Genomic DNA, 67,639 nt, shown 5'->3' on the forward strand with positions numbered 1-67,639 from the left:
TTTTATTTTAATATATAAACTTTCTAAAAATAAGTAAAAAATTATTTTATTTGACATAACGTATTAGATATAATATAAATATATGATTTTCACTCGAGTTTTAAAGTCATTTTTCGATAATTATAATCCGAAAAAACCAACTCAAACTGACCCTATTATTTTTGGGTTAATTTGGCTTGGTTTTAACTTTCAATCGAGTTGATTTAGGTTTTATAACTACAAATTAATTATAGCGATTCGAGTCGTTAACACATTAAAAAACCGACTAACCCAATCCGATTACAGCCCTTACTAGGAACTTCGTTTATTCATCTATGATCATACGTAGTAACTTCGTTTAATTTCTCCAATCCCCCTACTCACTCACCCCCCAAAAAAAAATTAAAAGTTTAAAAAACATAGTTGGACGATCAGGACATATAAGACCCCATATATATTCAGTAATTTGTCTGATTTGGATGAGAGAATTTGCTAGGAAAGTTCGTCACTGAGGAAATTGCTCAACAGAGTTTTGAACGAAATATACACAGCAAATATCTCGCTTTATATATACAACTCTCTCAAAGTCGGAGTTCATCAATCATTGGTGTGACTCACATATATAATATAAACTACTAAAAGAAAAAGAATCAACTCAGTAATCAATAATCAGTTGGTTATTAGAGAGTGATGATGATGAGCAACTTGACGGAGATAGAAGAAGCAAGCAACTGCGAGGCATTGCCATTACTCTCGTTGAACCACGTTTCGTTGCTTTGCAGATCGGTTTGGGATTCGGTTCGATTTTATGAAGACATTCTAGGGTTTGTTCTCGTCAAGCGTCCTTCTTCTTTCAAATTCAATGGAGCTTGGTATGTTTGTTAACATATATATATATATGTGCCATATATTATGTAAAAAAAATTTAAAAAATGAATAATTAATTAATAAAATTATTTTTATAATAATAGGTTGTACAACTACGGAATTGGAATACACTTGATTGAAAACCCGGCTCTCGTGGATGAATACGACGTCAATATGATAATGGAACCTCGACAGATCAACACGAAGGACAACCACATTTCTTTCCAAGTAAGTAAATAGTTAATTACTAATGAAGTTTGATGTTCTAGCCTCAAAAGTATAATTAGCAAATTAATAAACATACCTCTGAGAGAGAATAACAAAATACACACACATGACATATCCATCCTTAAATATTAAATTCTGATTTAGTAAATAAATTCACGAGACAAATAGTTTAATTTAAATATGCATCCATAAAAAAAAAAAATGGTCATAATGTTATAATAAGGGTCTTTTTAAGTTCTCCAATGATCCTTTTATTATAACTATTTACTTGATAAAATTTCATGATCATCTCTGATATATATTTTTTAAAGGATTTTTTTTTTAAATTTTTTTTATCATATATACCTATTGTTTTTAGAATGAATTTAAAAGTTTACATTTTTGTTGCCAAAATAGAATTATATTGTCATTATCATAAAAGAAAAAATAGAAGTTTTAATTATTTTTTCCGTGAATAATAAAACGGAAAATTTTAATGACATGCTACTTATTCTCGTGTTGGATGACTAAAATGTGGGTGTTCTCTATAAAATCCCTTCATAAAATTATTTATTAATTAACATATCAATCGTATATTCCTTGTTTCTTATGCACTATCGCATTTATACATTATGTTCGATCTTGGATCACAGTCATCACTGTGTTGTGTCAATTTTTATTTCTATGTTTTTCATTTATATGGTCCTTATATTTAATTCAAAAGTATTGCTTACTAATAAGTTGTAAAAAGTCTATTTTTTAAACTTTTTTAAATATAAGCTATTTTGAATAAATAAATAATTAAAAATACTATTCTTTACTAAAATAGTATTATTCATTCCCATAATAAATTATTTTAATTATAAGCATATAATACAACTTAAATTTTAATTACAAAATATATGAATAAGGGTGGAGAAAGTAATAATTATAAATTTCAAAACTGGTATTGTACTTATATACTATTATTGAAATGTTAACCAACGTCATCAAATTGGCTAATTTTCACTTTTATAGTATCCTTGCCACTTAATCAAATTGGTCAATTTATAATTATGAATCAAACGTTAATTAAAATGCAAGCGACAATTCTGTCGAACTAATTAATAATTAGTTGTTTTTATCTCTAACCAATATTCTTCACAAAAAAAAAAAAAAAAAAGTGCACAGACGTGGGGGTAGTGAAGCGGAGGCTAGAAGAGATGGGAATGAGATACGCGACGGCGGTGGTGGAAGAAGAGGGTTGCTTGAAGGTTGAGCAAGTGTTCTTCCACGACCCCGACGGCTATATGGTCGAGCTCTGCAACTGCGAAAACATCCCTATCGTCCCTCTCTCCTCCATTAATAATTGTGCCTTCAAACCCAAGGCAACTAATTATAATAATCACCATATCGCCTTCACCACCAACAACGCGCCTCTGTACTCGTGCGGTTTCATGGAGAATGTCATGATGGAGAGCTTGAGCATGGACATGTTGAACTTCTCATTCTGAGAGACTACTGAAGCAATAGTACGTACAAGACTACGTACCTACGTTATGTGTGTGTGTGTGTGATATCGATCAATTATCATTTTTTATACGTACCTTTAAAAGGAAGCAGAAAAAAAAAGGGTGAGAACATGCAGAATTAATAAAAGGCATTTCTTTTTATTTATTTATTTTGTGGTTCCATGTAATAATGGATGGTAAAATCTATGTATATGGTTTTCATATTAAAAATACATGTTTGATATACCATTTTGAGTTTTACATATAATTAGCTGGGTTTGGTTGAGATTAAAAAATTCTGTTTTTGTTTTTAGAAAAAACTAAACTGCTTATCCGGTGCTTGACAAAACTGTTTTTACAAAAAACTTCAAAAGCGATTTTAGATTTTGTACACGAGATGGAAAAGCTATGATTACTAGCTTTTGGATAAAAGTGTTTTTAAATTTTCTATACAAATTACTATAATATCCTCGTACAAAGTGTTTCTAAGTCATCTGTAATTTACCCAGTATGATATTCTAAATTCTATCTCCTCTCGTAAATTGTGAGGATTTTTGTACCATAATACATAATTTGTTTCTCTGCCCCATCTTTTTTTTTTTTTTATCTAAGAGTGAAACTTGTTCAAAAATTATTTGTGCATTTTATTGGAATATCATTGGTCGTTGGAGTCCAATAGTAGTTTGTCTCGTTACGTTATCTTTTATTCTCTTTGATTTTTTTAAGAAAAAAATATTATTCATATATATGCATATAAATAAGCATATTAATAATTATTATTTAATTTTAAAGAACATATCTATTTTAGTCTTTTTACTATAATATATTTATTTTACCAAACGCTAAATCAGCTTTTGTTACCAGCAACAACTGTTCTATAAACAGTTTACCAAACACCTGTCAGTTTAAAAAAAAAACAGTTTTTTTCAAAAGAAGAATTTAAAAGCATTTTTTTAAAACAAAGCTATGCCAAACGGGGTCATTATATATATTTTTTTATTTTTTTTTATTTTTATTTTTATTTTTTATAAACGTGGACGGCACCACGAGAATTTTATTGATAAGCCCTCACTTGTGGCGGATGAAAACCGTGGTTACAATATAAGAATTTTAACCGTGGTTACAATATAAGAATTCAAAAATACTGAAAAGGGATAAATAAGAAGGCAAAAGGCATAGATTACACAATTTTTTTATGATATCTATATCCCGTGCAATCTTTTACAATTAAAGAACGAATATGAACGGGTAAACTATCAAAATCAAAAATTGTAAAACAAGGTAGAGAAAAACCAGACTTGCTAAGAGAGTCAGCCACCATGTTCTCCTCCCGATACACATGGCTAATATCAATGTTCATTATAGCCCCCCTAATCATGTTCCAACGACACTCGATGTACCAAGGCGTTTTAGTTTTCCCAACCAGAGAATCAACAAGGATTTTTGAATCACTCTCAATGCTAGTGATATCTGGCCAAAGATCCGAGAGATTAAGAATGCTAGTAACGAGACTTTCTGTCTCCGCGGCCAGGCTATTTATTACCTTGGCAGGACCTGCAAATCCACAAATAAATTTACCTCTTGTGTCTCGGATGACTCCTCCAACAGCCCCGCATCCATTACGAAAAGCACCATCAATGTTCAGTTTAAGGCCCTCCTTTGGTGGCTTCCAGCAAAGCCATGCATCGCTACGGATTTTCTTATCAGTTCCCTTCGGATTAGCCAGAAGTAGAAGAGAAATATATTGCTCAACGCTGCGCTGGGTTTTGTCCCTACTCATGACTCCATCGTCAAAGTGGCTAAGGCATCGTGCCTTCCAAATTTCCCATAACGTCATGCTCCCTGAATTTTGCTTTTAACCCAACGGGGTCATTATATATGTATGCATAATTTTGCCGTAGTTTTCGTTTGCATGAATATGAGTACTATATATAGTTGACATGACATCATATATAATAGATACAAACAAATTTTAAACATAAATTAGACAGCATATTTTATTATAAAATAAAATTATTTACATACCTCATCATGAGGGTATTTGGCTCTAATTTGAAATCAAGGCATTATAGCCGAGTAGCCCAAATAAAACTATCTAATTTATATTTAATCAACGTCTGTAAATGTTTGGACACGTTATATAATGTTGAAACTGTTTGCCTAATTTACCCCTAAACTAAAACACTTAAAAGACTTTATCAAAATCAGAAATAATATTATATACAAAGCAATTATTGACGCGCCTGGTTCCGATATTCAAATCAAAACTTCCCCATACACTCGCGACCTTAAGTTTTAAAAATAAAAAAATTCCAAAAATTTCCTCCAACGCTTTTCTCTGTAAACAAAAATCCTAGAAACTCTATTCAAAAAATCGAAGGAAGAAAAAGATGAAGTTCGAAAGAAGAAGACGAAGAATTCCAAATATTTTCAGTTATTTCCAAATATTTTTAGTTATTTTAAAATATTTTTTTAGCATCGCAAACACGATAATCACACCAAAATAAGTTTTCAGAGATCCAAAATAATTTATCAAAAGTGATTTCTAAAAGAAATAAATCATCACTCTCAAACAATAATCTTGACCAGATTCAAACCACTTAAAATATTTTATAAACATCTAAATTATATTCATAAAAAAATTAAAAATATCTCAAAATATATATTTTTTAAATTCAAAATGTAGAACGACTTCATTTCATATAAAAAAAATATATCTCTGAATAAATATTTAAATTATCTCTTAACACTAAATTAATTTGTACGCAAATTCCTCCAAACAAATCAAAACAATCAAAAGAAAAAATTATTTATAGAAACTAAATTATAATCTAAACTTATCCCCATATACAATGCGCTATACCCACATATATATCATATATAATCAACTCAAAAATTCCATTTAATTGAAGAAACAAAATTGACTGACTCGAGAGATAGGATAACCATGTAATATGCGCACCACTAACCAAGCATTCTAAAAAATTACAAAGCCAACTAAAAAATTACAAAGATGTATGGAGGGGTAAAGAAGGAACAAAAGTATTTTAACCCCACAAATACACAATTAGAAGGAAAAAAAAATTAAGGAAAAATTTAGACTCATGGACAAAATATAGGCAAAATTCACAATTATATAATTATTTAAAAAAATGAGGTAGATTTGAAATTTTATAAAAACAAATGAGATAGATAAGAAATTTATAAAATAAATAAGGTAGTTATAGAATCTATATTTTAATTAATGGCATTTAAAAGTTACCATATTAAAATAAGGTATTTAAGGAATTTACTCAAAAGTTGGGAAGGTCAATGTGGGTCCGCCCCTAAAATGTAAGTCTCCAGCGAACTAGAACCACATCCATAATCTACCAAGGCAACAAAGAAATCAACGAATTTTTTTAAGGCAAGTTTTGGTGTGTCAAATGAGAGGATAAGAGACCCGCCTTTAAGATACTAAGCAAGACTGGTTACAAATGTTCTTGCAACATTTATTAGTCACGAAGGCGCTCCTTAATGCTTGAAGGTTACACATCGTACAAAGTGTTCAACATCAATGCAACAATTTTGCACCATTAATTCTGGACTTGTCCAAATGTTCAAAAAATTATCTAAATATTTATATGAAAAAATGAAATTATAAAAATTAAAGGAGACACCCACCCACCAGCCCAGCCTAGCTCAGTCCGAACAATCGGTTTAACGATGTGTACGATAGATATAAGCTTGTGTATATCTTAACTCGTTTACAAAATTGGGTCACCATGAGGACCCAATCCATTAGTTAGAGAAAGTCTATATATGTACTACAAAATCAACATAACATTGTGGAAATTTTGCAAATTTGTTCCTGTCACCATTTTCATAATATTTTAGGCACATTTTGAACATTAATTTCCCATTTCATCTAGCTTTGATCTTGACAAATAAATATCCGATCTTATACTTCTCGAACGAGAAATAAAAATCTGTTCTAAAATTTCATATTTGAAAAGTCGACGTCATTCCAATATTTTATAAATCAGCTACTTAATTAGATAAGAAGTCTTCTATATTATCAATATTTCCTGCAAGTTGACGTATAGAAGAACCTTATGTTGCTATCTCCATCCTTACACCAAAGCTCTCAATATATCGTTAAGGTTCGCCACGAGTTGGCTTAGATAAAATATTCAGTATTAGTAACAGATTCATTAAATAAACAAAAAATTAAAAAAATAGCCAACTTAAACGTTTGATATTGCTAAATAACCAATATTAAGTAAATAGCCATAAATGATGACGTGACTTAATATGGAAGTGGCTATTTACTTAATATTTACATTTGTAAATATATAAAATTGACTATTTACCTAATATTTACCAAACCTTGGCTATTTAGCAATTCTCAACGTTTAAATTGGTTATTTTGCTAAATTACCCTTGAATAAAATAAAATAAGTTTTTAAAAGATGAAAATTATGCATATAACTCAATTAATTTTCCACGCTAAAATTCTAGCTGGACTATCTACAAATCAAAGAAATAGCTCAAAATAAAATAAGACTCATGCGACATATTATAGAAACGTATGCATTAATTGAACTATTTTTATTTTTAAATAATTAAATTATAATTTTAATTAAAAGTAGTTATTTAGCAAACTATCATTAATAATTAAACTTATTTACCAAATATCACTTCTCCTTTTACGGGTAGGACGTGAGATCGAATTCCACGAGCAATATTGTTCATATTTATTTAATTTTTTGGTGTGTTTGTGTGATAGCATGAAAGATTATTATATTTGTCCAAACTTTCATATTTGTATATATTTGTTCTTGTATCATTAGCTAATAATGTTCCCTCTAAAAAAAAAAGTTTTTACAATTTTTTTAATAATTTATATTGTCGTACGGAAGTAGAAACCCGCGAAATTAATGGTGAAAGGTGGGGGGATAACGTTGTCCCGTCATAGATTGTAATCTTGCCGAACCAATTAGGTATATATCTTTATCGTGTTCACTCAATGTGGTCAAAATCAAAATACATGCTCAGATTCCTTGTGCACTCAAACATCAAACCGGGAAAAAATAAATGTACAACTATCATTATATATTAACAGCGCAACAAAGAGGGACCAACCCCTTGGATACAAAATTACAAATACAAAGGACTTAAATGTCATTTCGGATGTTGCAGCAAGTCTTCCAAATTTATGAAAATCACATGCGTCGATGGGAAATGGCCCATAAAAATAGTAAAAAGTAGAAAATTATTTTTTCAGATAAAATGCTATTTTCACTAAAACATCGATATGCAATAAAAAATTGCATGGAAAAAATGTTGCATAATATGAAAATTTTGATTGAGAGTGATGATCAATACGAAAAAATCATGTGGAAAATGTTCTTAAGAGTGTCCGTTCTTCTTCTTACATTACTTTTTTTTTAAAATGATCGAGTTCCTTGTTCGTAGGTTGATAACACAAAATTTTAAATATTTTTTAGTATTAATAATTGAACAATTTTTCATAGTCGAGTTTTTTTTTATGCCTTCGGATTATTCCTGAGTTTTTTTTTCCCTGTGAAAGTCTAGATCTATTTGAAGTAGTTAACCTGTTAAGTGTTGTTAAGAGGTGTAATAACAACTGCAAAGACAACAAGCAACAAATAGCAAGTAAACAAATAAAAGTAAAAGACACCAAAAATGGTAACCCAGTTCGGCTTCAACTGCCTACTCAGGGGATATGAATCCCAGTGAAAATAGTAACTTCACTAGTCAATAGTATGAGTACAGTAACGGAATACACATGGAGTATAAACTTCCAGTATTCCTAACTCCAAACTATTCTAGATAGTCACTAATCTAGGCTCCCCTCACTTTTCACCCTAACACTCTCTCAGTGTATCAATGTATATGAACCAACAGCAACCACTGTAAAAAGCTAGATTTGTTGTCATCGGAAAGACACAAACACTAGATAACAAAGACACACTTTTTTCTTCAAAAAGATTTTGGCAACACAAGTGTGTAACCCTAACCAAGGGTGAGACATTCTCTTAAAAGAGACAAACAAAAGGAATGTCATCTGATTCGAAACAGAGACAGATGACGCACATCCACCGTGGCCAGTTAAAAAGCTGTCAGCGAAAGCACGTCGTATCCTGACATAGAGAAATAAATGATGTCATGTGTGATGCGATGAACAACATGAGAGACAAGAGGATTGCTTGAATCAAAACGTCAAATTCCATGTAACAACATTTTGTAAGGAGGAAAATAAAGCATATGAGTGGCTAAAAGTGGATCAATTATGTGATACACAGTTTAGTTTAGTAATAATTATACACAACTTCAAAGTGAATGTCATTTCAATCATAACAGACATCAACTACCCTTGAAAAAAGTGGGTAAATTATTTAAACCAAAAAGATCAAAGGGTATATAGTCTATAAAACCTCATTTTCTGCTAAAAAAATTTTGAAAAAAATATACAGGGCAATTGAAACAATCCCAAAATACAGTGTGTGAGAGTGGGACCCAATCAGATATGTAAGTAATGGGCGAGAATTGCTTGGAGGCCTTGTCGAATGCCAACCCCACAAACTGCTTTTCAAGTTTGTGGCTACAAACAAACAACAAGCTTAAAAAAAAAAAAAAAAAAAACCCTCTTTACCATTTTGGTTGACAATAAAGCAAAAGAATCCATTTTCCTCTCTTTGTTTTTGTATCATTTCTTGTCTGTTGTAGAAGAGTATACGATAAATAAATTATAAAAAATGAAATATTAAAATTTATAAGACAACAAAAATTGACTTCTCGAATCTCCCGTTAAAGGTCCTACTCCAAGACTCCAACCCAATTCCAAGCCTTCATCGTCCTTTCATCTCTCTCTCCCTCTCTTGTTTTTCTCTAGTTTCTTTCTTAAACCCGTATTCCCAACAATTACTTTTATAATATACGATTGAATCGCTACTAGGCTTAGGACAACAGACTCGGCTCTTATTGGATACTTTTATTCAGTGAAGAAACAAGGAGTGAGCTAAGCTATCCAGTTGGTTTGCATTAAGATGCGGTTGATGATATCGTTAGAGGGTTAGGTGTAGATAGAGAGAGATCATGAGAAGATTTGAAGGAGATTTATCATCATCATTATTATTACTGTTATTATTATTGAGTTATGCGAACACTGTGCGACGCTTGTGAAAGCGCAGCTGCTATTCTCTTTTGCGCTGCCGACGAAGCTGCTCTCTGCCGTGCCTGTGATGAAAAGGTAATCTCTGTAAAATATAAATAATATTCGAAATAAACTTTTTTTAAATATGCCCATTTGGTGTTTTGATGACCAAGATCCTAAAGGCCCAATCTTTTTCTAATATGACTTTAATGAGTGTTTGTAATGTGTCGATGACATGGAGATAAAAATAAGATTGTTCAATCAAGCAAAATGGAGGTTTATGAAAGTCGTAGATATGAGAATAAATTTCTGGACTTCAATAAAGATTTAGTCTTTATGGTGTTTTGTGCTGTCTATGTTTTTTCTCTACTCCAAGTATTTTACCTAGAAAACAGGCTCATCTTGAGTGATTTTCTTCTTGTTCAATTTCGTCCCAGTGACTAGACTGAATGTTGAATTAGTATGATTTGGATACTCAGATGTCAATGGCGAGTCTCAAATTTGTATGATTTATAACTTGGTGTTAGAACTCTACTGAAAATGATATGACAGGTCCACATGTGCAACAAACTCGCTAGCCGTCACGTTAGAGTTGGGCTCGCAGATCCCAGCGATGTCCAAAAGTGCGACATTTGTGAAAACGCCCCTGGTACGTCTTGCAATTCGGCGTTTAGTAGATCTATTTTCCGTTCGAAAGAATTTGACTTTTATTCCCTGCGATGTTAAAAAAAATGCGTGTAGCTTTCTTTTACTGCGAGATCGATGGGAGCTCGCTTTGTTTGCAATGCGATATGATTGTTCACGTCGGCGGTAAAAGAACGCATGGAAGATATCTCCTCTTGAGACAAAGAGTCGAGGTTCATTCCTTGTCCCTGAACTCTTTTTTGTGATTTTTGTCTCAAGTATCGTGGAGTGTCATCTGAGAACCAGTTGAAAAAAGAAAAATTCCGCGGACTTAGCCGCTTGATACTTTAGATTTGCAATCTAGCCAACGTTTTAGATATGTTAAAAATCTATCCACATTTGATGTATCACATCGTTGATGTATCAGATAAAACCCTCGAAAGATCGGTTTTACTTTGCGTAGTTGGAAATTGGAATGAATGTCGAATGTGTTATGGTTGTGTGCACATAGTTTCCGGGGGACAAAACGAGCAACGTCGACGAGGCTAACATAGAGCAAGCTGAAGCGAGAAGAGGGCAAAGTCAAGCCCCTCCGAAAATGATGGCATCGTCTTCGGCAGAGGAGAGCGATCGGAATCAGAGGGCTTCGCCGATTCGTCTATCGGAGCCCAACAACGCCGAAGGCCATCATCCAAAACGCGACAACAACTTGATCGACTTGAACATCAAGCCCCACAAGCAGCATGAACAATCTTCGAATAATCAGGTAGCTAGTTTCGACTTGCTTTCTCGTTGATATTATCATTGGATTGCCTAACATTTGGTCTTTTATGGGCACAGCTTTTTTTTCCCTTTCTTTTGAGCATGCTTATCATAGATGTCTAATTCGCAGCGGAAATCGTGGTTTTGCAGGATCAATGAGATGTTTTACATTGACTTGACTTTGACTTGAAGCAGCCATTTTCAAGGGGTTAAAAAATATATTGACCGAGTTATGTTACATAACTTATGTATATGTCAGTAAGAAAACTAGAACTTGGCTTTCAGATGCTAGTTTTAATGGACAAATCATGGTCATTCGAGATTTTTGGAGAGATCATTTTTCCATTGTCGTAGATGTTACTTTTCAGCTGAAGTACTAGACAGTAGCTGGCGGAAAATTAGCATCCATTTAACTTTTGGATAGAGCTTCGATATAAATGCGCTTCAACAACAAATGGCAAAAATCATTGCAAAGCCTCGTATCGTTATTTACATTTTTTTTTAATTCCCATTAGTTTTCAAAATGTGTCTTCCTGTATCTACTTTAGGGATCTAGTTATTTGACGAACTTACATCTCTCGGTTTGGCTTCTATTAAAACAAACAGCTGCATTTAGCTCGGAATTTCAATCAACTACAACTACCCCTTATCTTTCTATAATTCTATATGGATGAATGACGGGATGGATAAAGCTCGCTCGTTTATTACGTCTCAATTTCTAGTCTAACTTTATCATTCACTAGTTACGTAGCTAATCTAACTAAAAATAACACACAACCCAAAACCCATAGATTTTCACTATTTAACCCAACCATGAAGCACAATTTACAATCCCCTATAACATCCATTAATTTCTCTCTAGTCTTTAAGAACCTAATTATTTGACGAACTTACCCCTCTCGGTTTGGGTTTTTATTAAAAACAAACAACTGCATTTAGCCCATAGATTTTCACTATCTAATCCAATCATGAAGCACCATTTCTAATCTAAGGAATAACCAGCCAAAATCAACTCACTAACTACATCGCACCCCTTTGACTATTTAGCTACTCATGATTATGAACAAACAAAGAAAAATAGAAATTGGTAAAAGAAACAAAATAAGAAACAAATGAGACATTGAATGCTAACTCAACAACCAACAATAAATTGCATTAACTTCGAGTAAAACTTCAATATTCAACTCAACAAACTAATAACTTCAAAAGCTAACAATATTCAATGCTCATAGCAAACATAAACTAAACATAGTTCAAAACAACAATAAACTGATGTAAATGAGTTCAACAAAGCAGGAATAAAATAAAGAGAAAGGAAAAGAATAAATTATAGGAGAGTGTGTCACTTCACTCTTTTTTCTTTACAAAGTTTAGAACCTCAAAAGGCTTCTCCCAAAATCTAGGTTTATCAAAATCTCTCTCTAGAAAATCAAGTATCTTTCATATGGTGACCTAGCCAAGAGTATATGACCATCCAAAGTGTGCTTTCGGAGCATTTTGAGCTCTTGGATAGGATCTAATGGTCAAGATTAACTCAAAAGGCGAGGATGGAAATAGCTGAAAAATACCGTGGCGCGCCGCGCCACTTGAATAGTGCGCCATGCCATGTTTGAACTTGCAAAGGGCGGTGCGTCTTGGATGGCGCATTGGACGTCAAACTTCCTGCTTGGAGTTTGCATCTTAGGCGCGGCGCGCATTGTGATAGGCGCGACACACCAACTCCGAAATTCACTTCTCAACTTTTTGTGAAGTCCAAAACACCTCCGTTTAGCTCCCAAATGCCTCATTTTCTTTAAAAACTATCTAAAAGCTCTCTTTAACTCATAAACGTAAAAGTTCACTAAAACTACACAAAATAACATCAAAAACACTAAGAACAAACTAGATTCTTATCTAAAAGGCAGAGATAAGTGTGAATGAATCTCGCTTATCATCGTTTGGTCAGGAACGACAAATACTTGACCAATGAGCTCTGGTTAGACTCTCGATCACTTCTCTCCTTATGTACCAAACCATAATCTCCCAATTTCTCTATCTCCCTCTCTCTCTCATATTTTACTGGCCTAATGTTGAGGGCTATTGAATTGCAGGACCATCGTCAATTTTCCCAGAGATATTATGAATACCTAGACAATTTTCGTATCCTAGATGGTCCGATTTTCCTCTGGATATGCGGCAAAGGTCTGTGCAATGGCATCGCTAATGATTATCTTAGTGTAAGCCTTATTTCCTGTTAATCCTAACGTTGTGTATGTGTGTGAAAAAGGAAATATCAGGCAAGTGAATTTGGAGTTGAACTATTTTATATATTAACGTTTTATTCTATTTAAGGAAATATAAATTTTTCTCAGTTATGGTAACTGACATTTTAGAGTTAGTGGTTATATTCATAGAGTATGTACTACAGTTTGTAGCTGAAAATGGGTACTTTGATACAAGTTTTATCGAAGAAGTTCGGGACGGCTATAGTAGCTCTTGAGCATCGATACTATGGAAAAAGCTCTCCTTTCAAATCTTTGATCACTCGGAATTTGCGGTGGATAAATTTGTAGCTGAAGTTTTATCGTACGACTGTTGACTTTTTTGCTCATCAAACCGTCACGACTTTATCAAGAAATTTAATTTAAATTTATGATTAGTGGACTTCAAATTCTTGTCTATTATATATGAACTAAATATTGCATAGAGTAAAATGTAATATATATGTATGTGTTAATTAAATAGAAAATGGAAAGAAAAAATTGAAATTCGACTAAATGGATTCAAACAAATTAGATTAATTATACCGAATAGATCAAGGTCGAATACAAAGAGAATGTATAACAATTTCCTAGTTCATAAAGAGAATTTTAGATGACATTTTTGTTATTACATCTAGATATTTATACTAAACTTGTTTGAATCATCCAACCTTTATCTCTCATAATGATCAATCTCATAGTACTCTTATCGATGTTAGGCATTATTTTGATGTTATTCGTTACTTCGCGAGATTCTCTTGAGCCGAGATGGGTCTGACCCGATTAAACTTTTTTGATTCCTTGTAAGCGGTCAACATCTTTATTGATCATGCATAGATGGGTTTGACCCGATAGACTCCTTCTCAGCGGTTATATAAATATATATATATATATACATATATATTTTTAATTTTAATTAAGGGAAAATAACACATTTATATCATGTGTTTTAGTGAAATATCGAGTTTAACATTTTATTTTAAAAAATGTCGAGTTCATACCATCAGTTTAACTAAAATAATGAAATTATACCATAAAATGGATAACAGTGTCACAAATCTCATTTCAATTGATATTAACTCTTATATAAGAAAAACAGAATAAAATCCAAACAGTATCCTAACTTCTAAATTCTCAATTTTGAAATAAAAATAGCCTTAAATTGAAATTAAATAATCAAATTCATATATCCCAAGAGATGATTTCATTCCGTGTTCGAATTGCAACTCTAAATTCTGGATTCTCTGTTCGAATCTGTGATTTTGATGACTATCAACTATCGATTTTTACTCATTTGTCTCTTTATGTGTTCTTCACGATTAAGAGACTGTTGTTTATTTTTTAGTTTTTAAATTACATTTATGGAACGAATGAATAAAGATAATTGGTGTTTACATATAAATATTATAGTCAACGTTAATGAAAAGTCAATAAAAAGAAGATTCGTGGCACTGTTGTCTATTTTAGGGTATAATTTCGTCATTTTAGTTAAACATAAGGTAAACTCGATATTTTTGAAAACCAAAAGTTAAACTCGACATTTCACTAAAACACAAGTTATAAATGTGTCATTTTTTCTTTAATTAAATATTGAAGACAATATAGTGAAAAGTTTTTTTTTATATAATGGGAAGTTAAGAGTGCTTGTTGTCGCAGTTTTTCGGACAACGATTTAGGAGTCGCAGACGGTTAGACCCAAGGCCGGACCAAGTGGTCTCGTCTCGACTCGAGCGTGTCGGGCTTGGTATCCCAAGCCGTCCCTTAGCTGTAGATGATCTCTATCTCGTCCAAGCACCTGAAACGTGAACAGAAAGGTGTGAACTACAAAGGGGAAACAGAGGGGTTGCCTCTGTTTACCTCTCCGACGCTCAACATTAGTAGGATTGAGGTGGTTTGTAGAGGGTTTAGTGTTTAGAGGTCGAGACTTGAGAGAAACGAGCGAGGTACGAGTTCGACAGCGTTTCAGCACCCAAATTCGGATTACCTGGGCCAAGGGAAGGACCCTTGTATTTATAGGCAGCCAAGGGGTGGTTTGAAGACCCCTTGGCCGAGTGAGCAAGGTTGGGCCGGCCTTGGAGGAGGGCCGGCCTTGGAGTGCCGGCCGTGGAGGGCCGGCCATGGAGGGAGGCCGGCCTTGGAGTGCCGGCCGGCCATGGAGGAGGGCCGGCCTTGGAGCGCCGGCCATGGAGGGAGGCCGGCCTTGGAGTGCCGGCCGGCCATGAAGGAGGGCCGGCCATGGAGGGCCAGCCATGGAGGAAGGCCGGCCTTGGAGTGCCGGCCTTGGAGTGCCGGCCGGCCATGGAGGAGGGCCGGCCTTGGAGCGCCGGCCATGGAGGGCCGGCCATGGAGGAAGGCCGGCCTTGGAGTGCCGGCCATGGAGGAGGGCCGGCCTTGGAGGGCCGGCCATGGAGAGCCGGCCATGGAGGGAGGCCGGCCTTGGAGTGCCGGCCGGCCATGGAGGAGGGCCGGCCTTGGAGTGCCGGCCATGGAGGGCCGGCTGAGCATATGGCCGGCCATTGGCCGGCTGACCTTTGGGCCGGCGATAGGCCAGCCAAGCATATGGCCGGCCGCTGGCCGGCTGAGCATATGGCCGGCCGCCGGCCGGCTGACCCTTGACCCGACCGCTGGTTTGGGCCGGCCAAAGGCCGAGGCAAGGGTTCGCCCTTCGAGACCTTGCATCGGTCGCGCGGGTCGAAGTGACGCCTTAGTCCCCGTCGGTCCGAGACGGACCGACAACATTAGCCCCCCGAGTTTCTGGTCGAGCGTAGGTCGAGTGGAAACTCAAAATCCACGCTTTCATATGGATTGGGTTTGCGTCATGAGGAATGGCCTTCGCGCGTCGCGAGGGACGACTTTTTGTTTCGGGTTGATCGTGCGTGGCTCATTTTCTCGATCTACCAATGAGGGCGTGATCGATTAGCACGGCTTCATTGTGTTGTGCGCGTCTTATTTTCTCGACTCGCCAACGAAGGCGTAACCGATTTGCACGTCTTTGTCGTCTTGCGCGCGTCTTGTTTTCTCGATTTGCCCACGACGGCATAATCGATTTGCGCGTCTGTTTCGTGTTGTGCGCGTCTTATGTTCTCGATTTGCCAACGAAGGCATAATCGATTTGCACGTCTTTTTTGTTTTGTGCGCGTCTTATGTTCTCAATTTGCCAACGGAGGCATAATCGATTAGCACGTCTTTTTTGTTTTGTGCGCGTCTTATGTTCTCGACTTGCCAACGAAGGCATAATCGATTTGCACGTCTTTGTCGTTTTGTGCGCGTCTTACTTTTCTCGGCTTGCCAACGAAGGCATAATCGATTTGCACGTCTTTGTCGTTTCGTGCGCGTCTTACTTTTCTCGATTTGCCAACGAAGGCATAATCGATTTGCACGTCTTTGTCGTTTCGTGCGCGTCTTACTTTTCTCGATTTGCCAACGAAGGCATAATCGATTTGCACGTCTTTTTTGTATTGTGCGCGTCTTATGTTCTCGATTTGCCAACGAAGGCATAATCGATTAGCACGTCTTTTTTGTACTCTTGTTTTTTTTTTTTTGTTGCGCGAGCGAGCTCTAGTTTCGCTGAGCTTGTCTCCCATTAGCCCTCCGAGTTTCGTGTGTACTCGTAGAGGAGACTAGAAATTATAATGCAACAAGATAAAGACTTCGAGGTGAAATGTAATCTAATTACCATGCATAAATAGTCAAAAATTACATCCCTGGGCCATTGGCCTTATTGAAATTCGAGATTGTCTTAAAACCGGAAATAAAATGACATAATGAGAGAAGGGGACGGGCTTAGCCCACGACATGCAGCTGTGAGCTCCCCGGTTCTTCAATCGCTGTCTGGTCCATGACAGTCACCGTCGCCGGACCCTTCCTTCCCTGCCGCGGATGGCCTTCGTGCATCGTGGCCGCCCCGACCGTTCTCAGGACATACTCTTTTAATTTCCCGTCCTGAATCAGGGCCTCGATCTGACGCCTAAGATGATAGCACTCGGACGTCAGATGCCCGTGATCCTGGTGGTACTCACAGAACTTGTTCCGATCCCTCTTCGCGGGATCTTTCGCTAGAGGAGCCGGACTTCCTAGCTTGTCGCGGTGTAGAGCTAGGATCCGCTCTTGCGGAGTGTTCAGCGGGGTGTACGTTGATAACGCTCGGAAGTTATCAACGTGCGACGATCTTGGACCGGAGGGGGGGCGACCGTTAGGGGTCCGGCCTCCCTTGCTCCTCTTGCTTTGAGGGTCGGGGCGATCTTCGTCCCGTTCTTCGCGGTGGCGACTACCTTGTCCTCCTGACTTCCGGCCGTCGCGGCCATCGAGATAGTCCTCGATTCCCATATGTGTGCGGGCTCTCGTCATCAGCTCCGCCATGTCTCGCGGGACTTGCCCGACAATGGATTTGAGGAAGTCGCTCGTGCGAACTCCCTCGGTAATCGCCGTGATGGCGTCCCTGTCGTCGAAGCCCTCGACTTTGTGAGACTCCTCGGTGAAGCGAGCGAGGTATTGTCTCAATGTCTCATCTCTCCCCTGTCGAATGGAGAGGAGGTGGGTCTTCGATTTCTTTTGTGCCACAAGCGTGGCAAAGCGAGCGAGGAAAGCCTCTCGCAAGGCCCGGAAGGACGGGATGCTTCCAGGCCTCAAACTTTGGAACCACTCAAAGCCCGACCCTGTGAGGGTCAGGCTGAAGGCTTGGCAGAGGGTGGCGTCCGCCTGCCCTTGCATCGTCATCCACGTCTCATAGTGTTGGACGTGGAAGTGGGGGTCCGTACGTCCATCATAGGGGGGAATGGACGGTAACTTAAAGTTTCCCACGCATGGCTGCGCGAGGACTTGTGCGGCGAAGGGAGAGTATGATTCCTCGATCCCTCCGTACGGCCTTTGCCTCCCTGATTCTCTCATCTCGATGATTTGGTTTTGGAGGCTCTGGATCATTGTGACCATATCAAGCCCGTTGGCAGGGCCAATTGTCGGGGCCACGGGGGTCACCGGTTGGCGTTCATTGGACGCTTGGTCCACGACATTGGCCTGAGGTCGGCCAAGAGTTGCGGCGGGGAGCGCGTCCCTTCGAGAATTTAGCCTTTGGCGGAGATCCTCCCCTCGGGAGTTTCTCTGCGCCGTCAAGCGCTCTCTAAGGTCCACGCTTGGTGCGTGACGAGGCGAGGTCGCCCTTGGTCGGGTCGTCCGGCGAGCGCTTCGGTTATCGGCTCCATCGTCGACCAGAGTCGCTCTCTCCTCGGCGAGGGGCCGTGTCCGGCCACCTCTTGAAACCGAAGGGGCGAGTCCCCGGGACTGTGACCGTGCCTGTTGTCGCGCCGGGTACAAAGGGTCGGCCAACGCACCGTTGGCCCTCTCGGGTCGCGCTTGAGCGAGGCTAGGGGTGGCCTCATCGGTCCTCGACTCCTCCACGTACTCGGGGTCGGAGTAATCTTGAGCAGATCGATCCTCGACGTCGTAGCCGAGGAGACCGGCGATGAGGGAGCTGTCAACGCCGGGACGGTCAAGGAGCTCCGCGAGCCGTCGGGCCGTGTCCTCTCGGAGCTCGGCCTCGGGGTCGTTCACCGGGTCTTGGGGCTGGCTCTCGCTATCGCGAGGTTGCCCTTCAAGACGGTGTGCGAGGAGTCGGAGACCGTACCTCGAGCTCGTCGCTCGGGTACCCGCGGAGGTAGTGGGAATGTGACTCATCTCTCGAGAGTCGTGAGAACAAAGGAAAAAACTGGTAGAGGGAATGCGTCGTCAAGGTCGAGAGATCCCCTCCTTCTAGCGCCAAAATGTTGTCGCAGTTTTTCGGACAACGATTTAGGAGTCGCAGACGGTTAGACCCAAGGCCGGACCAAGTGGTCTCGTCTCGACTCGAGCGTGTCGGGCTTGGTATCCCAAGCCGTCCCTTAGCTGTAGATGATCTCTATCTCGTCCAAGCACCTGAAACGTGAACATAAAGGTGTGAACTACAAATGGGAAACAGATGGGTTGCCTCTGTTTACCTCTCCGACGCTCAACATTAGTAGGATTGAGGTGGTTTGTAGAGGGTTTAGTGTTTAGAGGTCGAGACTTGAGAGAAACGAGCGAGGTACGAGTTCGACAGCGTTTCAGCACCCAAATTCGGATTACCTGGGCCAAGGGAAGGACCCTTGTATTTATAGGCAGCCAATGGGTGGTTTGAAGACCCCTTGGCCGAGTGAGCAAGGTTGGGCCGGCCTTGGAGGAGGGCCGGCCTTGGAGTGCCGGCCGTGGAGGGCCGGCCATTGAGGGAGGCCGGCCTTGGAGTGCCGGCCGGCCATGGAGGAGGGCCGGCCTTGGAGCGCCGGCCATGGAGGGAGGCCGGCCTTGGAGTGCCGGCCGGCCATGAAGGAGGGCCGGCCATGGAGGGCCGGCCATGGAGGAAGGCCGGCCTTGGAGTGCCGGCCGGCCATGGAGGAGGGCCGGCCTTGGAGCGCCGGCCATGGAGGGCCGGCCATGGAGGAAGGCCGGCCTTGGAGTGCCGGCCTTGGAGTGCCGGCCGGCCATGGAGGAGGGCCGGCCTTGGAGCGCCGGCCATGGAGGGCCGGCCATGGAGGAAGGCCGGCCTTGGAGTGCCGGCCATGGAGGAGGGCCGGCCTTGGAGGGCCGGCCATGGAGAGCCGGCCATGGAGGGAGGCCGGCCTTGGAGTGCCGGCCGGCCATGGAGGAGGGCCGGCCTTGGAGTGCCGGCCATGGAGGGCCGGCTGAGCATATGGCCGGCCATTGGCCGGCTGACCTTTGGGCCGGCGATAGGCCAGCCAAGCATATGGCCGGCCGCTGGCCGGCTGAGCATATGGCCGGCCGCCGGCCGGCTGACCCTTGACCCGACCGCTGGTTTGGGCCGGCCAAAGGCCGAGGCAAGGGTTCGCCCTTCGAGGCCTTGCATCGGTCGCGCGGGTCGAAGTGACGCCTTAGTCCCCGTCGGTCCGAGACGGACCGACAACAGTGCTGTTTGGTTTGTGATTCCAAATTTGTTTTCTGTTTTCTAATTCTAAATTCTAGAAAACATTTTTAGAAAACATGTTTGGTTATAGTATTTAGAAAACAAATTTAGAATCATGTTCTTTTTTATTTGAAATTTGTTTAGAAAACAAAAAACAATGAAAATGTGTTTTCTATTTTATCTCTCTTATATTTTAAATTAAACTCTAAAACAATTGAATGTAAAACATAACCAAACAACATTTTAAAATATTATGAAACATAATTCTAAATCTGTTTTTTAAATTTAAAATTAGAATTAGAAAACAAAATTTAAAAACAAAAAACAAATTTAGAATACTAAATCAAACGGTCCCTAAATTTATCATTTTTTAAATGTTTAAAGCAAAAAAAATTAAGTATGAAGATTAAGGGATATATTTGTCCTATTAAAACATATTATTAACAATAAAAATGAGGGTATACGCATATGTGACTCATATTGAAAATAGAACTTCTATTAGGCACGTGTTACTTAAGATCGCCTAGTGGTAATTCACAGACTTTTGAAATTGAAAAATGGAACAATTTTAAAGAGTTTTGTTGTTTATCACTTTTTCCCTAACAAAAATCATTATTGGACTAAAACCCAGACACCTGGGAATATGTCTATATATTTTTCTTAAATTATTATTTTTTATATCCAAAACAGCCATGGACGGTGAACGTATATTGATGAGTCGTGGTCGTGGATTCGAACAAAAGACAGATAAAGATAACTGAAGTTTCAAACTTTTTTATTTTCGTTATATTAATTTGTGTAACGTGTAAAGCTCTGACAATAGAACGATATGTCACGAAGCTCAAAAAAGACGTTGCTTTTGCTTTTTCTCGCGATCGCGATCTCTGCTCTCTCCTCCTCTGTTGACTGCTACTTGACTTCACGCGCCATAACCAGGCGTTTGGCCGGGAACGACAAATACTTGACCAGGAATGAGCTCTGGTTTAACCAGACTCTCGATCACTTCTCTCCTTATGTACCAAACCCCCTTCTCTCGCTTGTTTCGTTTTACTTGGCCTAATGAAATTAATTGCAGGACCATCGTCAATTTCCCCAAAGATATTATGAATACCTAGACAATTTCCGAATGCCAGATGGTCCGATTTTCCTCTGGATATGCGGCGAAGGTCCGTGCAATGGCATCGCTAATGATTATATTAGTGTAAGCCTTATTTCTTGTTAATCCTAGAGTTACACTAATATCAGTCCACTGAATTTGGAGTTGAGCTAATTTCTACATTAACATTTTATTGGAAAGATCAATTTTATTTTGTAGCTATGATATTTTAGGGTTAATGGTTATATTCATAAAGTATGTACTAAGTGATAGTTAGCATAGCCTAGTTGGTAATTCTACACCAAAAAATAAAATAAAGTATTATGTAAAGTATGTAGCTGAAAATGGCTAGTTGATACAGGTTTTATCGAAGAAGTTCGGGGCGGCTATAGTGTCTCTTGAGCATCGATACTATGGAAAGAGCTCTCCTTTTGAATCTCTGACCACTGAGAATTTGCGGTTCTTGTCGTCAAAGCAAGCGCTATTCGATCTAGCTGTTTTTCGCCAATATTACCAGGTCAAAATCGCTTTTGAAATCAACGAATGTGCTCAGAATTTTGTTTGAAAACGACTTATCTTTAGCTCGAGCTAGTACAGGGCTTGTTGAATGAGAAGCTGAACAGAACGAAGGTTGAGAATCGTTGGTTTTTCTTTGGCGTTTCATACCCTGGAGCTCTCAGTGCGTGGTTCCGGATCAAGTTCCCTCACCTGACTTGTGGAAGCCTCGCAAGTTCTGCGGTGGTTCTTGCTGTGTATGAATACACTGAGTTTGATCGCCAGGTTAACATTATTCTCCTTTTGTCCCATTGGTTTATTATTAATCAGGTACAGAAAAAAACTTCACGTTGGTGTTGTATCTTCTAATTGCAGATTGGTGTCTCGGCTGGTCCAGAATGTAAAGCAGCGTTACAAGAGATTACTCAGCTCGTTGAAGATAGACTTGCGAAAGAAGGGGAATCAGTGAAGGCCTTGTTTGGTGCTGCTGAGGTTAGCATTGCTTCTTCCTTTTCTTTTTGTATCAATGTATCCAAAATTAGAAAGTAGGGGAGAACTTCTTTTATGGGATGAGAACTGATGTGGTTTTTTTTTTTTTTTTTTTTTTTCTTTTCGGGTGTTCACAGCTTGAGATTGATGGCGATTTCTTTTATTTTCTGGCAGATGCTGCTGTTACAGCGGTTGGTTAATTTTTATTTATTTAATTTTTATTTTTTGTCAATGCTTTTTAAGTAGCAATTATTTTATGACTGTTATTGATTGATGAGTCTTTTTCAGTTTCAATATGGGAATCCAGATACTCTATGCTCGCCTATTGTTGAAGCCAAGAAGAATGGAGAGGATTTGGTGGTATATTCTTCTTTCCAGCTATTCCGTGTTTCTTATCTTGCTTGTCTTCTTTTTTTCTTTTTCTTTTTTGGTACTTGGAAAATTATTTACTAGCCAATTTTCATGTTAGAGGTTTGTGAATAGTAAACCTTATGGATGATATACCAGGTATCGGGCTATTAAAATGCATATCTGTTATGATCTTTATGATAGAGCCTAGGAGCATAACATGGTCAACATCAAAATTATTTATAAAAAAAAAAAAAAAAGAAGAGAAAAGGGCTTGTTATTTTAACACTTTGGATCGTGTTAGCATATGCATTGTTTTGTGCCATGAAAATGCCAATGATCAATAAGAAAAATCGTATTCCTCGATGCAGGATGTGTATGCCAAATATGTCAAAGAGCATTTTGTGAGGAATGATAGCAGTGCTGTTCACACGTACAACCAGAAGTACTTGAAAATGACTGCGCTCACTGAAGACAGTTCTTCACGGTTGTGGTGGTTCCAAGTTTGCACCGAAGTTGCTTACTTCCAGGTCGCACCAAAAAACGACAGCATTCGGTCTTCAAAAGTGGACACAAAGTATGTTTCTGGAAACCTAATCCTCTTCAGATGCTTCTTTATATATGCAAATCTACCTCATTTTGCAATAGTCTAATAGAACTTTTGAAGACAATATTCATTAGTTTTGCACTCTATGAATTAGTGTTTTTTTTTTTTTTTTTTTTTTTGTCTTTTGTGGCAGATACCATTTGGACCTTTGCAATAATATATTTGGGACGGGCGTTTATCCTGACGTCGATACAACGAATATATACTACGGAGGAACTAATGTTGGAGGTTCGTTAAAAAGATTTCATCATTTTGTATGAGTCCCAGTTTTTTTATCTGATAGGATACATCAACCGGAGCTTTGAGCATCTGATTGCTTAGAGTGTACACTCTTTGCCTGCTGACCTTTTCTAGAAATAAAATGTTTACAGATGTTTAATTTCTGATCTAATTTTTAAAAAAAAATCTATGAAACTCTGTTTTGTCTCTTGATGCAACGCTGGAAATTTGCAGGCACAAAGATAATATTTGCAAACGGCTCTCAGGATCCATGGCGTCACGCCTCGAAACAGACCTCGTCACCAGATTGTGAGTCTCCTCGTTCAATCTTGTTACCGAAATCCTTGATCATCGAAACAATCATTATTATTGTTACTGAAACAATCCATTTCAATCCCTTCAGTGCCTTCCTTGCTCATCACTTGCAACAATTGCGGTCACGGATCCGATATGCGAGGATGCCCACAATCTCCTCTAGTCCTTGAAGGTCACCGGGACTCTCTTTTAACGTTCGCCTTTATAATTTATTATTTTGTTCATCGTTTGTCTTTCTCAACGCTGAATTTGTCATCTTCATTCTCAGGCGACGCGTCAAAATGCAGCTCCCCGGACGCAGTTCTGAAAGTAAGGCAGCAAATCATAGACAACATGGACTTGTGGTTGTCCGAGTGCCAAGACACCGAGAAGAATTACATATGAATATAAATGTTTACGGGCTATGAACGAGTGTATGGCTGTTAATTAATCGAGGACCCATTAGAAATACACAAGACTCGAACATGTAATAAATTGTCATATCTAATTTTATGTTTTGTAACTCCATACCCAACTCTTATCGGAATGGTTTCCCGCTAGACCGGTGAGAGAAGGTTAGTAAACATAGCCCTTGATTTACTTAAAACCTTAAAAATTAATAATTTACAGCTCTTTTAGAATCTTCGCAGTGTCTCTCGTAAAAATATATTTTCTCACTTTTAGTGTGTGTTTTTTTTTTTTTCATATTCAAAATACATAAGCAGCATCAATCATCACCCAAGTATGAAATAATTGAGGACTATCTTCTTCAAATGTATCCATTTAGATAAAACTCCCGTGTCATTTTCTCCTAAAACAGAATATAGTCGTGTAAAATCTCATTCGTTGGTAAAATACAATGGAGTGTTGAATTTGGAAATACATTACTTCTTGCAAAAGCTCAATTGTGCGGACAAGGGTTTTCTCGATCAAAAGTTCCTGAACTTTTTATGACAGGGGCAAAAGAATCTTGAAACTAAAATCGTACCGAACATATCTTCCCAAAAAAAAAAAAAAAAAAAACCAGCGCTGAACCTCATAGTTAAATTTTTTTTGCAGAGTTCAAACAATGAAAAATCATGTATTGCTTGAATTTGCTTCTATTCACTAGTTTCTTACACCCTTGTTCCTCGACAAAGCAGTCCCGCCACAAATCTCTCTTTTCCTAATCTACTGATGAATGCTTAACCACAAAAATGCAGTGAATTTGAGAAGGCAAAGATCATCTGCGCATAATCTAAACTTTCCAGGTGTTTGGTCCGCGGTGCAGCAAAAAGTCAGGGTTTCGAGTCACGAACGCATTACTTGAGATACGTAGATGAAACCCAGAGCAGTAAATATGATATCAATGAGGTTGTTACTTCGAAACTCCTCAGCCCTTTAAGTACCGGTGGTATTACGGACACCATCAAGAATGTTCCCAAGAGCCACGAGACGATAAATGATCCGGCGCTGCACAACAAAATAGAAAAAACCATTTCAACGTTTTATTCCTACTTCCTACGTATAATCAACATCCCGACAGAATAATAATATTTCTTTTCACCCCAAATGTCCTCGGCTATTATGAAAGCAACATTTTGATCCCTAAATTATTTTTTGGGATTAAATTGGTCCATTAACTATTGATTTTGGCACTTTTATAAAAAATTCCAACACCTAATTAACTTCAAAAATTTTACAAACATAATTAACTTGTTAATTTATAAACGAAACCAACTCAAGTATATACTGACCCTGAAACACTATAAGTTAAAGCATTTTTGGAATTTATATAGTAAGATTTTGTTTAAATGATACTTCTGAATCATAAACAAAAGAGTTAATTTTACAAATGTATTTTTAGTTAAGGTATTGAATTTCATACCAAAAACAAATCAGACTAGGACTTAATGACTACAAAATCAATAGTATGACGACCATTTTGCTAAAAACAAACTAAGTTATACACCAAAATATCATTCGCAGGATAAATCAGGGACTATTTGCAATTAAAAAAAATGGGAAACACAAACGAATTTCAATTAAAAAATATTGACTTACCCATAAAGAAATGCTCGGAGTTTACTCTTCAGCCGGTCGTGTATGAAATAAATGGTTGCAAAGAAAGAAATTGCAACCTGAAGAGTCGGGCCTTCTTCGGTCGGAAACAGAACGGTTAGAGCTGCGAGTGCGACAAATGTGACGGCCGTTTTTGTAATAAACTTCGTAGCCGGAGTTTGAAACCTACTCCTCACTGCCTGCACGACACGGGATTGGTTGACTTCTCTCACCTTTTTCTTGATGTCGATTTTCGGGTTCTTTCTGTCGTAAAACTTCTTCATTATTATCTTGTCGTGGGCCGATTCAATCGCATCTACGCTGGGTTTGTGGGCCCCGTATTGTCGGATGAGGAAGTTCCTCGCGCCCTGAATTTCATCTTCTGATGCTTCCTTGCTGATTCCGAGTCGCTTGTACGGGTCCTTCACATTGATCCTTGGGAATATGGCTAAACTTGCAGAGGCAGCTTGTCAAGTTTCAGAGAGTGAATTCTTATACCATAAGCAAAAAAGCTATTTAAATACGACATGAATTAAAAATAAAAATATAAAATTTTAAACTTTTTCAGAGTGGTAAAAAAATTTCCTATTTGTCACCCACACTTTGCCCGGAAAATCTAAATTCTGTTAAAAGTAAAAAAGCGACATAATCGTCCTAAACAGCAATAAAAATAAAAAATAAAAAAAAAAGTACACAGTTAATAGTTTGATAAATACAAGAGCATGAGTGTCAAAATAACACTTAGGATCATATAAAACATACCAGTCGGTTCATTCGACATATCACCAAAAGAAGCATCCATTGCACACTTGATCATGCGAAGTTTTCTAGCATCCCATCGTTGCGAAGAACCACCCAAACCACTTCTGCTCATTACAAGATAAAGATCAAATCCAACACAAACCAGTTGAAACTGCTAAAGACTGAGCTAGCGATACCTTCGACAAAGTAATTCCTTCTTTTCCATGAATCGAATGTTCCAAACTCGCCTACATGTCGAGCTTGAACTGCTTACGGGCATTCGAACAAGGCATCTCGATGGACTGCCAGTCAATCCAGAGACGGTCATTTTCACTTGCACCCTATCTTGACGATTCTGCTAGACCAAAGTTCAACAGAATGAATACACAACAATTTGACTACAATTCAGAACCACACTATCGCAAGCCCACTTGCACCTATGCAAAAACTTATTAGGGTTTTTCGCTATTTAAAAAAAAAAAAATCAGGATTGTCCAATTCGGTAGCCTAGCAATTTTTCATATTCGCCCAGCATTATATACGTGCTAAAAGAGAAATCCAGAACCCCAAAACACGAGAGAAACCAGTCAGAATTCGTCTAGCACGTAAATCAGTGATAAAGCGAAAGAGAAAATTAAAGCTACTTAGAATCGGGTACACTTCGCGATTTCCCATTCCTAAATCACCAACGAAAAGAGGAAACCTTGAACCCTAGAAAAATAAGCAAAACGTTCTTGTAATTCTCGCAACATTCGGAAGGAGGAAGAAAGAAAATTCAGTAACAGCACAAAAGGGAACGAAATCAAATTCCAGCTTTAGAATATGCATGTATACATATACATATATACTTACAGACGCGAAGGCAGAGATTGATACAAGTTACAAGTACAGGAACAGCGCAGCAACGGAAATGGATAGGAAAAGAAGAAAAAAAATGACACAGAGAGCGAGAGTAGAGCTTAGAATGAGAGTGCTGCTAAACCCTCCAAGGTTTTTTTTTCTGTTATTTATTAGTTATTTATATTTATTTTAATATGTTGAACATAAATCCGTTGTAGTCTAGTTGGTCAGGATATTCGGCTCTCACCCGAAAGACCCGGGTTCAAGTCCCGGCAACGGAATTTAAATTACTTTTTCGATATACAATTTTAATACTCAATATTATATTTATTAACTAACTAGTTTATCACATTTTTCCTTCGTAATTTTAGTTGTGTTGGTGAAAGCACTCTTAACTTTTGTCTTTTAGTTCAGTTTAGAACGTTTAGAACCAAACTTGTGACAAATTTATCATAACAAATTAATTTTGTGACAAATTTAATATAACAAATTAATTTTTATATTAAGTTTTGATAAAATAAAAAGACAATAGTAACATTCATGTTGACCCAATGTGACAAACTTAATATAACAAATCAACATCGGAAAATATACAATATCAGAGATAGCACTAGATTGCTAAGAGATACCAATAAATTAAAGTTGCTTTAAACAATGAGAAATAAACACAATTCTTTTCTCATTTTTAACGAAAACACTAATTTGTACATTTTTACTAGTTGATCAATGTACACTAACAAAAATACCCTCCTCTTTTTTAAATCTATTTTTTCACCCACTCTTTCTTTATCGCTCACTCTTTCTTTATCGCTTTTTTCTGTTCAGTCGCACAATCTCTCTCTTTCTTTCAGCCACAAACACACACACACAAAATAAAAATTAAAAAAAAAAAACCACACATAGCCAAGATGTTCAAAATCGATGACCTCAGAGATTTGCCGGCGTGAAAGCGGAGCAGAACGAGATATGCAAAAGCGTCGACCTCAGACCTTCGTTGGCGCCAGAGACTGCCATCGCCGTCACTTCAGATGACGAAGAAGATATGTTCACACCTCCGCTGAACTTCGCCATGGTCGACAATGGCATCTTCAGGTCCGGATTCCCTGACTCCGCCAACTTTTCCTTCCTTCAGACTCTCCCTCCGCCACATCATGTAGGCCAATCTCCGATTCCATGCCGTGCGATTCTCGATTGATTTAGGTTTAGAAAGTGGTATTAGACCATCTCCAACCCACCCTTAATTTGGGTGGGATTGGACATAATTTGGGGTGGGATTGCTCCAACCCACCTCAAATTTGGTGTTGATAAATAGTTCAACCCCAAATTTGGGTTGAAACTATTCATCCACCCCAAATTTGGGGTGAAACTATTTGTAATTACAAATCCACAAAAAAAAAATTGTAATTTAGACCCTAACTTAAATAATTTATACAAAAAATACATGTTATTAATTAAAAAAAGAGAGTAAATAATATGACATTGATAATAATACATAACATTAATTAAGCACAATACAACCAAAATAATATTTGTTTTTATTAGTTAATTTTTATATTTTAATATTGTAATATTAACATAATATTTAATATAAATATAAATTAATTTAATATTATTGACATAGAAAAATATATTAATGTTTAATAAGATTGATATTGGCATAACATATTAATAGAGGGGTTAATATGAAATTAATATAAAATAATATTGAAAAGTATAAAAAAGATAATATTCTTTTTGGGGTAGGATTTGGTGTTGTGGGTTGGAGTGTAAACACTGTAACTATACCAAATTTAGTATAAAATCATACCAAATTTGGTTTTTGGGTTGGAGATGGTCTTAGTATGCTATCTTCTTTTTCTTATTAATATTATTTTTATTATATACTTGATTGTATATAAAATCAGCTAATTTAAGCTTTTATAATATTAGAATGTCTACATCGATTGGGTACTTGAACAATGTGCTCATTATAAGTGTTTGACATCCCCCACTATTGAACAAGTTTTTTAGTGTGAGTTAGGCCCACACTCTTAATATATAATATTACTGCAAAGTGTTTGTTGAAATGCTCTAAATAATTTTTTGTTACATGCTTACCAAACCAATTAAGAAAGTTAGTGCATTAACCATTTTTATCAAATAAGATATTGTTGGGTAACCTAAAAATGTGCATCACTTTTACATAGGCTGTAAAATAGCATAAGGCATATTACCTTACTCACTGGTGGAAGGGTCGGTGGGAACATGGAGGAGAGGTGGCAACGAGTCGGAGACGAGAAGGGCGACAAAACGGCCATTTCGCCATACTCAAAAAGTGCCCGGCGAAATGTGGATTTAAGAGTATTTTGCAATACAATATTTCTGATTTATTGCGAAATCAAAATCAGTTTTTATATTTTGATTCAATTTTGACATTGATTCATTTATGAAATTTTATATATATTTTTTACTTTTTACATTAATTTTGATTCTTGAATGTGATATGTATGAAATTAATTTTGATTCTTCAATGTATGACATTTTAACATTCATAGAAGAAAGTATATAATATTGTGTCATTTGTTGACAATTATATAAACAAATCATGTTATTTGTTGACATGTATGTCAACAAATCGTGTCATTTATTAACATATGTCAACAAATCAACAAATTTTCTAGTGTTGTCATTTATTAACATATATATATATATATATATATATATATATATATATATCAACAAATCATCAAACTTTTCAGTGTTGTTATTTGTGGACATATTCTCTCTCCACTTTTTATTAGTAAAATTGTCCAAATTATTATTTTGGTGGAAAATAGGAAACGGATTATCAAATGATAGTAGATGTGTCGATTTCTCTTAAACAATTACCATTTGGGTAATAAATTATCCTACCATGAGTACAAAAAAATTTAAATATGAAGTCTTATTTAGTCATATTCTTTGCGAACTGAGTTTTCAGTATATATAACTAAATCAAGTCTTATTCCATTTAGTTGTCTTCTATGGTCAAATTTTTTCTTAATTATTTTCAAAGCACTGTCTGATTTGTCTAAAAAATGATGACACATGCACACCCCAGTCACTCATCACAAGAACCAAAAGATTTTAACGCTCAAAGCCAGGAGATTTTGGATTTGCTGTTGACAAATATTCAATTTTCATAGAATATATACCGTTGTTTAACAAATATTTTATTTAGACATAAGTAACCATATAACGTCAATTGTAATAATGTCAATGCATGCATGGTATACACGTATGTGTATGTGCATGTGCATGTCACATCATGGATATGGTACCGAGTTCAAAAAGAGAGATGAGACAATAGGTAACGCCATTTTACTGGAAATTAGTCAGTGCTTCCAAAGTTGCTCCTTGGAATGGAAAATAGAGACAAGCAATGTACAGCTAATTCATGTCAGATATCCAGTTGCATTTTTTTTTTCCCGTTGTAACGCCTTTGTTTCACAAGACTACCTATCACCTTCAGCTTTTACAAATTCATCAATCTCTAATTTGTTTGATAGATAAATAAGGCATTATCACAAACTTGGCTCGGAGGTAAAAATAGTTGGTTCAAAAAAAGCTTCTTCCAAGTTCAAACTAAATGACTACTTTGACGAAAATTTTTCTGGTGATTTTTGCATTACAATTACATAGCACTATCGGCTCTTCGGCGCGCTCTAACGTGTCGAAATCGGTCGAGGAAGGTTTCAACAAATGGGTGAAGAAAATGGGCTCTTTCGAACACTCTTCATTCCGAAAACCGACCAACAAGTTCCGTCCTTGCTTGACAATAAAGGTGGATAAAAACCCGAGATCAGGAGGCTTTACCTCTGTGCAAAAGGCGATCGATTCGGTGCCAATCGTCAATGGCTGTAGAGTAGTTATTTGTGTTGGACCAGGAATTTACAGGTAAAGGTTTGCTAACTTTCCATACCACTAGTTGCACTTAAAAGAGCTTGTAGTTACATTTTCTTGGACAATGCAGGGAAAAAGTAGAGATTCCAAGCACCATGGCTTATATAACTCTGGAAGGTGCTGGGTCACATAGAACCATCATCGAATGGGACGACACGGCTGACCGGCTCGGACAATCCGGGAAACCTTTGGGCACGTTCGGCTCCGCGACTTTTGCTGTTAACTCTCCTTATTTCATAGCCAAGAACATCACTTTCGAGGTAAAAACGAAAAAAAAAAAAAAAAAAAAAAAAAAAAAACCTCGACGACCGGAATTGTAGTTATGGATATAGATGGCCATATTGGGGTATCTATCTTTCATATTTGGACAAGAATATGTAGGAAAATTGAATCTAAATTTTCCAAGTTATTCGACAGAACAAGGCTCCATCGCCCCCGTCCGGGGCTCTAGGGAAACAGGCGGTGGCGTTCCGGATCTCGGCGGACAAAGCGGCCTTCTTGAATTGCAGGTTTGTGGGGTCGCAAGACACTCTCTACGACCACATCGGACGGCACTACTTTGAGAACTGCCACGTTCAAGGCTCGGTCGACTTCATCTTCGGCAACGGCCTCTCGCTCTATAGGCGGTGCCGGCTTCACGCCACCGCCGATAGCTTCGGAGCCCTGACGGCTCAGAAGAGAGAGAACATGCTTCAAGACACAGGCTTCTCTTTCGTTCAGTGCACCGTCACAGGCTCGGGCGCTCTCTACTTGGGCCGGGCTTGGGGTGCCTTCTCTCGGGTCGTCTTTGCCTACACTTACATGGAGAAGATCGTCACCCCCGAAGGATGGTACGATTGGGGAGACAAACACAGGGACTTGTAAGTCATTCCTAGGACCCTTTTTCTTTATTCCATTTTTCGTCAAGTACTTTGTAGTAATGATGGGATTGCTTTGCTTTGTAGGACTGTGTTTTACGGGCAGTACAAGTGCATGGGACCTGGAGCTGATTTCGGAGGCCGGGTGTCTTGGTCCAGAGAGCTCACTCCAAACGAAGCAGCACCGTTTCTTTCTTTTCGTTTTATTCACGGCCGTCAATGGCTTCCGGGGTTTTAGTTTACGACTCTTCGTAGAGAACAATACATATGTGCTCTGTTTCTTTTGGCTCGACTTGGCATATTTACTACCAGCTTTTGGACAAATAGAAGGACAATAATAGGGCAATTTGGAACTCTTTTTTTTACACTCTTTTAAACACGTACATCATGTACAAGTTTCAACAAATAATAATATGTACAAGTCAGTTGCATAAACTGTACAATTTTAGGCCATGACAACCTTTCTTATAAACAGGTGCTTTTCTGCACACTTCATTGCTTGCTTACCAACTTGATTATTATCAACTGGCCAAACCCATCTGAACCACACACACAAATAATGTTATAGCGATAAATAAAAATAACTGTGGTGGTATATAAAACCAAAATTTCTAAATCTGATATGACTGCCGTGAATAATTTATCTACTCTAATGCGAGCTGGAATCGAAATTTTCATAGCTTAAAACTGTATTATGAGACTTTCTCAGTTGAGTCAAAGATTTGAAATTAAGTAGGGGCCACAATGATGAAAAAAGAGTGCTCAGATGCAACGTACCGTATCAGGACTGGAAGAGTGTTACAGTTGCTATGTAGCCATTTTTCATAACCTAGTGGTGTAAACATTGCACTTGTTAGTCAAAGAGATTTCATGTGTCTCTTTCAAATTCAATGCAACTATTATCACTAGCTTCTGCTTTCACTTGCCCTCAGCTTTTTTCACAATCCCCTTATCCCTTAACATGGGAAGAGACTATTTGAAAACATCATAAAATGCAGTTATATTACTAATGGACGAAACTCACCTCAAATGCTGCATTTTGATATCCATACACGAAAGTGGATCCAAACGGGTTGCTCGTAGAACCTTGCGTTTGAATTGCAGCGCGGCCACAGTCCCCAAGTATTTCCTGAATTAAAGGTAGGGCATTTCAACCATTTATAAATATAGTAACTAGGAAAAGTGTGTGATAAAATTCTTGCGGCTATAGGCAGGATTGAATCATATTAACGAAAATTTGAAAAATGTAAAAACATTCTACCTTTACTTGTTCCCACTTGGTGCTCGGCGTTATTTTATATTTTGGATCTTGAAAAGAACCCCCAACTAGAAAATAAGGCAGATTTCAGTTTCAAAGTCTTCAACTTTAATGATACACTTATGAAGTTAAAATATACAAAAGAACTTACGACTAGAACCAAATATAACAAAATTGCACTTTATGTACGAATTGAAATCGGCGTGGCCAGGGAAGTTAGTGTGCAAAACAAACTTCTTGACTTTATGCGACTGCAAACAAGAGACGACTATCAGAGAAATGGGACCCACGAACATATCACACAATGATCCAAGGCGAGAAACAAATCAATACCTGCCCGTCAAACAAGATGTCCAGACCTCGAGTGAAATAATTGTAAAAATAATCACCACAAAGTGTTGTTCGTGGGCGAGGATCCGAAGCTGAATGAATAACCATTTGGTCAACCTAGACACCAAAAAAATAAACCATGAATCTTCACTGTAACCATGACAATACTGGTGCCAGTGCATAAAAGAACAACACACTAATTTTTAAATTATAAAATGCCTGCTTTTGATGGATTCCACAGGGACGTCCTAATTCAGTCCAAACATCCTGCATCAAAAAGGAACCCGTTATAAACATATAAATGAACTAGACACTGGATATAAATGGAAAATGTTTCCAAACCAAAAATGGTCAACTGGGGATAAATGGTAATAAATCTTGCCTGTGGGGATGCGCCGAAAGGAATGTGCTGGCCACCAACTGTGAAATATAACTCCTCACCAAGCTGGCATGAAATTTAGTCGATTAGATTGACTGAGTATGGTCAACTGGGGATAATCGATGTACAAAACTTGATAACATAATCAGCAAAAACAAATCAAGTCGTGAAACCAACACCCTCAAACTCTTGAATCTTCCGAACTGTGGTTCAAGTTGAACTCCCTTAATACTAAAACCTTATATCAAGATATATTTAGCGACCAAGCAGCAATAAAAAAAATATTATTTCTATATTATCAATAGTGGTATTAATTCATAGGAGAGCTGAGAGCAGCAGTCAAGGTCGAAGCTAACCTTAATGTGCACTTCCTCCATGTACAAGCTACCTGGTGGTAATGGTGGAGTTGAGGCTCTTTTCATTAGAGATCCTACACCCACTTTTTTGTCTGTAGAACTATCATATACAGATACACGGCATGTAACTGGTGTTGTACCATCTGGAAACTCTAGTGGTAATTCAGCTGTCATCAATTAGAAGGAAAAAAAAAGGTATATAAAACGTTAACAATTACTGTTTGAAACTTGTACCAAAAACATATTTAGAAATGTTGATATTGTACCTTCCCCATCGTGGCAGCAATCTGTATATTGGCTTGGAATAGGAAAGGCAAACGATAACCCCTAATTCACAAATCATATTCATTTCCAATTAAAATATAAATAAAAAAATTGATTAAGAAAACTCAAATGCATGGTAGAGTTGACATACTGGGTAGAATAGTGTGTAAACTCCTCTATCTTTGTCATAAACTCCAGGAAATGTTGGGCCAAAGAGAGCGTATACGGCAACGAAAGTTGCCAGTGTCGATGGTCCCCTGAGAGTTCAAACATGGGGAAAAAAATTAAACATACCCATGATACAAAACCTATCAGCAAAATTCATTGCTTACCCAATAAGAGAAGTGGCGTAACGCATTTGCAACCTCTTTATGTCAAAAATCTCAACAAGACGTAGCCTCTACAACATATAATGTTAGATCATTGTCAAATCACACTGTAATGTGCAACCACATGAAAACGACAAATCTTGACCTCTAGGAAGGACGGTCAAGATAAACTAATGAATACAGTGACAAGTTTACCTGCGACCAGGGATCAAACCGGAGATGAAAACCGTGATCAGGAAAGCTAATGACAATATCCAGTTTTAAAGGATCCTACAGAATGTAATGTGAACCAGTGCATCAGTATAAAGATATCCCATTGTGTTAATTCCAAGAAAATGAAATCTGAATAGTGTCAAGCACTTGATTATAATCTCCCAAATCCAAGCTTAACACGAACACTGAAACATACCTCGTCAAAATGTTTCACATGAACCACGTCATATATTGTGGGCTGTTGTTCAATTTGAGCAAAAGCCTCGCAAATTGGCATGCCTGAGTAAAACGGAATTTTAATCCTCATCGTCAGTACTAACATAATATTAGCTACTAAGCCAAACACAACCATGCCTGCTTATTAATCATTCTTAAAACACTGCTAAATTTTAATCGCCCAAATAACTACAATCATACAATTCGTCGCCAATAAAGCTACCAAGAAATCAAGATTAAGCAACTAAATTCGCAATAAAGTCTTAGGAGATTTAGGAATATGCACAAAACTTCACGATCAATCAACACAATCAAATCGCATCGACTAATCCATCACCACACTTACAAGCGAAAATCAAGGGTTTTAAGAACTCAAATTAATCTTCACTACAAGACCACCCCCAAAAAAATTATATATCCGGAAACAACGAGACAACACAATTTATTCGCAAAAACACTCCAATAAACGCGAAGTTTTTATAATCCAATCAAAAGGCACAAATTCGACTCAACTGAATCGCGAGCAATAATAATTTTAAAAAGGCCGCAGAAACCAAAAATGATGGTGAAAATACCGAGCGAAAATGGACCGATTCCGAGACCGGGACGAAGATCGAGGACAATCGCGCCCATGGCCGTGCCTTCACAGCGTCGTCTAGGTCTCTGCAGATTGTTCATTTTCTAGGGAAAATCCTGGCGATCAATTTTCTTTAATGGGGAATTTATGGTGGCTTCTACAAGAACATTAAGATCTTCCAATAGACTGGCGAAAGGAAATAATTTAGTAGCTTTGAATTCTTATATATAATTACACCGGAAAAATAATATTTTTTTCTTTCATTTTATTTTAATTTAAATGATTTGTAGTTAAGAAGGAATTGATTTTTTTTTTTTTTTTAAACTGTAAGAAGGAATTGATGGTTATGTCGTGTCTCACACCGCACGTAATGTGAATGTCCACTTTGGTAGGACCCAACCATTAGATGGAATGGAAAATGAGAAAACCTCCACTAAATTACACATTTATATGCCCAAATGTATGAATACAAAATTGTAAAAAAAAAAAAATGTAGTTCCTAACATAACTTAGTTGGTAATTTCACAACATTTTCAAAGTGAAATTCGTGAGTTCAATCTTCAATTGCAGCAAAAGTGCTTTAAAAGAAGTCAAGAAAAAAAAATTGAAATTAAAAGAGTCCTGATTTAATATGTGAGTGGCTGTAGCCTGTAATACACTATAACGCACTTAAAACTATCCATATGGAAATCGGGAATGAATCTAGTCTCATCTCATATTTTATGAGAAACGGGGCTCCTAAAACTATTAAAAATCGTACTAAAAATTTTTGGAATTATTTTTTACGAGACCGAAATTTCTCAATACAATATTTTACGATTGTAGGAGTCTCATTTTTCTTATCTTTTAATAATTATTTATTAATTATTTCAATTTTAAAATAACTTACATGAATAATAAATATGAATAAAAAATAACTAAGTACCAAATGGGTCCAACGTGGTACCAATAATACGATAAATGAGATATCGAGGGATCTCATATGCCAGTTTTAAACACAATAAATGGATATTTAAAGAGTTTTGATGGAAATAACACGAATTAAGCGTACAATAATTAACAAACAAGTTTTGGATAACTAGTAATTAAAATCAATAGAAGATAAGCAGTATAAACCTAATTCAAGTATCACTGAGGCTAAAACTACGAATTTACCGGAACGACGTAGTTGGAGCTTTGGACACGAATAAAAAAGATCTGAATATGTGAAAGCTAATCTCATTGAATATATTATTTAACCTATTTTGAGTGAATAACAAACCTATGCAATATTATTGCTCTATCGTATTCTAATCATATTAAAGCAATCACGCTCTATATGGACAATATTTCAAACAGCTACACAATTAACTAAAATTTTATACCAAACTAAATCAAAATTGTGATGATTTATATATGAGCATGACAATCTACTACCTCTCAATTAGTAAACAATCACATAAATAATTGATTAATCATTAGAAAACATTCATCACAATTGAAATATAGGATCCCTGAAATTGAAATAAATATGCATTGAAAGCCTCGTTTTGACGTATTTTGACATCCAAATGATTTGAAACATCGTGAAATAGTCCATTTAAAGTCTAAACAACGATATTTTGATAAAAATAAACAAATTACCACAAAACTACGAGTATCATTTAAAGTGAAAAAAATAGACGGTACGTAGGTACAAAATGCACTTATCAGATTCAATGTCTAGACTCCATGTGTTAGAAGTTGGCTCAATATAAGAAGCACTCTTAAAGACCCTCTTATTATGATCCGTGGAGGTAATGATCGGTTTCATCAATAAAGAGTTCATAATTTAACGATCATTTAAACCACAATATCTCACGACGCTAAAGACAATATTTGTATGAAGGAATGTGGTAAAACTATCGAAAATGAGAACAATCATATTTTTTAAAATTAAATGTATATGGCCAAATTACGAAATAGTGATAAAAATTTGGTTATATAAAGGGAAAAAAACGTGTTAAACCACTTAAATTTAAGGATATTGTAAATTTTTATTTCCACATGTTTGATATAACATACATGAAATAATTATTAAAATTATATAACATATGATTGGACGAAAAAAGCTTAAGTTAAATATAACATCTAGTTGTTATGATTATGGAAATTATAAAAAATGAGGAATATTTTGGTTAGTGTTAACAAAGAAATATTTACAATTAAAATACCTTTTCGTCTCATATAAATTGTATTTTTAAAGCGTAAGATATTTTATTTTAGAATTTTAAGTTGAAAATGATAGGTATTTTATTAAGAATCCCTCACCCGAAATGAGTTATTAATTGATTATCCGTTATCTAATCGTATCATACGAAACTAGACTATAAATAATAAAAATTAAAATAGACTTCTAAACATTTATTGTGGTTTTACATGTAGTTATACAACAAAACTAGAATAAACATTTAAAACCTCATTTCTAATTTTTCTACGTTGCAAAAGTGGTTGCACACGCAAGAGATTATCTATCGCAGCCGGCCCTAACCCTCTCTGCAAAAAAAAACCCAAACACCAGAACATCCAGATCTCTCCCCTGGGGCCAAATCCGGCGGAGACTTCGGTCACCGATTGGGTTTCTCTCGGCTCCGGGGGAGGAAGTACGGCGGATCTACACCGACAAAAGGAGTCAAGAGCTGTGTGGTGATGGAGGTTTTGTGTGACGGTTTGAGTCATGTTTTTTGTTGCAGCGTGGTTCCTCGGTGGCAGAGGCATGGCGGCTCGGTTCATCGACGACGGAGGCTCGTCTCCTCGGCGACGGCGGTGCGGCTCGTCTCCTCTGCGCCGGCGGTGCGCCTCGGAGCCTCTGCGTCGGCGGTGCGCCTCGGAGCCTCGGCGACGGCGGTGCGGCTCGTCTCATCTGCGTCGGCGGTGCGGCTCGTCTCCTCTGCGTCGGCGGTGCGCCTCGGAGCCTCGGCGACGGCGGTGCGGCTCGGAGCCTCGGCGACGGTGGTGCGGCTCGTCTCCTCTGCGTCGGCGGTGCGCCTCGGAGCCTCGGCGAAGGTGGTGCGGCTCGTCTCTCGGCGACGGCAGCGCGTCTCTGTGCCTCAACGACAACGGAGGGGCTCGGCTCTTCGGCGACAGTGGGGCAGCGTGGTTCATCGGCAACAACAGCGTGACGTGGCTCTTCCTGGCCATCTTCCTCCCATCGTATCGGTGTTGACTCTCGTGTGTCGGACTCCGGTTCCGATTTTAGATTTTCTTTTCAGTCTCAGTTTGTGTGTGAAACTTTTAATTTATTGTTGTGATTTGCCTGATTTGGCTTATTATGGAGGCGGATTAGCCGTTGTCTCCGTTGTCGTTTTGGATTTCCTGTTAGAGTTTTCTCTATGCAGGCAGAAGAACCATCTTCTTCTTGGTCACCGGATCAAGGTTGATTGGATTTCTCCATCATCCGTTATGGATATTTTGAAAGAGCCATATATGTGCTCGATTTCTCATGTGCTCGTTGTTCTTCCTTTTGTCGGAAGTATGCACAAAATTACGCGATTATCTGAACTTAGTGTTAGATTCACTTCGACTTAGGTTTGTTGTGTTCCTTGTACTAAGATGTAATTCTCCTGTATTTCTGGGTTTTTTACCCATTTCTTAATGGAAATCCATTTCTATTCAAAAAAAAAAAAAAATTCTACGTTGCCTTCGTCCATGTCGGCAAATACCATGTGGGATAATTAAGACTTCTCAAAATAAATCCCTCCGTCCAAAGTCTAAACTCAAAACCAACAACATTGTGATTTTTGTTGTTTTGAAAAAAACATAATGGTGATTTGACTGTAGAATTGAAAGGGAAGGTTTGCTAGTTTTTTCAGCGCTGAAGAAACAGAGAATCAGGAAGGAAAATAAAATCAATTTACAAAAGCGGGACCCACTTAATTTTGTAGCTTTTCCTAACACCCACTCACCACGTGGTGCTCGAGATTAGAGAAGAATCAAAGTCACAAAGCCCCGCGTTTGACGCTTCTTTCAAGTGAAAAAATACCAAAAAAGAAGATAAAATAATTAAAAAGGGTTTGCACCAATACCCTTTGATTCAGTAATCAATGACACAGTGACCCCTTGGTTCAGGTTTTTGTTTTGAATATAATTTTATTATCGGAGTTTAAGGGTTTGTTTGGTAATTAACTCAAAAAGTTTTTGTTTTATATTTTCTAATTTTTGTAGTTGTACTGAAAAATTATTTTACAGTTGTTTTTAAAAAGCTGTTTGTTACAGTTTTCATTTTTGTTATTGAGAAATTGAAAAAACAGTTTGGTACAATTTTCATTTTTGTTTTTGAAAAAATGAAAAAAAATGAAAACTATTTGGTATACCTTTTGAAAAAATGAAAAAAAATGAAAACTATTTGGCGGTGATGGTGAGGCTCGGTGGTGATTGAAGAAGATGGCCGGATTTTTTTTTTTTCAAGTCTCGCGCGCGGGTGAGGAGAAGGAGGAGAGAAGAGAAGAATTTTTTTTTTTTTTCCAAAAACACATTTTATTTGTTTTCAGTTTTCTTTACTCTTTTACAAAACAACTTCAAAAATTTTTAAAATTTTTTTCCGAAAACACAACCAAACGCAACTTTCTTTTTTTGTTTCCAATTTTTTTATCTCAAAAAGTCAAAAACTCTTTTGCAGTTGAGAACCAAACACAACCTAAGATTACAAACTCTACTGCGAGATGAATATCCTCCAAACAAATCATTTCATCGTCTACAAAAAAAAAAAGAGCATAAATTATTATACATAAAGAACCAAATTAACTTCTAAAGAAATATGTGATAATTTTATATATGAATAAATAGACAACAAACTAGATACATATAAAAAATATGAAATTGAACTCATTTAAAAATAATAAAAATGTTATTCTAGAACTTGAACCATTATCATTGATAGTGAACTTGCATGAAGATTATGAGTTAAAAAACCATGACTAGATAAAATGAGTTGCAAATGATATAATATTTAAGCACTTTGAAGATTTTCGGGATTGATACATTGCCGTTAAACTAACGCGGTCGAAATTTGGTAAAATTTCTCTTATTTGAGAGTATTTTGTATCGTACAAAGTTTATTGGTAAACTTGAGGTCTTTGTCTAACTTAGACAAATTAATTTTTTTTCCGTAATGATTAGATCAAGGATTGAAATACCTACGACCGATTTCGTGCCTATGGTCTCAAAAAACGGAAATTTGCGGTGGTCGATGGGAATTACGACGGAAAAAATGTGGAAATTTACTTAAAAAAATGCCGACGGAAATTGCGGTACCGACGAAAATTTCGATAAAACACGGAAATGTCGACAAAAATAATGTTGCATAATTCTTAATATAACAAATAAATTAGTTTCAAACGTACACATAATAAGTTTAAACTCAAAATTCAAGTCTCCAACACACGTAATAATTTCACACATCATAAAAAAACATAAACAAAAGGTCAAAAACACTTAATAGGTTCAAAAATAAAGATAAGTTCAAAATACATACTAAGTTCAACATAGATAAAAAGATTCAATAGTAGGTTGAGTGGCGGTGTGGTTGATAATAGCCCCCGGTTCGTGCTTTGAGGTCACAGTAGTCAACCCATTAAAATAAATTCGAATTATATCAAAACAATAAGAAATTCTAACTTTGAAATATAAATCTCAAACATGAAATAAATTCGGGTTCCATAAAAAACAACAATAAATTCTAACTTTTAAATCTAAGTCTCAAATATCAAATAAATTTGGATTCTATTAAAAAAAAATTGAGAAAAACATATGTGAACCACACAACATAAATACACATACTTCATTCAGCAAGATTTTTCCAAAAAAATCAAAACGATTCGATTTCATCACAAACTCAAACTGTCGGCACAAAACAGTGAGAATAACACGAAAATTTCGGCGACATTCCCAAGAAATGATGAAAATATTATTGATTTTGCATAAAAGACATGAAAATAATGTGGGCACGGTCAAAATTCCGGAGAATGTCGACGAAAAAAATACGTGAAACGATAAATAGTCAATTTTTTTTATCGATAATGTTCAAAAATCGAAATTTCGACGTTATTCCCCGAAATTTAATTTCTTGGATTATATATCTGCGGAGTATCTTCATTGACTTTGTCTTAAATTATCTTATTCTCGACCGTCTACATAGACAAAATAAGAGAAAGGATAAAAGAAAAATTATCATGACCTCTCTTCATTAAGAAACTTATGACTTTTCAATTTTATTTTCTTCATGTAACTTTATTAAAGTTGATCTTATCATTTTATTAAGAAAAGATTAGCTATTCAAATGCAGCTGATAAAAAAAAAAGTCAAACCAATCCGATATTTGAATTTTTCTTTTTCTTTTGAATATACCAAATTTACTTATCTGATAAATGAAATAAACACATATAAAATATTTTTCAAAATTTTATCTCACTCAAATTTGCGTACTCTACTTACACTTTCAAAAATACAATTTTCTACGGCACGTCTTATACTAATAGTAGAAACTTTTTGATTTTTATTTTTGTGGCTATGCATGACTCATTATGCATCACTCCACTGGAAGAACATAACCGCGTTAAAACGATTTTTTAGAAATTTGAACCTGATATTATAAGATAAGTAGTTTCAGAGACCATTAATGCAAAACAAATAAATAAACATAAAAAATAAAAGATTAAAGAGAAGAAAGGGAAGAAAAAACAGCATTCTTTTCAGCCAATCCCGAGTGACCGTCTTTTCGGTCTCTTTACTTTCTCTCTCTAAGAAAAACCTTCTCATCATCATCTCTCTCTCTTCTTTCGAAGAAAAACGCACTGTCAAACCCCAAAAACCCAAAACACAGACCAACGTGACAATGCCATCTCACATCCTCGCGCGTCCATTTCTCTCTCACCTCCATAGCCGCGTCAACTAGGGTTTCTCAATCTTTATCTCTGCATCGCTGTTCGTTTTGTTTGTCACTTGGTAATTTTGTTAGTTCTGGTTCGAATTCGACGAAACTGGAAGGGCTCTAGGTCTTATCGCCCGGCTCTGCTTCGGAATTTCATGGAATCGTCGCGGCAAGAAGCGCAAGCTTCGAGCTCGAACAGGAGTTGTGATCACGTCCATGGCGGCGGCGATCGGAGCAGCTTTGACCGACCGGCGGAGCTCATGAGTGTCGATCAATGCGATTCCAAGCTCGTCGAAGCTCCGATCGTTGTCGCCGGAGGATTTGGAGGAGGAGCTGCTTCGCCGGCGGTGGAGGTGAAGAGGAAGCGAGGTCGGCCGCCGAGAGGAGCGACGCCATCGTCGAGGAAGACGACTCCGGTGACGGCGGTGGAAGAGGAAGAAGATGTTTGTTTTATATGCTTCGACGGTGGGAGTCTCGTGCTATGTGATCGCCGGTGAGAGCTTCGCTTGAGTTTTGTTCCTTTTGTTTTTTTTTTTTGCCTATTTGGTTTGATGAAATTGGTTGCCGAGCGAGTAAGCTTTGAAAGACAGACGGGAAGACTGGATGGAGTTCTAGATGATTGGGAATTAACAACTACTCTCTATAATTAGAAATATTTTTTAATTACCTTTGTGAAATTTAGGGTGTTTTATCCGGACTTGTAGTTATTAGTATTGAATAAGCAAGTTATTTTGTTGAATTCAGATAGTCTTAAGAAACTAAATTTGGATACTTTCTATATTGGGACGATTAAATGAATTTTTGAGGCGAGCTGAAATGCTTGTTGATTGAGCTGCAAATTTGATTGTTTCCATTGGAGCTGAGTTTAGTTGACTTGATTTGAACCGCGATTTTGGTTCATTTGATGATATTTGATTTATATCTTGAAAATTTATGTTGTAATTTGCTTAAAATGTCTTCTTTGCTCTTGATTTTTTCTCCTGTCGGAGGAGTCAAGGCGACTTTTTTTCCCCCATTTTCTTTTATTATTTAAGTGAATCATTTGAATTGTTAATGTTTAGGAACTGCCCTAAGGCATATCATCCAGCATGTATCAAGAGAGACGAATCATTTTTTCGATCAAGAGCTAAATGGAATTGTGGTATGTTTCATACAGTTTGCAATTTAATATTCTTGTTTTTTTTTTTTGGTTGGGTGTTTATTCGTCTTGATTATTATCACCATGATAGTTGCTGTTTCGCTTGTTGTGCTGCAAAAAAGAAATAACCCATAAACAGTACTGCTTGGTAAATGGTTATCAACTTGGATGTGTGTATTTCTGTAAATTTATTTACTTTTGCAAGCATTGCCATGCAGATGGTAATATTTTACATACTGGTTTTTACATTTCTTCTTTGAGATAACTTTCAGCGCAGGAGGTAAAATGTTTGTGTTGCTTATTTTGCATTTCTCAGGTTGGCATATATGTAGCACCTGTATGAAGGCTTCCCATTATTTGTGCTACACTTGTACATTCTCTTCGTGCAAAGGATGCATAAACAATGCCGATTATGTATGTGTACGAGGGAACAAAGGATTTTGTGGAACGTGCAAGAGAACTATATTGCTGATTGAAAATCATGAAGGAAATAAAGAAGGGGTACGCTTATTTTTGTACCTGTTCACCTTGTTATCACCATCTTTGATAATTAGTTTCATTTGTGTTTTTAATCGGGAGATAAACCTATGCGAGGGAGGGTTTCTATTAACTAAAAACTGTGTGTCTTGTGCAGCCACAAGTTGATTTTGATGACAAAACCAGCTGGGAGTACCTCTTCAAGGTCTATTGGGTTCTTTTAAAAGGGAATCTCTCATTGACATTAGATGAGCTCCTGAAGGCTAAAAACCCGTGGAATCCACCTCAAGTTTCCGCTTCTAATTGGGGGTTCTCTAGTGGACTTAATGGTGGAATCAGAAATGGATGTAACATTTCTGCAAACTCTATTCCCGACCTAGAGGTTTTAAATGCTAAAAGAAGAAAAATTAACACGAAAACTAATGTTCTTGTAACGGGGAATTCTTTGGGTATTGAAAAACACGGTGGTGATACAATAACACATCTCAATGGTGACACCAATTGGGCCTCAAAAGAGCTCTTGGAGTTTGTTGCTCATATGAGAAATGGGGATACATCCGTGATGTCCCAATTCGATGTCCAGAATTTAGTGCTTGACTATATAAGGATAAATAATCTTCATGATCCTCTTCAAAAATGTGAAATTGTGTGTGATTCAAGGCTTTCAAACATGTTTGGTCAAGCCCGTTTGGGTCACATCGAAATGCTAAAGCTTCTGGAGTCTCATTTTCTCATAAAAGACGATCACATGGTAGGTAGTATGGAAGGGATTGGTGTCGGTGAATCTGTTGGTAGCCAAATGGAATCCACTGGGGACTATAATAGCCAAATGACAACTGTCAATGACAATAAGCGAAAACTTCGTGGAAGAGCTGAAAAAGGATCACCTACTAATCCTGATGCATATGCCAAGATTGATGTTAACAACATTAAACTGATCTACTTGCGGCGCTGTTTGTTGGAAAATTTAGTTGACAATGCTGAGAATTTTCACGAAAAGGTTGTGGGCTCAATTGTGCGGATACGGGTTTCTTGCAGTGACCAAAAGCCGGATATGCATAGGCTTGTGCGAGTTGTTGGTACTAGTTTTGAAATTTCTTAGCTGTTATTTCTCTAATTTGTCTGCACTGCAAATTGTTGAAACACTTTTGCAATGTTTTGATATCTTAATACTTCTTGTGCAGGTACCAGCAAAGGTGCAGAACCTTATAAGCTCGGGACAAGGAACACCAATCTGATGCTTGACATCTTGAATTTAGACAAGAAAGAAGTTATGGCAATCCATAGGATTTCAAATAAAGAATTCTCTCAGGTGATTTACTTTTCAATAAATATTTGTCTTTTAAAAAAATAAAACTTTATTGGCTATTCTTACGCTTTAAATCATGCTGCATGGCATACATTTAGTGGAATTTTTTATTTTTTATGTTATTCAAGTTAAGTTGTCTAGTGGGGATTGAGATTAGCAAACTTTTAAGTATTTTTCCCCTGCCTGTTAATATTCTGGATTTAATCTTGTGTTCTTGCTGCGTTCTCGTTACTTTTATCTATATATTTTATTTTTTTGGAAGTTCCTGAAATAAATGATCATGGACCTCGGAAGTCTTTTTATTTTTATTTTTATTTTTTTTCCTTCCCCCTTTTCCCTAATCGTGTGTTCAGCTAAAAAGCATGGAGATTTTAGGTGATTATTAGTTGGTGTAGAATCTAAAGCATCAACAAGAACCATCAGCGTATCTGTTCATTAACTAATTCATTTGGGTTACTATTCTTTCAGGAGGAGTGTGAACGTCTTCGTCAAAGTATAAAATTTGGGCTCATTAAGCGGTTAACTGTTGTAAGTGCATACGCAGTTCTGCTTTATGTGCAAATTATAAACATTATGTATACCTCTAATGAAACCGTTTCTGCTTGGCCCAGGGTGAGATCCAAGAGAAAGCAATAGCTCTTCAAGAAGTGAAATTAAATGATGTAAGTTCCTTTACTTTTAGTTTTTTTGGAGACAGATGATTAGATAATCTATTCCGCTCTATTCTTTTTCAAATAGCCAGTTACTTAAATTTATTACCGTCTCGTAATTTCTAAACTTTTTTTTGTTTTTTTTTTTAAATTGTGTCTAACACGACACTGTCTAGTGGATCGAAGCAGAGAAATTGCGCCTTAATGATCTGCGTAACCGAGCAAGTGAAAAGGGGCATAGAAAAGAATATCCTTTGTTTTATGTGCTTGAAATCTTTCTGTAATTAAATTTTCTTGATTCCATTTTTTTCCTTTTTTAATTAGATGCATATAATTCATTTCTCTGTGCATAAATTAAAATTCAGTTTCACTTCATTTGAAGAGTATATAAATATATATATATATATATATATATATATATATAATATTCTCTGTGGAATTGAAAATGGATAGTCCTTGACTTTGTCGCACATTGAGAGAATGCACGGAGAAATTGGAGCGTCTAAACTCACCAGACGAACGTAAGCGTATGCTAGAAGTTCCTGTAGTACACTCTGACCCAAGCATGGATCCAAGCTATGATTTTGATCACAAACCCAGTGAGCTACATCAGAACAAACAAGTTTCTGGTATTGGTTTAGACTTTGGATATAGAACCATTTTTTTTCTTCTCTATTAATGGGGTTTTCATTTGGTGGTTTTCCTTTAATGTTATTATACTAATACCAACGCAGATTATAAAGCAAAACCTAGAAATTCAGGCGTTGGAAGAAAGAAAAGGGAGTCAACTCCCGCAGAGAAAAAGAGAGAAAGCAAAACATCAGGAATGAAGGACTTGAATACACCAAAGCAAGAGGCTGATTCTACCGATTCAGGTATCATTACTGATTAGAGTAGTCAAGATTTGATGGGATGTGATTCATATTCTGACGCTCTAGAAGTTTCATTGCCTATTTTCACAGGGACAGAACAGTCTGTGAACGATTGGGAGACGTACAAAATATGGCACTACCAGGACCCAACAGGCAAGATTCAAGGTCCATTTTTTATGGCTCAGCTGCGTAAATGGAGTATAAGCGGACACTTTCCTCCACATCTGAGGGTATGGAGGCTTAATGAGAAGCCAGAGGAGTCTATTCTTTTGACCGATATTTTGGATGGTTTGTGCTCAAAAGATCAATTAGTGGAGATAAACGTCAATATGCCACAGCAGGAACGGGAAGCAAATGCTGTCTCTAATGAAGAAAAGAATAATAATGATAATGCTGGTGATAGTGGGGAAAACGAGCGTGTGGACATTAATCAAGGGAATGATGAGAGTGTTGGGCGGAGTGTGAATCTTGATCTGAATGATCAAATCAAGAATTTTGATGACAGCAATGAGGCCATCAACACTGACGGCTTGGGCTCCAATCCGCCTAGTAGCACTGCGGCTGTGTTTGCAAATCCGAGCGATGGGAACAGTACGAACTTACCGGTGGACTTGGATTCACTATTCGATGAAGTCTTGCCAACTCAGCAGCCCCAGGTAAGCACTTCACGATCCACTCTTGCTTTGCTCGAGAAACAGACGTCGCTGCGTGATTTGAATGACGATCGAGAATCTGAAAGAAACTCTGACCGGAGCGAGAGTGTTTGGCAAAACACCGACTCTGAAACTAGAAATATTCAGGGTAGCGAAAACCGCTCCGACGGTGAAGCTCAGTCGGGCCAATCTTCTGGTCAAAGCTGGAGACAGCCACTAAGTAGCAGTAGTCCCGTAAACAAGGATTCCGAGACTCTGCCCAAATCACTAGAAACGTCGGATCAAACCCAAACAGGTTTCGATCTTTCAACTCCACCAACTATGACCCCTAAGCCGAGCAACAGAAACGAGATTCCGGAAGGTCAAGCCGAAGAGACAAATAATAAACAGTCTGGTTCTCCGAGCATTGTTCCGGGGCTAAGCTGGAGCACCACGTCGAGTTTAGTGGCCGGGTATTGTCCCGGTCCGGCCACCAAAACTTCCGTGGAGGAATGGGATCCGAGCCTGGTGGCTGCTGAAATCGCCGGAGAACACGTAAAAACTCCGGCTTCAATCAGCGACCACCTGACTCCCTCTTCCCCGTCCCACCCTCACTCGAACTCGTCCAGCTGGATCCCCGACCCCGACGAATTCAACTCCCTACTGAACGAGTCAGTCTCGGACCTTCTGGCCGAGGTCGAAGCCATGGAGTCTCTCCACGCTCTCTCCTGCCACAATGTGGTCAACTCCGGCGGGCCCGCGGAGTTGCCGAAGGCAGACTGTATCAGCCCGGCGGTCGAGGGGTTCAGCCCCGCACCGGAACCCGGGAAGGGCGACGCTTTGAGCTCGACCGCCGAAGTACACTTGCCAGTCTCGCAGTCCAACTTCGTGGACGAGCTCTTCGGGGTCGGGAGCGACAGAAGCCCCGAGGCTTGCCCTCCTTCCATAAGCCCCGAGACCGAAGGCGACGCGAAGCACAGCGAAGTCTCGGTCGACCAATGGGACGGAAGCTCAGGCATTCCTCCGGCAGCGGCGGCGGCGGCGGCGAGCTGGGACGTTGAGATCTCGGAGACGCCGTGGAACACTGATTGGGGAGCCGTTGGGAATGGAGTCATGGATTGGAACCCGCCTCCGCCTCCGCCTCCACCGCCGGCCCCCGTGATCGTGGTGGCTCCTCCTCCGCCGCCGCCTCCCGTGATCGTGGTGGCTCCTCCTCCGCCGCCGCCTCCGGCACCGGCGCCGGCAACGGGGGGTATTTTGGGAAGCCAACCGAGGCACGGCTCGAGCAGATATTCCCCGAGGGATAGGGCGTACCACGGGAAGGATTCGGGTTTCGGGAGAAACCGTAGTGCTTGGAATAGCAACCGGCAGCCGTATTTCGCCGGAGGTGGAGCTCCGGTCAGGGCTCCGGCGAAAGGGCAGCGAGTTTGTAAATTCTACGAGAGCGGGTACTGCAAGAGAGGCTCGTCCTGTAGCTTTTTTCACCCTTGATTTCTTGCCACGGAAAATCAACTAGAGACGTTTGTTCTGTGTAATCATTAATTTAGGTAATTAAAGAGAGAAGGGAAGAAGTTTGTCTTCCTTGCCAATGTTGTAATTTAACATGTAAAAGTTAATTTAAAGCCAGTCCAATCAGGTGGCATAAATATTCATAATGTATTGTTATAGAATTCATTCCATTTTTAGGTCTTGGATCGGATGGTCTAGTGGCTCCTAAGTTTCATCATTCATGTTTGTGGGCGGCTTCGAACTCGGTTTTTCATTATTGGTGGAATGAAAAGGATACTTGATATATTTTATGGACATTTTTCATTCAAGTGCTCGATAGATACATGTAAAGTTTTTCAATCGTGTAAGTGCACAATAGATTTGAAAAGTAACTTAAAACTAAGATTTTACGATACAAATATGTAGTAAAGTTTGAAAAAGTAACAAAAAAGACTAACTTGAGTACAAGAAAATGTTCGTGAAATCTGTAAAAAGAAATCTGATAAAACTGGCGTTAAGAGGTTATTGATTGACGAAAAAGACGATTTAATTCATATTTTTGAGAATTAAACTGCTTACAACCATAGTGCTATCATCTGACATGCATCTAATGTTACAACGTCGTTTTTTCGATAACAAATTTTTCCGTTACCCTTTTGATGGACTTTGAGGAAATTGAAAACCTCATAAAACACAAGGGAAAAAAATAATATTCGAAGACAATTTTTTTTTGTTACCCTTTTGATGGATTTGAGGAAATTAAAAATACGCGCGGCACAGTGGAAAGAAAATAAAATGAGAGAAAAATTAAAGAAATGGACAAAAAAATAATAAAAAATGAGTGAGTGAGATCTGTATTTCTGTTGGACGATTTTTTTTTTTTTTTTTTTAATTACCAATATCTATTTAGTTAGTGTTAACAATTTTTATAAAATAAAAAAATATCTTGTTTATCTCTTCAATGAATCTAAAAAATTGTATTAAGAAAATAATTAAAATTATTACTTATCTTTTAAAGTATGTGCTTATTACTTAACTTTTAAATATCTTGCTTACTTGATTTAGAACATCATTCTTAAATAAATTCATTATGAGTATGAATATATAGATAAAGTCATAAAACGATTATTTTGACTTATGTGATATTCTTTTTATTAATAAAATTAATTAAAAATACAGTGCACTTAATTGTATAAGAAAATAATTAAAATTATTACTTAACTTTTAAAGTATGTGCTTATTTTCTGCTCAGACTACAATAAACCAATTATCCCAATACAGAGTTCCTATAATTTTTTTTTTCTCTTTATAAAATAGTATGTGAAAAATAATCTCATCACTGATTAATGCGTGACAGGTGCTTATTGCTCTATATTCTCTCCGTGACACGTTATTCAATTTCTTAAATCTTGACCACATTGCTTGATAAACAAGTATAGCATTATGGTCTATTTCGAAAGAAAAAAAGAAGAAGAAGAAAGTATATCATTACAGGCCATTGCTTGAAAGCGGTTAAACGAAGTCGTTGAAAACACAAATTAAAATAGAAACGACAATGTCTGCGAGTTCATCTACGACGACGTCGTTTTTGACTCCGACGCAGCGATACGCCTCGGGAGCTCTGTTTGCTCTCGCTCTCCACCAGGCTCAGATCAATCAGAACCGTCCATTGGGCTCCTTCTTCTCCGACGATGACGAGCCGTCCGATGAGCGGACCAGTAGCGGCAGCAGCAGCGACTCGGTCGCCGGAGATCCTGGCCTCTGGGTCCACCAACACTCTGACTTGCTCCGACCGATCTTCAGGTTCGTCTTTGTCTTTCTTCTTCTTCTTTGTTTTCGAAAATCCTTGTTGTGATCGCAGTTTTTGCTGCGTTTGATTGCCAATTATTGGCGCTTTCTGGATTGGAAGAGATCGTCTTGGTTTGCTTTAGTTTTTTTGTTTTTAATTGATCTTCGCACTCGGAATTCATTTTGTTGGAATTCTAGTCATTGTAGGCGGACTTTTAGGTGTTCTAAAAATAAATTTGTGAGTGATTTGAATTTATTTCGGCATTTCGTTCTCATCGTTGATGGCAAGCAAATGATGGTATGATATCTCTGTAACTCCCTCATTTGGTAGTAATTTTGCAATAATCTGAAAGACTTAGCCTGAAGATATTATGATCACACTTACCATTTGCATACGCTTGTTTGTTGGATTTAGGAGAGAGGAGTTATGAAGACAAAGTGAGGTTTCCATGGCTAACTAGGTCAAATCGTATTATGAACAGGTTTCTAGAGATTGACTCGGCTGCATGGTCTGGACTTGAGGAAACTGCCGGGTCTTCTCCGGCTAAGCATCACATTGGGGCTGTAAGGTCTTTAAACTTTTCGATCCGTTGGATTATTGTTAGCTCACCGTTTCTCCATTTCTTTTGGGGGTTTCCATGCTAGTTTTTGAGGTTGCTATCTGAAGAAAATTGCGAGAACTCTTCTCAAAGCTCAGATCAAGAACTTGCTCTGTCAAAGGCGGTGGATGCGATGTGGCTCAGCATGGAGAAGGATTCCAAGTCGTACGAATCAAAGAGAGAGAAGCAGCGAGAGTACGAGAATGAGATGCGGGAGAAGTGTTCCACGGCGGAGGTGCAGGCCAACATGAAAGAAGAAGAAGAAGAAGAAGAAGAAGAAACAGGGGTAAAAACGGAAGTTCAGGAGAAGAAATCCGTCGATGTGAATTCTCTGGGCACTGAAGACACAGTTGACAGGCGTAGCATTAAAGCGGACGAGAGGCCGGCCGATGAGGTTAAGATGCTCGGTTATCAGAGAAAAGTGACGGTTCTCTATGAGCTTCTCTCGGCTTGTTTGGCGGACAAACACGAAGGCAAAGAAAAAACGACGCGCAAAAGAAAGGGATACGATGCCAGGCATCGTGTGACTCTACGCTTGTTGGCGACTTGGCTCGATATCAAGTGGATTCAAATGGTATGTTAGCTCACTTGACATGTGGTTGCTGTAAATTTTTGTGCTAATACAGATCATTTATGTTACATTGTTACCCAAGAAAAATAAATTAAAATTTGTAACATCGGGCTATGATGGTCTGGATTCATCGTTGCTTCATTCATATGCGTTATGCGTGCTGACCATGCCCGTTTGTGCGAACTCGTTGTCTTACTCGAAAAAGATCATTTTCATCAGTTAAGTACATAAATGGATGCTTTTCTTTGAGCAGGAAGCTATTGAGACAATGGTTGCTTGTTCTGCCATGGCCGTGGCTAAAGAGGAAGAGGCACAGGAAGAACAAACTGATTCATCAAAAGGAAAATGGGCGAAGTGGAAGCGCGGTGGTATCATCGGTGCAGCTGCTCTAACCGGAGGAACGTTGATGGCAATTACTGGCGGTATAGACCCTTTACATAAATAGTATATTTCTTGATCATTTCAAAATCCGACTTTCGTTTTCACCTCCCGAGTCTCTTAAATGTCTCAAATTCACCCCTCTCTTACTTTTATTTTTTAATATTTAGTTTTATTTTTTTATATCCAGGGTTGGCTGCCCCAGCAATCGCTGCTGGCCTGACTGCTCTAGCTCCAACACTGGGCACTATTATACCCATCATTGGGGCAACTGGTTTCGCTGCCGCTGCCAGTGTTGCAGGAACAGTTGCTGGATCTGTTGCTGTTGCCGCGTCTTTTGGAGGTGAACGTTTTATTAAATAGCATCTATATTTCCTATACTGCTCATAAGTCATAATATATTGAATCTGAGAAGAAAAAAGTTGTCATTCTTGGAACAATATATAATATTCCAAGCCTGTGAACATAAATATATACATGCTGCTACAGTGTTGTATATGCTAAAGTTAATGCTTTTTTCATTTCCTTGAAATGCTCTGGGGTTATGCTCAATATTTCAAGTGATAAAAATCAGAACTTCGTAAAGATGTTGCAGATTGAATAGTTTTAATCGTGCTGGTTAGGAATCAGTATTCGTTACTATGACCATTCTGTTAAACTAGAAGTGAAGTTTATGAAAACCATTTGGCTTTCTTTTGACCCTTCTTCTCTCCCTAGCTGCTGGAGCTGGACTTACTGGGAGCAAAATGGCTAAGAGAACGGGGAGCATAGATGAATTTGAATTTAAAGCTATAGGAGATCATCATAACCAAGGCGTTAGTATTTTCAGCTTCCCTGCTCTCTCTCTCTCTCTCTCTCTCTCTCTCTCTCTCTCTCTCTACATATATATATATATATATATATATATATATATAATATTTTTTTTTACTTTAACCAGTACTAACAGCCCCAGCAACTTATACACATGTTTTTATTTTCAACCGTGTTCGTGTCTCGGTTCCTCTTGAAAAGGAAACTTGTTTCTACAAAGTAATAATATCTCAACTCTAATTTTGTATTATACCAGAGGCTAGCAGTTGAGATCATGATATCAGGATTAGTTTTTGATCGTGAAGATTTTCTACGACCCTGGGAAGGGCAAACTGACAATTTGGAAAGGTATTGGTGTCCTAACTTCTAACATGTAACCATATTTAGTTTAAATCCATATTGTTGTGGCTTTGGCATTTTCCCGCTGACTGTGCGCGCGCCCCTAATTTATAGATTTTAAGTGATCTTAATATTGGTGTCCAAACTTATAACATGTAACTATATTTAGTTTAAATCCTAATTGTTGTGGCTTTGGCATTTTCCCGCTGACTGTGCGCCCCTAATTTAAAGATTTTAAGTGATCTTAATATTTTTAACTACAGACTAGCCAAATTGGGACCAAAAGATCCAAGTTCATTTTGTTTACCCAAGATATATGTAAGCAAAGCTATTCAAATTTAGAGATGGGGTAAAAAGTTAGAAAAAATCAAAACTTATGTTTTCTTCCACTAGTTTTGAACAACTAAACAAACAGAACCAAAATGCTCTGTATATATACCATTTGTAATTGATTATTGTTCTAGTCCTTTCCCTCATAACCGTCAAAAAGTTGATCATCATCCTTGAAACTCCCACGAGTTAAGGCCAATAGCTCCATATCGTGGTTTGCTCCCATGTGATCTGAGTTACGAGTCATCACGACCAACTGGCTAAATAGTTAACTTGAGTTTCCTTCTCTCAAAAGATTGCAGGGTATAAGGTCCACTAGAAAACAGTGATTTTTAATAGTATAAATACTAGTTTAATAGTATAAATATCTAGGCATATAAAATCTGAAACTTAAACGGTGGGTGGAATAACAAAAATAAAATAAAAATAACCTGAGATAAGGTACGTTTAAGTGTTTTAGAAGAGGCCCTATAACCGTTATCTCATCCAGATAGTTCTTGCAACCTTAAACCATCTATCTTGTGTGTGTATATGCAAGTTTGAGCAGGTGTCTCCTTATATTCTTACCTATCTTGTCTGTCTATTTTTCCTTTGTACTGTTTCAATCTTCTATGTTTTTATATATGTTTTGATTTAGGATTTAGAGATTGTGGTTTATGCGTATATGCTTATCTGATGATTTTGACAATTCTAGGTATGTACTGCAATGGGAGTCTAAGAATCTGATTGCTGTTAGCACTGCAATCCAGGACTGGCTCACATCAAGTAAATGAGTTGAACCCTCATGTTTGTTTTATCATTTTAGCTTGTATAGAACAGCAATGTGAATGCTAATTCTTGTAGGACTCGCGCTGGAATTGATGAAGCGCGGTGCAATGATGACTGTGCTAAGCACGCTTTTGGCAGCTTTGGCTTGGCCTGCAACATTACTTGCAGCTACTGATTTCATTGACAGCAAGTGGTCGATTGCCATTGATAGGTTAATATTCTCTTTAAATGGTTTCAGTGGGATATTTCTACTCAAGTTCACTAACTCATTCGTTGAGAATTGAGATGATTGTTTTTGATGGACAGCGATGGAGTTTTGTTATCATTTTAGTTACCCAATTTAGTCATAATTATCAGCCTATTTGAGATAATGCCGAGTCATATATATATATGCTAAGTTTGTGACTGGAACTTTGTCATAATCTAGGTCGGACAAGGCAGGAAAGTTGCTTGCTGAAGTGTTATTAAAAGGGTTACATGGGAACAGGTTTGGAAGATATCTGCAGATCGAAAATCGCCCGTGTTTCTCAGTGCTCGCTTCATCTAACATCTATCCTTTCATGGATCTTTCAGGCCTGTGACACTTGTGGGATTCTCTCTCGGGGCTCGTGTCATTTTCAAGTGTCTCCAAGTTTTGGCTGAGACGGAAACTGATGGTAACTATGATATTGGCTTAAAATTTCTTGCAGTATGTGCAATGCAAGCCCAAATTTAATCACTGTAATGAATTTTGGCAGCTGAAATCGTTGAAAGAGTTGTGCTTCTTGGGGCGCCAATTCCAATCAGAGACGAGAATTGGAGAGCTGCTAGGAAGGTATTTGCTGTAATTCTTCATGCTTTGTAATTTCTTAAATGCGTTCTAGGTGAATATTTTTATATATCTATTTATTTTTTCTTCTCCATTGTTTTGTATATGTATAACATCCTATTGTTTGCAGATGGTAGCTGGTAGGTTCGTGAATGCATACTCTACAAATGATTGGACGCTCGGAGTTGCTTTCCGTGCCAGGTATTATCAATTATGAGCTTAAATAATATGGGAAATATAAAACTTGTCCGGGTGATTATTTTCGTACAATCGAACCCTTAAAACTACTAATAAGATCGGTAGTCCAATCTATTGATTTTCTGTTTATGTCGAGGAACCTGTAAATTAGCAGCTTATTTCATTTGTCCTTCCAGTTTGCTCACTCAAGGATTAGCTGGAATTCAACCAATTAATATCCCGGGAATTGAGAATGTAAGGATTTCTCTGAGAGTCGGAAAATGTACTTGTCTATAAGCGACACTGTCCTCTCCAACAAAACTAATCTATTTCTTATTTTCATTTTTCTTTCTCTCCTCCTTGCAGATTGATGTAACAGATTTCATCGATGGTCACTCTTCTTATTTATGGGCTTCGCAGCAAATCCTTGAGCTTCTTGATCTCGACACCTATTATCCAATTTTCCGTGGCTCCACCCCAACAGAGCAGACATAGATTCCCTTGCTGTGGAATCCAAGGTGCGATATCTCAGACTTGGGCGCTCTCAGTCCGATTCAGATTCCCTTGCTGTGTGTATATTCTCAACTTGAGCTTTTTTTTTTTTTTTTAAGTTGTTGGATGAAGAAATAAATTGAATTATATCTCGAACTTTAGGTTATTTGTAAATAAGCTTCGAATCTGCGACACAGGTTGCATAATCAGACAGTTAAAAGGCGTATATGTCGTCTATATATTACACCGCAGAAAGTGGTCCATACAGGATTTGAAGAAATGTGAATTTTCTCAGGATTATATTTCCCTTGGTCTTTGGTGGTTACAGTTATTATTTTCCTGAGGGCCAAACGCCTCAGTTGAATGGATTCCTTAATAATGTTGAAATGAGAAACGTATGTCAAACTTCCCTTGGACTCCGTAGCCAAGAAGTGAAAAAAACCCTTTTAAGCTGTACATATTAGACCTGAGAATACTTATGACATAAATAAACATGTTCTATTATTATAACCACCATTTTTAAATGTTAGTCACGGTTGGCTGATGGTTCGATTTTATGGAAATGTTTTTACAAAGAACAAAAAAAAAAAAAAAAAAAAATCGAAGTATGACAAATTATGGACAACATATAGTCATTAATATATTTTTAAGTTTTATTTTTTACTAAAAAGAAGATTGTTTATATTTGCAGATCAAAATATACATTTAAAAAAAAACCGAATTAGACATAAATAAAAATACATGTATCAATATCAAGTCTAAACCTGGGCGTTGATGTTCGATCAGAATGAGAATTCGTGAATTCCGTTATGGTTGAACCGGAATTTTGGCAGCAATGGACTGGAGTATTTCAATTTGAATAGTGTCAGAATTTCGGTCAAACTAGAATTGTATTAATAAATGAAAATTTTAAATAAAAATGTATTTTAATTATTATAAAAACAAAATAATTTTCTTTATGAATAGTACTAAAAAAAATATAGCACATCGGAATTTTTGTTTCGTGAATAGTACTCGAATAGAATTTCAATACCCATCAACGTACCTAAACGGATAAAATATCAATATAATAATATTGATTATGAATTTTATTATTTAGTTCTCTACATTTTAGTAAGAAAAACATTTAAACAAAATCAGCTAAAAGTCGGTGTTATATTATCAGCTATATGATATGATAGAGTTGAATTACTATGATTTCCTTCTTTACCGACCATGTGGCTTGTAGTTTATTCTCGGAAACAGCTAAAAGTCGGTGTTATTAATAAGAGCCTCGACGAATATGGCCTGAGTTTGGCACGCAAAACTAGAACGCGCAATTTGAATGAACGCAGTGCGTGAATTCGCTCCCATTTTCTTGGTAAAATCCAAACAGCTCTTCTTCACCACTACAAGCAACTTCTCTCTCTCTCTCTCTCTCTCTCTCTCTCTCTCTCTCTCTCTCTTTGCTATTTACGTGAGCGTGCGAAAGAGGCGACTCTGAAACGAATGGATATTAGGCTTTTCAATCAGAGAGTTTTTCTCGTTTAGAATATCTTTTTGCTTTGTATGATTGTATCCTCTAGATTTTCTCAGCGATTCCCGGCTTTTTTTCGTTGGCATTCTCTCTCTCCGTCGCCTACAAGTCCTCCATTAATTTCATCTACAGATCGAGGTATGATGATTCGTTTCATCGCAATTTCATTTCTAATTTTAATTTTCCGTTCACTGTTGGAAAAATTCGTATTCATTTGCGAGGATTGCGTTGATTCGAGTTTTAGGATAAATTTAGGGTTTTGAAAGATTGAAGAAAGTTCTGCGTAGAATTTGGGGAGTCAGGTGAAGAAGAAACCTCAATGGCCGTTACCACGGCGTGTAGGCGGGGATTGGGAAGTAAATTGGGGATCGGATTGTCTGGAGTTAGGGCTTTCGGAGCTTCGCAGTCCATTTTCCCGGGGTCAGGGTTGAGGCATTTGGATTGCAGACAAATTTCTCAGCTCGTCAAGTCCAATGGAAAACGCCTGTTTCTTGTTGACACCTTGGCATTGGTAATTGCTATTTCCTTTTTCCATTGGAGACTGCAAATGGTCAGTATTAAGACTAAGAGATCCACATTGTGTTTTAGGTCAGAAAACTAGAGGGGCAGGGCGTTCCCTCGAACCATGCTGAGGCAATCACGGCTGCCATAACTGAGGTGTTGAATGATAGCTTGGAAAATGTGTCTCACTCCTTTGTTTCAAATGCCGAAATGCAGAAAGTGAGCTGCTTTGCTTTCCTATTACTGGGCTTTATAAAAGCAAAAAGAAAAAGAAATCTAATTTAGTTTTTCCGGATCTCCTTGCTATCTAAAGCTGGGTTTTTGTTTCGCATTTTCGTAGATTGAAATGATTCAAGAATCCAATCTGTCAAAATTCAAATCCGAAGTTCAAAGCTCACAGGTACTAAATGTCTAATTTTTTCCCCCTTCTCATCTCATCTCATCATTTTATTGATTATAGAGCTCTTAAAAGTTAGATATACTGAATGATGTCCCAATCCAGATTGGAGTTTTAATGTTGCTGTGTCTGAATAGTGCTAAATAAAATTTTGGTGCTGCGCACATGTTTAGAGCATTGTCATACTGTTATATGAATTACATAAGATCCACTTTGGTTCGTTATTTTAACTGCCTCTGTTGATGTGCTTCTATCGTTTATGGCCCCTTACAAACAATATGCAGGATCACCATTTTTCATTGTTGCAACGCGAGACAGAAAAATTACGAAATGATATAGAAAAAATGCGCAATGAGCTGAGGTCTGGTTTTCTATGTCCAGTGTACTATCATGTAAGACTATTATCAAAATGCCTTTAGTTGACTCTGGTTCTGAATACAAAACAGGTATGAAATCGACAAAGTTACAGCGGGGCAGCGGCTTGATTTGAATCTCGAAAGGGGGTAAGTTGGTTCAGATTCGTTACTTTAATTATCTAAAGTTGCTAGCTCTAACCTCTATATAAATTTCTTTTTCTCCTTTTTAATTTTGTTTGATCTCTTTAAAAAAAAATAAAAAAAAATAAAAACTTTAACGCCCGTTCAAATGCAGGAGGATAAGGGAAGAGCTTTCCAATCAGAATACTGAGACCACTAACCTTACTAACAAGCTTGATCGAGTAAGACCTGTGACTGAAATATTTAGGAAACCTTTCGAATATTATTCCATCTCTAATTTTCTTTTTACATTTCATATATGTGTAACAGGAAATTCACGCTCTAAGAGCCCAATTAGAAGCGGCTAAATACGAGGTTATAAAATACTGCATAGGTACTCTTGTTTCTATATCTGCTGTTGGTCTTGCCGTTCTCCGCATTCTGATGTAAACACAACTTGTATTTGGCCATTCAACTATTAGAGGAATTCATTTTATTTTCCTCTATTCTCTTGTTAGATTCAAGATTCATTGAAAAATAAGAATATAAAAGAAAAGAAACTATAAACTGAAATGTAGGCATTGCATTGTTAGTCTGAACTTAAGGAAGCATATCTGATTGTATTAAATTAAATCCCTTCTTGGGGCATTTCATTCATTATACATACTTGGGGGATCTGTACCTCTATGTGGGACCGTTTTTAGTTATTAGTAAAATTGTTTGTTACCTTGGTGGTACACTCACTACCACGTTCACATACCACATATTTTCTTTTAACAAATTTTTTTGAACCGAGGTGTACTATCACGTAAAACTATTAACAAAATGCATTTAATTGGCGATGGTTCTAAATCCTATACGATTATGATATCGACGAAGTTACACGGGCCAGCGGCTTGATTTGAATCTTAAAAGGGGGTAAGTTAGTTCATAATTATTTACTTTAATCGTCTAAAATTGTTAGCTATAACGTGTAATCGTATACTTGGAGTGTGTTTGGTTGAAGGTAATGTTAATCACATTCTCAGATTTTTAAAGATTACTTTTTTTGGTTAGAGTTAATATTATCTTATCAAATTAAATGTAATAATGTAATATTACCATGAATTTATATAAAAGATTAAATTGTGCAATCAAACATTGTAATCCTGCATTTCTGGAAATGTGATTATGTTAATGAGATTTTCAAAATGTGATTACATTTCATTACCTCAAATCAAAGTCAAACACACCTCCCAAAAAAGTGATTACATTCCAATTCCATTACCTCAAACCAAACACACTTTTAAAAATTTCAATCAATGATATTTCAATTGTAGGAGGATAAGAGAAGAGCTTTACAAACTGAATGTCCCCATATATTTTTAGGATGATAAATCTATATTCTTTATTTTTCTTCAATTATAATAGAACAGAATAGTGGCTAGACTCAAAGCAGTGGGATTTGGTTCTGAAATCCACTCTCATATATGATGGATCAAGTGATCATTTATAAATAATAAAAAAAATGAGAAAAAGAATATAAACATCGTGGATTTGGTTCCAAATTAGTCACTAAAGTCGCTGGTTCGTCTACTTCTAGGCATGTGAACCATTCTTATTCGTCGAAAATAGCTAGAATACAAATAAACGGAATAGTGCGGAATAATAAATTAACACACAAATTGATGATCCAATTTGATAAGTCGTGTCTACGTGTGGAAGATTTTACCTGGTGAAAAGCGATTTTATCACGATAATTTGGTACAATAAAGTTTTACACTCAATGATTCCGTCGCTAGATACCCAACTTACGTGTATCTTCTTCAACTGCAACTTAGACTCCCCTAATATCGAGATCCTCTCGATTCCACTCGAATGTCTCCGGAGAAATAAATATGTGTGTTTCCCATTCTCCTAAAGTAAGAACAAATTCTCTACTTCTTATACATACAAGACACTCATACAGGAGCACCCAAACTAGAAAATGTATACAACAATAAAGCTTGAACAACACATTCGAAGCTCTCAAACAAAAATAAAGCACTAAAAAAATACAGTAAAGACTAATATATATAAGCACCGAATTAGGTCTTCTAAAGTCAACTTCCAACTTGTGGTCCTTTAAATCTCGCTGAAAATCTGAACAAAAGCGGATTTAGAAAGTCAACCAAATATATTGACCAAATCTGTTACAGGATCTATTGCAACAGAATCTACAATACTTCGAAAAACTTTCACAAATTTATCCCGATCAAATCCAAGAAAATATAATCTTAATATATTTATTTTGCCAAATTAACAATGCCAAAAAATACAACAACATTTTCATATTCATGTCGTTCTTTGTATTGATTTTGATGTCCACGTTATCTTGTATTCTCTAATTATGTAATGTAGTAGTCTAATTAATTTGATTGAGACCCATAATCTTTTATATCAGATTCAGAATTGTTTAAATCATCATAATCCTACAATATTAAATGGAGCTTTTCGCAGTACAAATGGTTAGTCTTACGTAAAAGTAAAACTAAGCTATAACATGAAAATAATGTACACCCACCACTAGAATGACAGTAAACAAAGGATGAACTGATACATTAATAAATAAATAAAAAATTATTGTAATTAGTCAAATAAGTACCTTCGATTAAAATATATTCAAATATTAAAAAAAATAAGCCAATTCGTGCCGACGACTTCATTAACACGACGCATGAGTCTTGTTTGAGTTTGGGTTATTTTTTTTTAATTTTTAAAAACTTTGACAGTAATTTACTTATGAGACTTAAATGACTATATGCCTAACTCTGCCACACAAAAAAAAAAAAAAAAAAAAAAAAAAAAAACCCTACTGACTCCACATAAATTGCATATACATAAAAAAGCAAGCAAAGCAAAAAGCAAGGAAAATTGCCAAAAGTAGGACTAAATTAAGACAAAATTCTATTTTCCTATTTTTTTCAAAAATTTACCAAACTAGGACCGGTCAAACAAAAGTCAAATGAGAGATACACAAAAATCTACCTATTATACCATCATACTAATTACCAACCTACAATCTTCCCCAATAAAATCTCTTATTTTTTCTCCTTCTTTCTATTTTCCCGCTCATCCCATCGAAAAAACGAATTTTTTTTTTATTAGTCCTAGTTTGGTAAATTTTTGAAAAAAATAGGAAAATGGAAATGTCCCTTAATTTACTCCTAGTTCTAGTTAAGGAAATGTCCCACTTTAACAAGATAGCCGACAAACAGCTTGCCCAGTTGATTTACTTGTATAATGTACATTCAAGCATTGATCTTGTTAAAGTCCATATCTCATTGGCGCTGCTTTGTTATCACACCCTATTAGGCCCAATGAATCTCGATTCTTAGGCTCCAGAGGCGGTTTTTGATGGCAAATGTATCTCTCTTTCAAAAAACCAAATATATTATTATATATGAGGTTTTTTTTTTTTCCCTTCCTTTTAGAAGTATGTAATTCATAATATTGCATAAAATTTTATGCATATGTAATTTATGTAAATAAATGTAATTTATGTAAATAAAACAACAAACTACATAAATTTTACATTTCGTCATAAGAAATAAAAAAATTACTGAACCTATGTGAAGAACTTGGACATTCTTATCATTTGAGCTTAAAATACTAATATTCACGTCCAGTTATCTTATTTTTATTCTTTGGAGTTCCTCGCTCTCCAATTTTCGCTATCTCATCATATCTCCTCATTTTTTTTAATAATAATTTTTTTTTTTAGATATGAAGTGTTCATTAGTTGTTGGAGGACCCAGTGCATGAGACAAAATGGATGCCAATACGCTTAAGATTTCCACATAGAGGGGAGTCAAAATATGGAACATATTTGGCCAAAAGTTGTGTAATGGAATGTTTGCACTTCTAAACAAAATTGGAAAGATCATCATTGTTCTCTTAAGATCACACTTAGGCATACCCATATTTGTAGTACCGGCTTGGTTAGTGGTGCAATAAGGAGAAGTTGACAAGTGTAAGAATAAATTGGAAAACTTTCCATGAACCATTGCTCAATTATGGATCTTCAATTGTTTCCCAAATACTAATACTCATGGCAAATATTAAGCATTGGTGATTCAATTTCAGAGAGATATCCCTATGGAAAAAATATAAATATTTTAGAAAAAGAACATTGCAAATGGAAATAGTGCTTACCGACGGAAGCACCAATCAGAGGCCGAGTCAACAACTGAATTTGGGAGATAAAAATAAAAAAAAATTATACTTAGGAGAGACACAAATTGAAGATTAAAAAGAGTTAAATATAATTTTATTCATAAATATAAAAGTGTGTTGGCGGATCGATTTTTAAGTTTATTGGATATATAAATAGGCTATTTGAATATACAAATAAAATCCGAGGGACTATATATTAATTCTACCTATAAACAAAAATGTTAAAGGGACTAAGATAAAGTTTTAAAAAATAGGGGTGGGAGCAAGGCCCCACCCACGTCCGCCCCTGACACCAATTACTGACAGAATTACCAATATAAATTCATAATAAAATAGTAATGTGTATCCATATATACATATTAAATTAAATATTTTATTTTAAAAATAGCTTTTTGAAAGAAAAAAAAAATTGTTTTTGCTGTTGTGAAAACACTTATTTTGGCCACATACTTATTTTTAATTTTGGGTTAACCATTTTTATTGGTATTTCAGTGGTTATCAATGAAGATAATGCAAAATCGCTACCGGTGATTATCGATTTATAGTTTTTATCGTTATTGTGCAATAAAAACACTATATTAAGTAGCCTAATGTGATTCTCTCCACGGGCAAAAATAATAACAAAAAAGAAGAAAAAATCGACCATCAATAATAGTTAGAGAGGGATGAAGGGGGTTACTTAAAACCTCTACATGAATGATTTTTGCCAATATCGAGGAAGATATTACTCTAATTCTTGGTGACCTTTTCCTCTTTCTGTCTCTCTAAAACTTCTCTTCACTTTCTCGCTAAATTTTTCTTAGTCAAATGAGTTGTGTAACTAAAGGTGAGCTTATATTTAATGGTAAAATTTGACACTCAATGGTATGTTTAAGGTTGCGATGATCGAAATTTTGGCCTAGAGAAATTCCCTAAGACTGTAAACGGTCAAGTGGCGTATGACTTTATATTATCAGGTTATGGTAATATTAGTTAATATAAGATTTCTCCTATCAAAGCTGTTCACCAACCAATTTCAATGATAGCATCGTATAAAGTCTAACTACACCAAAAACCATTCTCACACATACACACGATTGACTGAGCCAGAAATTGCAGACGGTTGGCAGGTGGGTAAATTTGCAAAAAATTACTCAGAGGCACATATTAAAAAACAGGACTAAATATGTAAGATTAGCATGCTTGTTAAAAAAAATTCGAAAGAAATTATATTATATATATATATATATATATATATATAAAGTAGAAAAATCCCCTCTACTCATTTTTTTTTCATTCGTATTTTTTTTATAAGAAATATAATTTTTTATTAGAAAAATAAAAATGTTTCTAAAAAACTTTAATTACATTTTTCTCAAATTTAAATATTTTTTAACATGTTTCTATGTATTTTTTTTTTTCTTTCAGACAAAAATATATTAATTATTCCGCAGCAACTCGCGGAGCATATTGCTTGTAAATACTATAAAGTTGTGCCAAGAATAACATTTTTAGTTAAAAAATTATCCTTACAATAAAAACTTAAAACAATACAATGTAAATTTTTCGGTAATGAACACCACTACAGCAATATTCTATATATTAGCCAAGAAAAGACATTAGATGCGACGACAATTTATCATAACCGAAGCCTGTGATCGGCGACAATAATTTCGTATATATACAATATAACTAGATTATATAATTATATATGCATAGTACTGGAGTACATTTATGGTCGATTAGCCATCCTTAGTTGTATATTGAGAACCACGTTTTTTTAAATAAAAAGATGCTTCTATTCTATACCTTAATTGATCCGCATTTGAAGATAAAGAAAACGTCGGTAGATAATATATCAATTTCATTCGCAGGTCATTAACTTTGGATGATATTATCAAGTTTTATTTGTTTTTTATTTATTTATTTATTTTGGTTCCAACAGAATATGATAATAGTTTATTAAATGTTGGAAAAGTAGGCACAAAATGTATATTTTATCATGTCTATTATATTTAAAAAAAATTAATTTAAATTTTTAACACAATGTTAAAATGATCCCAAAAAATACATATATCATGCATATGTTATTATGAAATTGTTCATTTCAATCTACAACGATATATTTGTTTACTCAATATTCTTTAAACATATATAAAATATGATTTTGACCAATTGAATGCCATGAAAATTAACAAATTTTTATTTGTGTACTTTGTATCGTTAGTATTTAGTGAAGATGAACAATCATATAATAATTACTGTGCAAATAAAATATTTACACAATCTGCCTCTGATTACATGACGTACATATCATTCGTTTTAGGATAATTAGCTACAATGACTCTAAACTATCTGAGTAATAGCAGTTTGGTCCTAAATTAACTTTAACAATTTTTGTATCTCAAATTGTTTGTTTTATTTTAATCCATTTCGTCAACTTTGGATAATAAAAAAATGAAATTTTTTTTATCTAAAATATATACTCATGTTTATACTTTTATAATTGGCAATTTCTATCCAAAATCAAGAGAATAGTAATTTGGATATAATTGCAACAGAACTAAAGCCGATGGACCAATTGTCAAGATAAAAAAAATACATGGACTAAAGTGCAACGAAACTAATAGCTATCAACTATAATAAATATAACCTCTGCGTATGTATATAGGATACGCATGTGGCCTATCCATGATCGTTGAACTGACTGATTACTGTCAGTGATTATTTCTTTCAGTTGAACTAAATATAAATATCAATATCTTCCGAATCATCCAGAGCTAATATATTCTTTCATTTTCAACATATTTTCCCTATAAGAAGTGTTATTTTTTTCACGCAGTTGACTAGAGAAAATAAAGCTAAAGCATTAGAATATTAAAGAGTAGACAATTATATAGTAGAAATAAAAATTGATATGCCACAATGTCTTCGTCAATCATAATTTTTCTTTTGAAAAAAGATTCATGTCTTTTTCAGCCACCAACAACGTTCTCAACCCCAATCTTCTTCTCCTTTCTATTGGTTTATATTGCAATTGTAGAAATTTGCATATTTGCACTATTACAAAATGAGCTATTCACATTGCCCCAAAAACGTCAGTTTGAATTACTGAGTGACGCCCAAATAGATATTGATTGTTTATTCAGTCTCGAACCTGTATGGAATCTGTTTTGAAGTTGCAAGATTTTGGAAAATCGACATATTTTAATAATTAAAAAAAACTCTAGAGCGTAATTCGATAAATGAATGACGACGGAATAAAAAATAACTTTCTAAAGTTATTGCGTCGCTTTTAAATCGAATGACGTCCGACCGCCAAAATTGACGTGGCGTTGCGTGGGACGTCGCTTTTTAAAAAGCGATGTCCTAGACCATTAGCTTCATCGCGTATTGCGTCGCTAAAAAAGCGACGCAAATTACCAATTGCGTTATTTTTCGAGCGACGCAAATAGCCCGATTTGTAGTAGTGTTAGCACACAATTCAATTTACACGTTACAAGTACTAAACTTTATAAGAATGATATCCCTAAAGTGGAATTAATTGATTTGCAATTGAGGTTCCATCTTCACGGAAAAATAATTATGTTCCAATATGAAGATTTTTTTTTTCAATTCAAATATGAAAGTTCTTCATGGTCATGGTGCTTAAATGCTCAATATAATTGATGATATATTATATAATAAAATTATAATTAAATATATATAAAAACCAATGTTGAATACGAGATATAGTTTTATACGAGTAATTAATCAGATTCTCTTCTTGTAATTCACCTACCAAAGAAGATAACATAAGTGTAATAAATAGTTACTTTCTAAACACACCCTCCATTAATCCTGGATTTAATGTTTAGTATTTCATATATAAAGGAATTTACTCTTAAAAGTGCCTTTACGAAAAAGAATGATAATAAATATATATAAAAGAAAAAAAGT

The 67,639-nt window shown here is 36.7% G+C and overlaps 9 protein-coding genes and 1 non-coding gene across 15 annotated transcripts; 8 read left to right on the top strand and 2 right to left on the bottom strand.

Moving 5' to 3' along the window:
• Positions 1 to 496: 496 nt before the first annotated feature.
• On the top strand, positions 497 to 2,789 carry LOC149399648 (glyoxylase I 4-like). The gene is made up of 3 exons (XM_089613768.1): positions 497 to 851; positions 951 to 1,074; positions 2,217 to 2,789. The coding sequence occupies exons 1-3, from the start codon at positions 670 to 672 to the stop codon at positions 2,544 to 2,546; spliced, it is 636 nt and encodes a 211-aa protein (XP_089469894.1). The 5' UTR covers positions 497 to 669; the 3' UTR covers positions 2,547 to 2,789.
• A 6,552-nt stretch (positions 2,790 to 9,341) lies between these two features.
• Positions 9,342 to 11,412, top strand: LOC149399649 (B-box zinc finger protein 18-like). The gene is made up of 5 exons (XM_089611955.1): positions 9,342 to 9,798; positions 10,255 to 10,351; positions 10,444 to 10,559; positions 10,838 to 11,092; positions 11,239 to 11,412. The coding sequence occupies exons 1-5, from the start codon at positions 9,706 to 9,708 to the stop codon at positions 11,245 to 11,247; spliced, it is 570 nt and encodes a 189-aa protein (XP_089468081.1). The 5' UTR covers positions 9,342 to 9,705; the 3' UTR covers positions 11,248 to 11,412.
• Positions 11,413 to 20,885: 9,473 nt separating this feature from the next.
• LOC149399650 (putative serine protease EDA2) lies at positions 20,886 to 24,447 on the top strand. Its single transcript, XM_089611950.1, has 12 exons — positions 20,886 to 21,271; positions 21,332 to 21,457; positions 21,714 to 21,869; positions 21,950 to 22,132; positions 22,223 to 22,339; positions 22,474 to 22,527; positions 22,625 to 22,696; positions 23,056 to 23,261; positions 23,425 to 23,519; positions 23,745 to 23,819; positions 23,914 to 23,997; positions 24,094 to 24,447. Exons 1-12 carry the CDS (start codon positions 21,086 to 21,088, stop codon positions 24,207 to 24,209), a joined length of 1,470 nt encoding a protein of 489 aa, XP_089468076.1. The 5' UTR covers positions 20,886 to 21,085; the 3' UTR covers positions 24,210 to 24,447.
• Positions 24,448 to 24,812: 365 nt separating this feature from the next.
• LOC149399651 (DnaJ (DUF3353)) lies at positions 24,813 to 27,529 on the bottom strand. Of its 3 annotated transcripts, none has more exons than XM_089611954.1 (5): positions 27,438 to 27,529; positions 26,783 to 26,940; positions 26,607 to 26,710; positions 25,848 to 26,292; positions 24,813 to 25,256 (listed from the first exon to the last, which is right to left on the bottom strand). In XM_089611954.1, exons 2-5 carry the CDS (start codon positions 26,911 to 26,913, stop codon positions 25,106 to 25,108), a joined length of 831 nt encoding a protein of 276 aa, XP_089468080.1. In that variant the 5' UTR covers positions 26,914 to 26,940; positions 27,438 to 27,529; the 3' UTR covers positions 24,813 to 25,105. The 3 variants fall into 3 exon arrangements, with proteins under 3 accessions (XP_089468080.1, XP_089468078.1, XP_089468079.1); XM_089611952.1 differs by having other exon boundaries at positions 25,848 to 26,310; XM_089611953.1 differs by having other exon boundaries at positions 25,848 to 26,310; positions 26,783 to 26,943; positions 27,438 to 27,510.
• Positions 27,530 to 27,633: 104 nt separating this feature from the next.
• Positions 27,634 to 27,706, top strand: TRNAE-CUC (transfer RNA glutamic acid (anticodon CUC)). Its single transcript has one exon. It is a non-coding gene; the product is annotated as a tRNA-Glu (tRNA).
• Positions 27,707 to 30,957: 3,251 nt separating this feature from the next.
• Positions 30,958 to 32,441, top strand: LOC149399653 (putative pectinesterase 53). The gene is made up of 4 exons (XM_089610336.1): positions 30,958 to 31,340; positions 31,417 to 31,606; positions 31,764 to 32,206; positions 32,291 to 32,441. The coding sequence occupies exons 1-4, from the start codon at positions 31,033 to 31,035 to the stop codon at positions 32,439 to 32,441; spliced, it is 1,092 nt and encodes a 363-aa protein (XP_089466462.1). The 5' UTR covers positions 30,958 to 31,032.
• Positions 32,442 to 32,533: 92 nt separating this feature from the next.
• On the bottom strand, positions 32,534 to 36,438 carry LOC149399654 (PHAF1 protein At3g51130). Its single transcript, XM_089611951.1, has 15 exons — positions 36,124 to 36,438; positions 35,529 to 35,611; positions 35,315 to 35,389; positions 35,123 to 35,190; positions 34,942 to 35,047; positions 34,793 to 34,853; positions 34,527 to 34,693; positions 34,174 to 34,236; positions 34,011 to 34,058; positions 33,795 to 33,908; positions 33,613 to 33,712; positions 33,465 to 33,529; positions 33,228 to 33,332; positions 32,981 to 33,032; positions 32,534 to 32,742 (listed from the first exon to the last, which is right to left on the bottom strand). The coding sequence occupies exons 1-14, from the start codon at positions 36,224 to 36,226 to the stop codon at positions 32,985 to 32,987; spliced, it is 1,206 nt and encodes a 401-aa protein (XP_089468077.1). The 5' UTR covers positions 36,227 to 36,438; the 3' UTR covers positions 32,534 to 32,742; positions 32,981 to 32,984.
• A 6,371-nt stretch (positions 36,439 to 42,809) lies between these two features.
• On the top strand, positions 42,810 to 49,778 carry LOC149399655 (zinc finger CCCH domain-containing protein 44). 3 transcript variants are annotated; one of them, XM_089611187.1, is made up of 12 exons: positions 42,810 to 43,504; positions 44,073 to 44,152; positions 44,466 to 44,650; positions 44,784 to 45,705; positions 45,811 to 45,938; positions 46,404 to 46,463; positions 46,547 to 46,597; positions 46,762 to 46,832; positions 47,057 to 47,214; positions 47,320 to 47,460; positions 47,527 to 49,278; positions 49,315 to 49,778. In XM_089611187.1, the coding sequence occupies exons 1-12, from the start codon at positions 43,167 to 43,169 to the stop codon at positions 49,578 to 49,580; spliced, it is 4,152 nt and encodes a 1,383-aa protein (XP_089467313.1). In that variant the 5' UTR covers positions 42,810 to 43,166; the 3' UTR covers positions 49,581 to 49,778. The 3 variants fall into 3 exon arrangements, with proteins under 3 accessions (XP_089467313.1, XP_089467311.1, XP_089467312.1); XM_089611185.1 differs by having other exon boundaries at positions 47,527 to 49,778; XM_089611186.1 differs by having other exon boundaries at positions 42,812 to 43,504; positions 47,548 to 49,778.
• Positions 49,779 to 51,018: 1,240 nt separating this feature from the next.
• On the top strand, positions 51,019 to 56,952 carry LOC149399656 (transmembrane/coiled-coil protein (DUF726)). Its single transcript, XM_089612836.1, has 15 exons — positions 51,019 to 51,380; positions 51,848 to 51,929; positions 52,011 to 52,538; positions 52,789 to 52,957; positions 53,104 to 53,256; positions 53,631 to 53,728; positions 53,980 to 54,071; positions 55,087 to 55,157; positions 55,236 to 55,371; positions 55,588 to 55,647; positions 55,734 to 55,816; positions 55,898 to 55,974; positions 56,099 to 56,169; positions 56,343 to 56,400; positions 56,512 to 56,952. The coding sequence occupies exons 1-15, from the start codon at positions 51,133 to 51,135 to the stop codon at positions 56,638 to 56,640; spliced, it is 2,055 nt and encodes a 684-aa protein (XP_089468962.1). The 5' UTR covers positions 51,019 to 51,132; the 3' UTR covers positions 56,641 to 56,952.
• Positions 56,953 to 57,833: 881 nt separating this feature from the next.
• Positions 57,834 to 60,286, top strand: LOC149399657 (protein FMP32, mitochondrial-like). 2 transcript variants are annotated; one of them, XM_089613578.1, is made up of 8 exons: positions 57,834 to 58,291; positions 58,398 to 58,664; positions 58,742 to 58,873; positions 58,995 to 59,054; positions 59,336 to 59,412; positions 59,498 to 59,554; positions 59,703 to 59,769; positions 59,858 to 60,286. In XM_089613578.1, exons 2-8 carry the CDS (start codon positions 58,473 to 58,475, stop codon positions 59,975 to 59,977), a joined length of 705 nt encoding a protein of 234 aa, XP_089469704.1. In that variant the 5' UTR covers positions 57,834 to 58,291; positions 58,398 to 58,472; the 3' UTR covers positions 59,978 to 60,286. The 2 variants fall into 2 exon arrangements, with proteins under 2 accessions (XP_089469704.1, XP_089469705.1); XM_089613579.1 differs by having other exon boundaries at positions 58,409 to 58,664.
• The last annotated feature ends 7,353 nt before the right edge of the window (positions 60,287 to 67,639 follow it).

This window comes from Urtica dioica, chromosome 4 (genome assembly GCF_054948205.1).
Source record: "Urtica dioica subsp. dioica isolate 48M chromosome 4, U.dioica_male_clone48M_v1_H2, whole genome shotgun sequence".
Lineage (NCBI taxonomy): Eukaryota > Viridiplantae > Streptophyta > Magnoliopsida > Rosales > Urticaceae > Urtica > Urtica dioica.

What these genes read in the sequence shown, in the direction of transcription:
- LOC149399648 (XM_089613768.1), top strand. Translation starts at nt 670, where the DNA reads ATGATGATGAGCAACTTGACGGAGATAGAAGAAGCAAGCAACTGCGAG. An exon ending in TTCAAATTCAATGGAGCTTG is followed by an intron (nt 852 to 950) that starts GTATGTTTGTTA and finishes TTATAATAATAG; the next exon opens with GTTGTACAACTACGGAATTG. An exon ending in ACAACCACATTTCTTTCCAA is followed by an intron (nt 1,075 to 2,216) that starts GTAAGTAAATAG and finishes AAAAAAAAAAAG; the next exon opens with TGCACAGACGTGGGGGTAGT.
- LOC149399649 (XM_089611955.1), top strand. Translation starts at nt 9,706, where the DNA reads ATGCGAACACTGTGCGACGCTTGTGAAAGCGCAGCTGCTATTCTCTTT. An exon ending in GCCGTGCCTGTGATGAAAAG is followed by an intron (nt 9,799 to 10,254) that starts GTAATCTCTGTA and finishes ATGATATGACAG; the next exon opens with GTCCACATGTGCAACAAACT. An exon ending in TCTTGAGACAAAGAGTCGAG is followed by an intron (nt 10,560 to 10,837) that starts GTTCATTCCTTG and finishes GTGTGCACATAG; the next exon opens with TTTCCGGGGGACAAAACGAG.
- LOC149399650 (XM_089611950.1), top strand. Translation starts at nt 21,086, where the DNA reads ATGTCACGAAGCTCAAAAAAGACGTTGCTTTTGCTTTTTCTCGCGATC. An exon ending in TTTTTCGCCAATATTACCAG is followed by an intron (nt 21,870 to 21,949) that starts GTCAAAATCGCT and finishes GAGCTAGTACAG; the next exon opens with GGCTTGTTGAATGAGAAGCT. An exon ending in CGGAGGAACTAATGTTGGAG is followed by an intron (nt 23,520 to 23,744) that starts GTTCGTTAAAAA and finishes GGAAATTTGCAG; the next exon opens with GCACAAAGATAATATTTGCA.
- LOC149399651 (XM_089611952.1), bottom strand. Translation starts at nt 26,913, where the DNA reads ATGACCGTCTCTGGATTGACTGGCAGTCCATCGAGATGCCTTGTTCGA. An exon ending in TATGTCGAATGAACCGACTG is followed by an intron (nt 26,311 to 26,606) that starts GTATGTTTTATA and finishes AAACTTGACAAG; the next exon opens with CTGCCTCTGCAAGTTTAGCC. An exon ending in CTCCGAGCATTTCTTTATGG is followed by an intron (nt 25,257 to 25,847) that starts GTAAGTCAATAT and finishes TTTGTTGTGCAG; the next exon opens with CGCCGGATCATTTATCGTCT.
- LOC149399653 (XM_089610336.1), top strand. Translation starts at nt 31,033, where the DNA reads ATGACTACTTTGACGAAAATTTTTCTGGTGATTTTTGCATTACAATTA. An exon ending in GTTGGACCAGGAATTTACAG is followed by an intron (nt 31,341 to 31,416) that starts GTAAAGGTTTGC and finishes TGGACAATGCAG; the next exon opens with GGAAAAAGTAGAGATTCCAA. An exon ending in GGAGACAAACACAGGGACTT is followed by an intron (nt 32,207 to 32,290) that starts GTAAGTCATTCC and finishes TTTGCTTTGTAG; the next exon opens with GACTGTGTTTTACGGGCAGT.
- LOC149399654 (XM_089611951.1), bottom strand. Translation starts at nt 36,226, where the DNA reads ATGAACAATCTGCAGAGACCTAGACGACGCTGTGAAGGCACGGCCATG. An exon ending in TACGCCACTTCTCTTATTGG is followed by an intron (nt 35,048 to 35,122) that starts GTAAGCAATGAA and finishes TTGAACTCTCAG; the next exon opens with GGGACCATCGACACTGGCAA. An exon ending in GTGGAATCCATCAAAAGCAG is followed by an intron (nt 33,909 to 34,010) that starts GCATTTTATAAT and finishes TTTGGTGTCTAG; the next exon opens with GTTGACCAAATGGTTATTCA.
- LOC149399655 (XM_089611185.1), top strand. Translation starts at nt 43,167, where the DNA reads ATGGAATCGTCGCGGCAAGAAGCGCAAGCTTCGAGCTCGAACAGGAGT. An exon ending in TCAGAACAAACAAGTTTCTG is followed by an intron (nt 47,215 to 47,319) that starts GTATTGGTTTAG and finishes ATACCAACGCAG; the next exon opens with ATTATAAAGCAAAACCTAGA. An exon ending in GGCTGATTCTACCGATTCAG is followed by an intron (nt 47,461 to 47,526) that starts GTATCATTACTG and finishes ACGCTCTAGAAG; the next exon opens with TTTCATTGCCTATTTTCACA.
- LOC149399656 (XM_089612836.1), top strand. Translation starts at nt 51,133, where the DNA reads ATGTCTGCGAGTTCATCTACGACGACGTCGTTTTTGACTCCGACGCAG. An exon ending in CCAGGACTGGCTCACATCAA is followed by an intron (nt 55,158 to 55,235) that starts GTAAATGAGTTG and finishes TAATTCTTGTAG; the next exon opens with GACTCGCGCTGGAATTGATG. An exon ending in GGAGTTGCTTTCCGTGCCAG is followed by an intron (nt 56,170 to 56,342) that starts GTATTATCAATT and finishes TTGTCCTTCCAG; the next exon opens with TTTGCTCACTCAAGGATTAG.
- LOC149399657 (XM_089613578.1), top strand. Translation starts at nt 58,473, where the DNA reads ATGGCCGTTACCACGGCGTGTAGGCGGGGATTGGGAAGTAAATTGGGG. An exon ending in TTGTTGACACCTTGGCATTG is followed by an intron (nt 58,665 to 58,741) that starts GTAATTGCTATT and finishes ATTGTGTTTTAG; the next exon opens with GTCAGAAAACTAGAGGGGCA. An exon ending in CCGAAGTTCAAAGCTCACAG is followed by an intron (nt 59,055 to 59,335) that starts GTACTAAATGTC and finishes AACAATATGCAG; the next exon opens with GATCACCATTTTTCATTGTT.